The sequence below is a fragment of the Schistosoma haematobium genome, chromosome ZW (assembly GCF_000699445.3).
Source record: "Schistosoma haematobium chromosome ZW, whole genome shotgun sequence".
In the NCBI taxonomy this organism is placed as follows: Eukaryota; Metazoa; Platyhelminthes; class Trematoda; order Strigeidida; family Schistosomatidae; genus Schistosoma; species Schistosoma haematobium.
The window spans coordinates 15,054,825-15,126,913 of record NC_067195.1 but is presented as its reverse complement, the minus strand read 5'-3'; the positions used below and the strand labels follow the sequence as shown (position 1 = coordinate 15,126,913).

The window sequence follows — 72,089 nt, the reverse complement described above, 5'->3', positions numbered from 1 at the left end:
TTTTCAATCATATGGTTTCATTATTTCAAAGACTATAAAGTTCGAGTAGATTGTTTTTTTTATTGGTATATCTGTGAGGGCTGTTCAATATAAAGTTAGTTTTCATCACTAACTAATATCAGGTGGAAGATCACTGAAAATTCATGAATACTTTGCGAGTGTCTTGTATAGTAATCAGTGATTTTCAATTTGTCTTTAGCTGGTGTCATTTGTGCAACGAAAACAGATTTAAAAATTGATAATTATAATTACTATTATGATAACTATATATCTATGCATTGATGGGTGAATTGAATGCTTTATATGTGGATATATATTTGTTGTTCATTTATAACCTGAGTTTAATTTTGTGTTGCCTAGATTTCGCTTTTAAGTAACATCAATAATTGCAAATACACTATGGCATTAACCTTTATCATATTAGCTTCATATACCCTTTTTTCCAGTGTATAATCAGTCTATGATCTACTGACAAACAGATTTTTCATGCTCATGTATTTTTCCCTGTAAACATGCTTCATACCTGGGATAGAAGAGTCAAAACCTGAAAGAGCTATTAGAGCTTAGCGTAACCATAAAACAGTCGATAGTATATCTTAGAAACTGGAGAAGCTTGTAATCGATTATGAAAGTGTTCACTCAGATATAGTTTGGCAGTGATATTTAAACAACTGTGAGTTGGTTAATTGAAAAATTATCCCACCAGGCTCCGGATAAAATGATGAGTAATATAAAACAAGGACCGGAAAAATGTTCACGGAATGATGGTAAGCGATGGTGGACAGCGAGTGAAAACGAGAGGGACCAGACAACTGTTCAGACTTATACAATAAACAAGTATTAAAAATGTCAGCTGTCAGTGACAGTTATTCCAAAAAAGACCGGACTATTATTCAATCTCAGACCAGGTAATTGAAATAATGAACTAAGCGGTTCTATTGGGCTTTAACTACCTTCTGGTTTGAGACTATTCCCAAACAACCTGAGTGGGATAAAAAAACATAGGCGCCCTCAAACTGTTAAGAAAGATGAAAAGAACATAGTTAATATAAGGGAAGGAAGAGTAGACTCACTTCCTACTTACTTGCGCCTGTTACCCCTCGTGGAGCAACATAGGCCGCACACCAGCATTCTCCATCCAACTCTGTCCTGGAAAATCCTTTCCAGTTCTTTTGAGTTACTATTCATCCATTGCATGTCTGCTTCCGATTCCCGTCGTAGTGTATTCTCTGGCCTTCCTCATTTCTGTTTCCACTCACGATTCCAAGTTAGCGTTTGCCCGTGATGTAGTTTAGTGATTTCCGTAATTTGGGTGCTACCCACCTTCAGTATCTATTACTAATTCTCTCTTCATTTGGAAGATGGTTTGTTCTCTCCCACAGTAGGCTGTTGCTGATGGTATCCGGCTAATGGATGTTGAGTATCTTGCATAGACAACCGCTTATAAATATTTGTACCTTTTTGATGATGGATGTGGTAGTTCTCAAATTTTCTTTGTTCATCGATGATGCTACCCAGATACATTAAGATTTTCACCTCTTCCAGAGTTTCTCCACCAAATATGACTGGGTTAGTCTTCTTCGTGTTGTATTCGAGGATCTTACTTCTTCCTTTGTATATGTTGAGGTCTACTGATTCAGAGGCTGCTGCTACAATAGTTGTCCTTATCTGCATTTGTTCATGTTTATGGGATAGAAGGGCCAGATCATCTGAGTAGTAGAAATCTTCTAATTGATTCCGAGCCGTCTATTGTATATTGTCAGGTCCTACTGCTTTCCCACTCTTGATTTGTCTGATGGCCATCCTGATTTCTTCCGTCATTGATGGAGTGATATCTATAGGAATTTTCGTGCGTGCTGATTCGCTGTCCGGTGGATTTAATGCAGCCGGTCTGTTCAAGAGTTCATCTAAGTGTTGTTGAGTGAGTTAGAAGCAGGTTGAAAGAGAGTTATGGATGCGTGGGCCAAGACATGAGATTGGTTGTTTTGGTTGATACATCGTGCGGTAAACGCGATCAGTGGTTTGGTACGTTATACAACATAGATTTCTCTTTTTGTGTGCCTCTAGATTCTGAGTTTTGAGATAATTTTATTGCTTGAAATGATTCTTTCTTCATAATGTCTAATTGTTTTTAATATCCCTGAAACTGCTACTGTGTTGCGATTCATTTGATTAATTTGGTATCCTTTTTGTAATTTAGTATGACAATTTGGTTTGATTTACATTTGTGTTGGATTCTAATGAATACAGATTTTATCCATAATTGTTAACTCTCTTCCAATTCTTTTCTTTGAAATTAGATAACTCGTGAAGAATTTTTCAATTACTATTCTGGTCTCAGTGCATCTGTTGACAATGACGCTTATTTTGATTTAATGATTCGATGCTCTTTTAAATTATAAATAACAAGTGTTAATTAGTAAGTAATTAGTAAGTAGGTAAGTAAAAATGAACGGTTCAGTGCAAAACAGGCTAACAACAGAAAAGGAAAATGCTTTAGTTTTTTGGTTTTGGTTAAACTATTTTTCATATGTGTGTATAGTAAAAAAATTTTATAGTTTTAGTTATTTTCTTCTCCTTTCGAAAAAGATTCAATAGAAATCGTCTTTCCTGTTTATTATTATTATGATTACTGTTATTATGGTATTTGTTCTCGTTCGTTCTTCCCAATTTTGTTTTGTTGTTTGATCGTTTTTATTTTGAAACTTATTAAAACATATCGGCTCAGATTGGTTTTTATCCGTCCAGTTTGTTTTGGAAGTATTTTATTCTTTTTTCCAAGTTGTATGACCTAAATTTTTTGTAAGAGTTTTGTAAAATTCATTTATTGTTATGGTTGTAGTTTGTGTTTCTATATCGTTTATTAGGTTTGCCTTTTTCTATTGAAATTTTTTCGAACACGCACATTATTTATTCGTCTACCTCCTGTCTGTGATAATACATGCTTCGTTTTTGTTAAAAAAGCGAATGTATGTTATTTCAAGAAATAAAAGACCTTATAAACGATCAGGCGTTCTTTTTTTCTGAAATCACTGGCGGCGTAAGTTGGACAACCACTGAAAACCAGAAAGTGTTGGATAGCTGTTTCACACTAGTATGGGACATCCCAGCAGTGAGGATCTATAATCCCACTAAGGATCGAAACCAAGTCTCACAGAGAGCATATTATCTTTAAACCAATAAATTGGCGTCCAGTGAGTGAGATTTATAACTTCAATCAATTCGCGATATTGCGCAACAATTTTCCTTTGACTTCGGCTGGTAGTTTGATGCCTAAAATATTGAATGCTGACTAAGTGGTCAATAGAATAGGAGCTCGACAAGAGACCTACGTTCGATAACGGGTGAGTTTGCGGATGTGCACTGCCTTGGTGTTTAATACTAGGACGAAGAAGCTATCATGTATTTTCTACCTTTCAATAGCTACCTAAGTGAAGTCATTTCGGCAACTTAGTAACACTCGACAATTTACACCCCCTACTGGTGTTAGCTTTCGCCTGTTTCCCAGAGTTTCAAAGTCAAATGTTTTATGCTTATTAGTGTTTATTAGCAAGATATCCGGTCGTAAAATAAAAAATTGAGAAACTGTAGTTCAACTCAAATTAATATTTAACGGTTTATGAGTTCTCTTTAACCAATCTTACTGATGATCAACCTTTACGTGAGACGCCTTTAGAGGAGCTTTAGCTAATGTGAATTTGTATATCTGAAGAATTAATTAACAATGAACAAGTTTATCGACTAAGAGAGTTGCACCGTTTGAAAACAAGTACTTTCAATTAATCCAGGATATTCCACTTTACTTTTTGGACATTTTGAACATTAATTAGATATTCGATTACTTTCACTACTCACTGTTAGATAATATTGAATTTATTCTTTGGTCTATTGAACCAACCTAGAAAAATGCCTGCTTTCGAGTAAATTGGTTGTGTGCATTCTTTTTTGCACGTTATGTAATAGATAAATGAATTATAGGGTTGTATTTCAAGAAAATGGATTCCGTTGATATGCTGGGGTAAATTTATAATTTGAGTATAGACGATGAACTGATGTTATTTAGAGTGCATTTGAACTAAAATGCAAACATGACCACTGTTATTTTTACTGGGAACTTGTTAATATTTTTTAAACTTGATTTAACCGAAATCAATTTTTTCAAATTTCTGTCGCTTGGTTGGTTGAAATAAATGTTTGTTCAACAGTACTAAGAATCCTTAGTAGGACCTAAACTACCATTTTCAAAGCATATAAAACTCAGTTCATACGGAAGAGATGGTTTTAGTGAAATGATCCTAACAGAACACACATATACCAATTAAATCGGTCAAACAACAGTCAAGAATGGGATAAATTAAACATTTTCAAATAATGGTATATATAAAATCAGAGTTATTGTAGTTGGTAGTATCAAAAACTTGTTGGAAATTAGTACTTAAGGGCAAAATGAGTAAAGTCATATCTTGAGACTTCAAGAGTTTTGAATACATGCTCAAAAATATGGTAAAACATTTACACAAATCATTTTCTTAAACGGCTGAATATTGGTACAGCAAAATGCTAGTTCCCAGCACTTATTTGTATCAATGATACAAGTTGCATTTTCAGGTCGTTCTTCTGGATTTATACCGGTCTGAAGTAGACTATTCTGTATCTCGTATGATGTGGGTGAAATAATGCAATTTCTTTGCTCTAGAGAAACGGAATGGAGCAAAGTACACATTCTGGTTCTAATACGAAGTAATCGGGTTTGAAGTTTAAGCGTGGACTACAAGTTTTCAACTGTTAATGCCTTTACAATTATTCTTTATGCTTAATTAATCCAAGAACGGGAATCAGATCCTATTATGCCAGGGTTATTATTTCCTAGTATGCTTTTCTACAGCATTTATGTATTCTTTCCCAGAAGTTTTTTTATTTTCTCCATATGACTTTCATCAAAATAATAATAACAGTCCATAGGGCAAAGTAAAGCTCATAATAAGAGGGACATGATTATGAATAGTTTAGTTATTTAACAATTATACAATAAAAATAAACGTTTAATATTAGTCCATAAATGGGTGCCAAAAGTTACCATTATATAACACTAGCCACATTCTATCTATTCTATATCAAATTGTAACTGTGGTTTTTAGAGTATTAATAACCTTAAATATACTATTAATCTTTACAAATTTAAATGCATTAAATTAAATCCTGAAAAATGTTAAATGATTTTATAGATCAAAGACAATAAGGAATAGTATCATTAACTTTCTTAAAGGTTATTCAAATGTTTCGCATGATTTATTTATTACTACGATAAAATCATACAAATAAGTTTGATCTAACAAAAAAAAGTAATTTCAATGTTCATTATCTAGTTTTATGACTTTAATAATTGATTGTTTACACTATTTGTTTTAACTTTCACTACCGTCTATATGAATATAAATTAACATAGGATAGTGTTAAATGTTTGATGTCAATTGAAGGGATGTATTACAATTGGTTTCCTGTTTGTTTTTTTCATTTTTTTTAAAGAAACTCATACTCATGTATAAATTTAAACTAACATTAATATCACTCCAGACTGAAGTGTTATCTAGTTCAAAGGCTACTTCCTTGTAGGCTTATAGTTGTATACGGTTTGTCTAATGAATATATTAATTTATCTAAATTTGTGGAAAACTCTGGAAATTTATGTAATATTGAGAGCCGTTCATGAAGATAATGCATCGAAGAAAGTCGTTTTTTTAATAAGGGAATTAAAAGTTACAGTTAGGGATACGAAGACTGCAAGGGTGATGTAAGGCTAGGACCAGTCTTTTGAGAACCACGAAGGATGTTTTCAGCAATCAAAATGTAGATGCATTATCATGCATGAGAAGTATTTTGTTGAAATATGTTTGATCGGGTACTTATAGATTCTATGCGTTTCATGAAGTCTGTCGAGTTCATCACATAGGAATTGGTTTGAATTTACTTCAAACTTCAGATATACTTTTCTGATGATTTGGAAACAGTATAAAACTGGTGTTCAGATATGGTTGCTGGTTTGTTATTGTTGGGATATTCAGGAAAATATCCCAAAAATTATCCTGTTAAGCCTAATGCTATCCTTGGACATGAAATGGTATCATCTTATTGGTCAATATTTGTTTGACGTGCCATTTTCCTACTGGCCATTATTGTACAATGTTATTTTCTATTTTATGGTACGTTGTGGTCTGCTTGACTGGTATATAAACAAAGTATGTTTGAAATATAATGATTCATAAATCCGAGGCTGAAACTTGTGTTCTGGACTCAACTGGCTGGGTTAGACAGGGAAGCGGGACCAATCAGAACCCTGGGCCGTTCTACGTGTTTGTGAGCCTTTGGTCCGATCAATAATTCGCTACCCTTAATCAGCAGCATTATTTTTCACGTTATAACAGTTATAAAATGATCAACAATGAGACAAAGATCACTGTGGGATTGTATAACTAACAATAATCGTCAAAATGCTGGACTAAATATGAACATTCATAATTAGTTTTAAAGTTTTGATCTTTCATGATAACAATATCTGTTACATCCTTGATCTTTCTACCCAATAATACGCAGAAGAGTACTTGTCTCAATATTTGACACGATAGGCTAACTGGTTCAACCAAGAGGCTAGAAACGCATGAGTCCGAATTGTGACTAACAGCTTTGGACCGAGAGACAAAAACTATTTGATCACCCGATTGGCTGACAAGCGAGAGAGATGAGTCAACTAGTAACACTGCTTGACTGAGTTCTGATTTCCGATTGAGGCTTATTTAAAAAGATATGTGAATATATAGATTACTGACACGACCAAAACGTACAAACATTTAGGAAAATGCAGTTGTTTCCCAACTAAGCATTAGGGTAGTAAGATGAAGCACAAAAAGTTATGTTTAGATTACAATAACTTTGGAATAGAAAAGGGTATGGCAACGTTTATAAAAACAACCAGGGACAAAACTAAATGTTATTATTTTACATGCTTTCAAATGAGATAATATTCCCAAAAATAGCTTCCGTTGTTCTTCTTTATTTCTCTGTTCGCATCAATATTATATACAAGATATAGATTATCGATGAAAATATATATTATCTATATAATACTAGAGTAATCCTGATAAAAATATGTAGTGATGACCTTGGTTAGGTTGACGATTCAAATACTTATGATAGGCTAGCCACTCTTTCATATCTCACTTTCATGGGGCCTTGAGATAACATGCGATCTCTCTAAAATCGCTTAACCTTTCACCACTCCTTGATAAGGTTTCCTCATTTCATTCATTTGGGATAAGGATAAATCAAACTGGTATTCTAACAACTTAATATGAAGGTCCTAATTTCAGTATAGTAAAAAGATTAATAATCAAGGATAAGGGAATAATATCAGAAAGCAATATTAAAACAACTTTTTTAAAACTAATACTTATTGAAGATAATAGCCAATTTTGAATGAAACCATTATTCGAATTCACTTTTCGTGAGTGTATACAAAAGAATTACTACCTTAATTAATTATAGATCGTTGAATGATAAGGGCTGTATATTTGGGTGGATCCCTAATTAGGTCAACCAAAGTATTCTTATAAAATACATGAAGTGTTGATGGTTACTTTGGAAAAATGGATAACTAATTGCATGTAACTAAATTAGTAAAGTTATTTCACAAGCTCATTGTTAAACATTAGAAACTATGTTTTCCATAATTATATACGTATTATGGTTACTTTGTGCGTGTAAATGTGAGCTAATTTATGCAGTCAGTAGATTACAAAGGTGATATTTCTTTCTTAACTACACATGTATATATTTGAGTTTCACGCCATGAAGTGACTTTAATTAAAAAGCCTTTCAAAGCCAGGAAAAGAGCTAATTAAATTTAGAAATTTAAATCACTGGACGCCAACTCAACGCTTACTATGAAGCCTAATGGTCCTGGGTTTGATATTTCGTAATGAATTCGCGCTGATGAGTCTAGTACTAAAGGGAAATAGCTGTGTAGTGATTCTTGACTTTTAATGGCTGTTTAATCAAAACCAATCCGTGATGTGAGACTTCAAACTAAACAATTACTATAACACTCTATAATAGCGACCTATGTTATGTAATACTACATACTCTTATTTATAGGTAAAAGGATGTAAGACTATGGAATTGTGTTTTAATTTAAAGACCATTGTTTACAAAATGTATATTATATAAATACATAGCAGAAAGATATTTCAGAACACGGACTAACATATATTCGATTCTGTCTAATATTAGGTGAACTAATTTAATTCCCGTAATAAAAATCATGCTTGGTCAAAATTATTGTATGTGAAAATCTCGTCTGTTAATTTAATTCAGAATTCATTTTCACAGGAAAAAAGAACACATCCAACTTGTAAAAACGTGATAACTAATTTTTGGCTAACTAAATAGAGACAGAAGGAACAAAATAATCGAAGATGGTGTTTAGTAACAGTTTCATGAAAATAATGAATGTTTAAAAGATGTTAATATGTATTGAATAGAGACTGGTATTTTAAGAACAGTATGCAAATGTGTTTCAAATATCAAGCCATTAACTAATCCAAAATGTAGGCCTGCCTAGGGTGATGTTCATGCATAAGAAGTCTTAAAATTACCTAACGTAAATAGAGAAACAGTTAATATATAACTAAAAGGTCAGACCAAAGTGAATGGACGAGCAAATGTGGTATTATGCTTCATAGTTCAAAAGAACATGTTGATTATCGATAACACGCTTGTTAATTCCGATGAAAATGTAATATCAATAATGGTTGAGATCATGAGTCAACTGAAGCTCAACCATTGAAATTACTATAATATCCACAAAAAACCTAATATGAAAATGTAATAATAACGCACTTATAAGAAAAAGTGCTATTTTGGAAGATCATTTTATGCGGCTATGAATAGAACAGTTGTCTACTATCACTTATCACTATTGCTTTTTCCATCTGTCTTGCTTTCGCTACCTACCACGGCACATGATGACTGAGTAGTCTCTTTAACATATTATGTTTAAGATGCCTGCGCTCTTCATCGTGTTCGGAGCAAGATGGGGTGAGTTTTTGAGTGCCATTAGTTCTGTAAGTGTTGCTGAAATCCAGATTTTTCTTAACCTTTCAGTTTAAGTAGCTAGTAGATATCACTGCTGTTCTCATTAGCTTTTTGGATATTATACCAAGCTACCTCACTATGGGGATCATATGTATGGTTGACTAGCTCATTCTAAATTGTTTCTGAAATATATTCCTAACTTTTTCATTATAAAGTCGAACTTTAAATGGTTTACTTCCTGCGGCTTTTCTACGTCCAGCAAGACACATGCTCGTACTAGAGCATGATTCGAGTCCAAACATGTGCTTCAGAATGAGCAGCAGTCTTCGGTCGAGCCTCTCCAACTATGGCTGATAGCAAAGTGGTTTATTTGAGTCCATCAATGAGTTGATTGTGGAGATAACCATATTAGACTATGTTTCTTCATATGTTTATCTAAGCGAAGTTGCAAAAGACGGTCATCATTATCGGTTCGCTGAGCTGCAAAATCGTAAGATCAGTCTAAGTACATTGCGTATTGATTTAACCTACCTACTTGAGCATTAAAATCACCTACCACTATTACTACAACAGAGCATTGGACATTTTGGAGATTGGATAGTTTAATATAAAACTCATCTTTAACTTCATCTGAGCTGCAATTAGCGAGAGCGTAGGTACAGACAACGAAAAGGCAAGTGAATACGTCAACTGCCTTTTTATAGGAAGTTTTGAGTGTGTTATCTCCAAATTTCAAAAGGCCTTACCACCGGAGATCCGTGGGGTAAGGTAAGGTGTGGGATTTTTAGGATCGACCTTGTCTAACTCCTTCCGTTGTGAGGTGGAATCGCTGCAGATGATGATTTTCTGGAGAAAAAACCTAATTGCTTTCACATCCCTCTTATAGTCAGCGGGACGATTTCGCGCTCAGATCTCAAGTTCCTCCTTGCAGTCTTACTGTTCTCCAACCGACCTGCCTGGTATGGTAGAAACTAAGGGAATATGTGTTCCAGACAATATGACAAAACTTTCTCAACTGGAATTATCCATTACATTACCATCATAAGGCACAAAAGAAAAACATTGAGGATTTATTCAAGTAGTAATTTGAATATTTGTTTAAAACACTTAGTAATAAAAGTAGCTAAGAGAATAATAACTGTAGTGTTAACGATATTTCATGTTTGATTTTTAAATAACAATACAAGTTTTGTACCAATTGAAAAAAGTGTTGTCACATTGTGAGTGTAGTTAAAAGTCTAGACTATGCAGAGATGAGAGAAGGCAGTGTTGTTGTTACTGCAAAGTAGACCTATAGAAATGCAATAATCAGATTAGCATTCAGGGAGCAGAAAAATAATACAACAAAGTCGCATCATTCTTTCCGACAATAATGATAGCAATAAAAAATTAAAAAAAGGAATAAACAAATCAGTACATGATACAATATTGATGAATATATCATGAATTAACGGTGACATTGTTGGTTATCATACCACTGTATTTTTGATTTTGCTTTCTAGAACGTTTTAAGAACAAACACATATTGTTCGTCATTGTTACCTCATCGTATGTTATTAATCATAAAGATGTAAAACATGGCAGCCGAAAAAGATGTAAAGAAACAAAACAACACGCGATTGTCAGTATGAAAACAAAAGAAATACAAACAATGAACAAAATATGCAGGGAAAAAACACAAAATAACAAAGTTGAGAAAAAATAACTGATCACAATGAGTATGCGTTGTTGTACTTGCACACACAATACAGCAAATGAAGGTTCCTATATCCTGAATTATTTATTAATATGTATGATTGTGTAGAGGAAAGCAAATAAAAGACTTGGAATATTGCATATGATTATTAAAAAAAACTATACGTAATCATCAATACAAAGAAAAAGACTGTACGACAAAGAAGAACGCATAGTTCACTGTTTCTCTCGATACTATTACTTCTATTATTGATATCGCTTTACAAGCAATATATACTTCAGTAGTATTTAGAAAACATACATATTATTAATCCTCCTATGCGTTGGAACAAAACAAAATAGAATAAGTACGCTGAGTAAACTACTGAAATTGTGGAATTCTATTATCAAAAAACAATAAAAAGTAGGAGGGGAGTGAAATAAGTAAATAATGAGTAAATTGAAAAAAACCCAATGTCACTAGTTGATATGCTTGTTCGGATGTAATTTATTAGTGAGTACAAGTTTACAACACACAAATATATACATAGAATCTACTGTAAAAAAACATGTAAATGCGATAGACTTTTGCGTATTCCCTCCATGTATCTTCTTGTTAATTAAGAGTTCTTTTTTTGAATCGAGTAATTTGAACAGATATTGCATTTAATTACCAAACAACAGAGTATAACCGGACACATGTATATCTACAATAATATAAATCAAAAGAAAAAAATACAGTGAAAATTGTTTAACAGCTGTAAGTTACTAGTCAGAAATCAGTTGTCATTAGCAACAGTTGAAATGATAAGATGATTTACAATTTAAAAGACTACCAACTAACTAATCAGTAAAAAAAGAAGTTATCATACAAAAAAGTTCAATTGGACTCGATATATTTGTTGATAGATCAGTACACGAGACTGTAACTGACAGATTGGGAATAAGTTAAGAATGGTAAATCGTATAACAGTAGCCGATTGGTCAAATGAAAGCTTATGATAAAAGGAATACGAATATATATATAATCTGGTTGCTTAAAAGTTATCCAATAGCAATATATATAATAATAGTCCATAAATAATTCCTAGCAATTACCATTCATTTATTCTTCGTTCGGATGTAATAATAAGAATAATACAATTTCACATATTTATCGACTTTTGTCATTTGATGAAATATAAGGACAAACAATAATCGATAACTGTTATAAGCCTTATATAATTTCAACATAGTAGGAATCACATAAGAAGGTAGAGACAATCAGATGACAATTAACAGGGCACTTACATAATCTATCTTGCCTAAGTCATCCAATCATAATGATAATCATATCATCCTTTAAAGGGTAATTGAGTTGACATTCACATTTTGGATTTTAGTTTCTGTCTGCTACCGATAAATTGAATGTTTCATTGTGGATCATTTCACTATTAAAGTAAATAGTTATGGACATATTTTCTATATTTTTGACGGAAAATTTGAAACATTCAAATGGATGTTTGTATTGTGATTAATTACCCCGATAGGTAGATGCTGTTATACTATCATTTCATAATTGTTTATAGTTGAATACAGCTGAACATCTTATATCGCCATTTGTTGATCAGTAAGTGTCTTAACTCCAACCGTCTCATTGCTTAAATCGATGAATAATTATTATACACTAGAAAAAAAGTGACTGATTGAAGTTACACATTAACACCGTTGGATGCCGGGTCAGTGGTCTAGAGGTTAAGTGTATGCGCGAGAGACCGAATGTCCTGTGTTTGAGTTCCATGTGTGGGATTGTGGATGCTCACTGTTGAGGAGACCCATACTACGACGAAACGGCCGTCCAGTGCTTCTAGGTTTTTAATGGTGGTTTGGCTTAGGTCGACTCGTGAATTCAGCCGTAAAAATACTATGATCTCCTCAAACCCCCCTAATGATACAAAATTAATTATCAGATTAGTATGATAGAATAGGGGGGAGGGAGTTAAAAACTAAACTTGATAGATTAGATATAGTAATTCATTTCATTGGAGGTAATTTAACAATACTCAGTATATATATATTCATTACAAAGCACAGAACCGGTTAGTTCGTAATGCACATGTATAACATTATTCAAAATGGACGACTTACATAACTTTGTAAACAGTAATCAAGTTGAATTGCATACTATTATCATTCTTTTTCAATGTAGACAATAATAATAACAACATAGCAAGCGGCAAATCATATCATTTTCAAGTACACTTAATTATAATCACCGGAAATATTTAGCACCCGAAACACAAATAAATTTCTCTAAAAATATTTCAGAATCTAACACAGCGATATGAGCAGCACGACCAATTAGTGTATTTGCTGAATTTGTTAGATTATAATGTACATCATAACGTACTACAGTGGTACGGGTTGATTGGATAAAACGTTGTAATAAATTTGTAACCATTTCCATATAAATAATTCCTGTCACATTCATGAATAAAATATGTAAGAAATATTACTGAATTATTGACATAAAATACAGCAAAATGTTAGAATTTGATAAAATCAAACAAAAAATGTATGAGTCAATAACAGTTAGTATGGGGATTTGTGGAGATCATAGTATTTACACAGTTGAATTCATGAATCGATCAATGCCAGATCACCTTTGAAAACCTGGAAGCACTGGACGGCCGTTTCGTCCTATTGCGGGACTCTTCGACAGTACGCATCCACGGTCCCGAACAGGACTTTCGGTCTCGCGCACGAACGCCTAACCTCTAGACCACTGAGCCGGCATCCAATGGTGTGAATATTTAACTTCAACCAATCCACGATATTGTGCATCCGTCACAAATCAATCACTTAAGCACGTGTTATAAACTGAGTTTTTAATAGTTACAAACTAATTAATTTGATATGTTGTACAGTGTATTTATAGATAATTAGTTTGTAACTCAGCCAGTTAATCAGCTTGACACAAATACGGGTTGGCATAAGTTGCATAATATATTACCGCGATGAGGTGAAATTTTACAAAATGAGTCAAAATAGCTAAAGTAGCATAATGAGCAGAATTAGATGTTGAAAATGTAGTTCGAAAAAAAGAAATGGAAAGATATGTGTGCAGGAAAACTGGCGGATAGAGAACGCATATACACCACACTGTGACTGACTCTGCGTCATGTTACCTAAACTCTCCAAACAATTGATCGTGTCTATCTTTCGAATGGCAACCAGGTTGCTTGGATTTACAACAAGATAGTTAAGATCAACAAACAATAACTTTTTGGATTGAACTAGATCCCTACAGGTATGAATATTAAACAACTAGTTCTGTTATATATGATTACCAATACGAAAAAAAACGAAATCGTTTTTTCGGAATTTTCGAATGCCCAATACACAAAAGATTTAAAGATGCTTTTGAGTTTTCTAAACTAGATGGTTTAATGGCAGAGCTTTCATCGTCATTCTGGAAAAATTCATCAGCGCTAGACAATACACAAGAAGAATTGTGTTCAGACATTATTTTAAAGTACTAAAATGCATTGTAGCATTGTTACTACGCGAAAAAAGTGAATGAACTCATCTTCAATCAGTTTTTTTTGTAGAGGCGTATATCCAGAAAGCTCATCAAAAAGTGTTTGTTGAAATGACCCACCACATTTAAATCAACCTCAGAAACTAAGAAGCGGATAATCTTATCACCTATGAAAAACAACTCAGTAATTAAGCATTTATTCCACTTTATTTTATGCAAACCAAAAGACATAATAACAAAAGACAAGTGCAATATCATCTACAAAATAAACTACACCAACTGATAAAAATGTTAAATTGGACAAAACGAACGCCGTGTTCGCCAATGCATTAAAAAAACTTTCTTTGGAAAAACACGGTATATCATCACTGATATCAATGCATTTAGACAACGACAAACATATATTTAACTGAGGAGACGGAATTCTAACAATGTAAAAGGAATTATGAAAAGATGATATTCAGATTAATCAGAAATCAATAGACTCATTGAGTTACAACCGATCTATCAACCTATCTGAAAGATATCAATCCACAGCCTGGTTGGAGGTCAACTGACAGAGAAACCCAACGTAAATAAGAGGACAAATAAAGACAAGTAAAACTTTGAAAGTAACTGATCACAAAGAAGGCCATCAGTACAAACTGATTCAAGACTCGCTGAAAAAATAAGCAGTCCACATATACTTGACGTAAGAGCTGATGATGTTCACTGGAACGATAATGAAGGCTACGCAATCAAACCATCTGGCTCCAAGAATTCAACAGCATCACAAGAATCTAACTGAGCCGCAAATCTTCTCCGTCACACTCAAGTTTAATTAGAGTTGATCCAATAATGATGAAAAAGAGTAATAATAATAATTATAGTAATAAAAGTTTATGTTTATTTACATCGATACCTGGATGTGAATACAGAAATAATAAATAACTAATTACAGTACATTCTAACTTGTATTTAAAATATTTACAATATGAATACTAGTTCTAATTATTTGTATATGTTGAAATTCATCAAAGTCAAGTTGAAAAACTACATTTTCCACAGCAAATACAATTTCATCAAGTTAACTTTATATTTTCACAGATTGAAATCATGAGTCAGTTATATGTTATCTTTTTTACTTCAATAGTATCTAGGAGAATAGATAATAATTAAAAGGCAATAGTTTCACTAGGAAGTAACAATGTTGAATATATACAAGAATGATGATGAAGGCTTGAATATTATGGAAACACAAACTTCCTGAGGAATATCGATACACACTATTGACGGGTACCAACTAGCACAAAGACCAGGTGTTGGGTTTTTAGCTGATTGTCTCCAACCAGTTAACATTGTAAGGAAGGCCTCATGAAAGACGATTATGAATGAGTTAATTAAAGCTGATGATTTCTGCACTTCCCATCTTACGGATAAATATTATGTGGAAGTCATGATCAATTACTGATGTTTATAAAAGAATAATAGATTAATTTTGGTAAGAAAGCATGATGAAATATCAATTTCAACTAACAGTCCTGTAAATGCTACTCTAGTGAATCATCATCAAAGCCAGAATTTCGAACTGAAACTAGGCCTTACCAATGGGTGTCACACTAACCTGGAGGCTATGATACAAATCTTTCTGTTTGTTTCCTCCAAAAAATCTACTGAATGCGGTGACTCAAAGGTTATTCATTCAAAATCCAGCTATAATCAAATAGTAATGTTGAATTATGATTCTCAGCGTTTAACAATAATTAAGGGTGCAAGTCGTGATTATCAAAGATAACCCAATTAATGTCACATATTTACTAGTTTCTCATTTAATATAAAATGTAAATCTTTTACGTGAATGTTTCCAGGTTACAACTAAGAAAACTTGTACTCCTACAGAATGGCAATTGAGGCTACAAACTTAAGAAGGACAGTAAAGTTCGAAACAGTTACTCTCTTGTTTACAAAAAACAAGGAGCAAACACTTGACGACATTTGTATGGATATCAAAGGGGGTAAACAGAAAAATACACACACTTAAATAAAACTAACCAAGAGTAGAAGAATCTTTAATTGCAGCTTTACACAATTCAATTCGTGTTGAATGATACGGTACATAACGATCTTGTGGACTTCCAACCAACAGAACATAACGAAATAGGTCCAAGCCAGGATTAGTACTTAAACGATATAAATACGTATTACGTAAATCTGGATCATCTCGCAGTCTTAATTGTGAAAGACTTTCAGATTTTTTAATTTTTTGCATAACCCATATGCCCATATTAATGAGACCAGATGAATTGTATACTGTGCCTAAATGCGGACCACTTAAAGACAGGAATGTGTGCAATTTAGATAAATATGGTTCCATTCGTGAATTCAACAATGCTGCACGTATTATAATACAACCCATACTATGTCCAATAAAACTGTAATAAAGAAAAAAATAACAATAAAGCAAGAATGAGTAAAAAACGTAGGAATAAGAAAATTAGTGAATGAATAAAGATAATTTCCGCAAATCGAGTGACCTTGAAATATAAGCTATATTCAGCGCGCTGATTCATAATCTAAACAACGTTGATTAGAATGCTGTCACTAAGCACATCCAGGAGCTACATAAAAAATAAAATACCAATTCCATTGTCGACATACTGAGCAAATGTTTGGTGGAAGATGAAATACATAAAGACTTCGATTAGTAGCTTGAGTATATCTACAAAGTGTCAAGGGCAAATACAAGATTGAAAACCTATTGTGTAAATATTCTTATTCTTGCATTGTTTATCAAAGATAAACAGTTATTTTCGAGGGATATATATATATATATATATATATATATATATATATATATATATATATATATATATACCTAAACTATAATGTACTTCAAGTTTTGTGGTGGGGGTTTAGCCTCGCAGTGATGAGGGATTCACACTGAAACCAAATGGCTGTCTGATTTCCCTATGATTTTCATTGGCACCCTAACTGAGATAGATCTATAACGAATACAACATTAAACCATACTTCGTAAAATACCTTCAACTGAACAATATTTTTACTGGTAAGTTAAGACTTACTTACTTACTTACTTACACCTGTTACTCCTCGTGAAGGAGCATAGGTCGCTCACCAGCATTCTCCATCCAACCCTGTCCTGGGCAATCCTTTCCAGCTCCTTCCAGTTGTAATTCATCCTTTTCATATCTGCTTCTATTATCCGACGTAATGTGTTCTTTGGCCTTCCTCTTTTCCGCTTCCCTTCAGGATTCCATGTTAGAGCTTGCCTCGTGATGCAGTTTGACGATTTGCGTAATGTATGTCCTATCCATTTCCATCGTCTTTTCCTAATTTCCTCTTCAGCTGGAAGTTGGTTTGTTCTCTCCCACACAAGGCTATTGCTGATGGTATCCAGCCAATGGATGTTGAGTATCTTGCGTAGACAGCTATTTATAAATACTTGTACTTTCTTGATTGTGGTTGTTGTAGTTCTCCAAGTTTCAGCTCCATACAGTAGAATTGCCTTGACGTTCGTATTGAAGATTCTCACTTTGATATTGGTTGAAAGTTGTTTTGAGTTCCATATGTTCTTCAATTGTAGGAATGCGGCCCTTGCTTTGCCAATCCTCGCCTTTACGTCTGCATCTGAACCTCCATGTCTATCGACAATGCTTCCCAGATATGTGAAGGATTCTACATCTTCCAGAGTTTCGCCATCAAGGGTGATTGGATTGCTGTTCTCCGCTTTGAATTTGAGGACCTTGGTTTTCCCTTTGTGTATGCTGAGGCCTACTGATGCAGAGACTGCTGCTACATTGGCTGTCTTTATCTGAATCTGTTCACGTGTACGTGATAGGAGGGCTAGGTCATCTGCGAAGTCCAGATCGTCTAATTGGTTCTGAGCTGTCCATTGTATTCCGTGTTTTCCTTCAGATGTCGAGGTCTTCATAATCCAGTCGACCACCAGAAGAAAGAGGAAGGGAGAGAGTAAACAGCCTTGTCTGACTCCGGTCCTTACTTGGAATGCATCTGTCAGCTGTCCTCCATGCACTACTTTGCACTGTAGTCCGTCGTATGAGTTCCGGATAATATTGACAATCTTCTCAGGAACTCCGTAGTGTCGAAGAAGTTTCCATAATGTCCTCCTATCTACACTGTCGAATGCCTTTTCATAATCAATGAAGTTGATGTATAGTGACGAGTTCCACTCAACTGATTGTTCGACGATGATCCGTAGTGTTGCAATTTGGTCTGTGCACGACCGATCCTTTCGGAATCCAGCTTGTTGATCTCGAAGTTGGGCATCTACTGCATCCTTCATCCGGTTCAGCAACACCCTGTTGAAGACTTTCCCTGGTATTGACAGTAGTGTAATGCCTCTGTAGTTTTCACATTTGCTCAGATCTCCTTTCTTTGGAATCTTGATGAGGTGTCCTTCTTTCCAGTCCATCGGCACTTGTTCCTCCTCCCAAATCTTTTTGAATAGAGGGTAAAGCATGCTTGTGGTTACTTCGACGTCTGATTTCAGTGCTTCAGCTGGTATGTTGTCGGGTCCTGCTGCTTTCCCGTTCTTGATTTGTCTGACGGCCATTCTAATTTCTTCCGTCGTTGGTGGGTTGACATCTATAGGAAGATCTGTGTGTGCTGCTTCGATGTTCGGTGGATTCATTGGAGCCGGCCTATTCAGGAGTTCCTCGAAGTATTCTACCCATCTGTTTCGCTGTTGTTGAATTTCAGTGATTGGCTTGCCTTCTTTGTCTTTGACCGGCCTCTCTGGTTTACTGTATTTCCCTGATAGTTTCTTCGTATTTCTTCCTGTCGGCTCTAATGCTCCTCTTCACTTGCTTGTTTGCTTCTATGTATTCAGCTTGTGCTTGGACTTTCTCTGCTCGTGTTCGGCTGTTGTTAATTGCTGTCTTCTTGTTCTTCCTTTCTTTGATCTTGTCCAGTGTTTCTATAGAGATCCATTCCTTATGATGGTGTTTCTTTAGGCCCAGAACCTCTTGACACGTTGAAGTCAATGTTTCTTTGATGCCTTTCCAGTTGTCCTCCATGGTAGTTTCTTCTTCCTTCAGTAGATCTTGAAAGGCTTGGAATCTGTTGTTGAGAGCTATCTTGAATTCATTGAGTTTGTCAGTATCTCGAAGGAAGGCTGTATTGAACCTTTGTATTGCTGTTTGTCCACTTGTCCAGTTCTTTTTTAGCTTCAGTTTTAAATTGGCTACAACTAGGTGGTGATCTGAAGCTACGTCAGCTCCTCTCCTGGTTCTCACATCTTCCATTGTCCTTCGGAATTTTTTTTTGATGCAAATATGGTCTATTTGGTTCTCTGTAGTGTGGTCCGGTGAGATCCATGTAGCCTTGTGTATACGTTTGTGTGGAAATATTGTGCCTCCTATGACTAATTTGTTGAATGCACACAAATTTGCAAATCTTTCTCCATTTTCGTTCCTCTCTCCCAGTCCATGTCGTCCCATAATATCTTCATATCCAGTGTTGTCTATTCCGACCTTGGCATTTAGATCTCCCATCAGAATGGTGAGGTCCTTTCTTGAGCATTTCTCTATGATTGACTGCAGCCGCTCGTAGAATTGATCTTTAATGTCGTCGTTGCTATCATTGGTGGGTGCATAACATTGGATAATATTCATTAAGATCCCCTCCTTCTTTGTTTTGAATGATGCTTTGATGATTCTGGATCCGTGAGATTCCCATCCTACAAGTGCATTTCGTGCTACTTTGGACAGCATTAGAGCAACTCCCTGTGTGTGTGGAGCATTTTCCTCTTCGTGACCGGAGTATAGCAGCATCTCTCCCGTAGCTAGCCTTTTCTGTCCAGCTTGAGTCCAGTGGGTTTCGCTGATTCCCAGTACTGCCAAGTTGTATCTCCTCATTTCCGTTGCTATTTGGCTGGTCTTCCCGGTTTCCCACATTGTTCTAACGTTCCATGTACCTATAAAAATTTTTGCTCTGGTTGTTAGAAGGGGCATCGGCCTCGTGGCTTCCGAAGGAATTCGGCTTTCACCATGAAGCGTCATAATTCTTCTAAATGAAGACCTTCTAACTCTCAGGGCAGAGTTAAAATGGTTTGAATTATTTTTTCTGGTAAGCGTTTTTTAGCGAGTTAGTTTTCTACGGGATGGGGACGCTAACCCCATGCCCAACCCTCCTCCTTTACCCGGGCTTGGGACCGGCAGTAACTCTAGAAGAGCTACAGGCGGAGTTGGTAAGTTAAGAAGCAACTAATTATGAATATAGTCCTTATTACGATTAACACTAGCCAGCAAGCCATTGAAAACAAGAGAGGATTGGAAAACTGTTTCATCATCAGTATTATCCACCCATGGCTCACTCACGGATCGAGTCGCACTGATATTCAACTATGTAATCATTTGAATAAATACATTGAACATATTGAATAGAGGTTGTTCAATTGTTCATTCTTCGACAGAAAATATTGAGAATGTAAACTAAACAAAATAAGAAGTGTTTACCTAATTCGTTTTGGTTTTTCATCCATTTCATCGATATAATTTACAATTTCATTAACTAATTTCTCACTCATCATATCGAAACCACCGAATGTATCGTCTTGATTACACTCTGACATAAGGAAATGTAAGTTGCAATCTGGTAAAGCTAGTTGAAGATAAACGCGTACAAGACGCAAATCACATGAGTTACCTGATAAGCAAGAAAAAAGAGACAAACATTTGTGACACTAAAACATTATTTTCTATAAAACAATTAATTTAAATCAAGAATCCATCAAAACGGGTTCATTATCAAAACTATGCTATACCGATATATATACCTTTTATCATAAACGTTCGATTAACTTCTTAGTTTTTGTTGTATGACTTATTTTTAATCTGTTGGCAGTTTTATAACTCAGTCACCTTTTGGCTTGATCTTGTATAATTAATATTTTTCATTTTGTGGTGTGATGTGGTTTGATCTGTTTGTACACAAACTGCATGTGCCTGAAATACGAAAACGATCTTGAACTCGTGATCATTGATCTTGTGTTCTTCCTCTTCATTCCGAGCTAGTTAGAATTGGGCCAACCGTCGTCAAGCATAGGGAATCAATCTTTTCGTACTTGTTACGTATTAATAGCTTAAGGTTGTCCATACGTATTGAACGGTGCAAGTGTATAAAACAAGTCACTGTGAATTCAGTACATAAATGAAGTAAATTGAAGACTGAATTGAATTTTTCTGTAGTTCATCAAGCGGCTAAGAAGTAGTTTTCATGGACGAATTATTGAAGCCTTGACGGACACCCCTTGAAGTTGCAAAAGTAGATGACAGTTCGCCATAAGCCCTGACTCGACTAGTAGTGTTGGAGTAAAGAGCCTTCACAAGGTTTATGTACTTCTGAGGTACGCCTTTCAATGACAGACACTGCCACAGAATCTCGCGGTCTACCGAGTCAAATGCTGCTTTTAAGTCAAGAAAGACCACCATTGTCGGACGTCGATAAGTATGCCTGTGTTCTAGAACATGACGAATGGTAAATATGTGGTCGATGCAGCCACGACCAGGTCTGAAGCCAGCTTGGTTCTCTCGTGTTTGCAGTTCACGAGTCTTAGTAAGGCGTCTGATAATTATCGAGGCTAGTATTTTAGATACTATATTTGTTAAACTAATCCCTCTGTGGTTGTCACAGGATGATTTTGACCCTTTCTTATATATTGGGACGATAAGTGATTGTGACCAGTCAGATGGAATAACGTCTGACTTCCAGATCTTGGCTAAAATATTAGTCAACCTAATCGCTAAAATTGGACTACCATCCTTAAAGACTTCTGGAGCCAATCCACTTGGACCAGCTGCCCTTCCTCGTTTCAGATTAACTATAGCCTTTTGAACTTCTGCTAGAGTTGGGAGGCCTACTTCAATGTTCCATTCACACTGTCTGGGAATGGAGGGTAGTTGTAGAGTAGCTGAAGGCCAGCTGAACTGTTCTCTGAAATGTTCCGCCCATCGTTCTAGACGTCTGGACTGAGAGCAGATGAGGGTGTCGTCTTTTTCCGAAATAGTCTTACCTACACTTGACTTATTAATTCCAGTTTCTTTTATTAGTCTGTAGAACTGTCTTGTGTTCCCTATAATCGCCGCCTTTTCCATCTCTTTTGCTTTCGTTGCCCACCACTGCTCACGGTCGTTACTTAGACTTTTGATTAACCTAGATCTAATTTGTTTACGCTCTTCATTGTGTTCAGAACCTGATGGGATGAGTTTACGAGAATCCATCAGTGTGATAGACTTTGAAGAAATCCACTGGTTCTTTGTAACCCTATGGTTTAAGTCACTAATAGATGTCACTGCTGTTTCCACAGCTGTTTGTATAGCTGTCCAAGCAACATCTGGGTCAACCTCGTTTTCAGAAGTACCTAATTGTGACCTCAGTTGTTCCTGGAACCTACTTTTGGTTTTCTCGTTACTCAATTCAGTTCTAATGGGTCTTTTCACTGTGGCTTTTTTGCGTCCGGTGAGACGCAAGCAGATGCGTGCCCGTATTAGGGCGTGGTCAGAGTCGAAGCAGGTACTCCATAATGAGCGACAGTCTTCTATCGACCCTCTCCAACGATGACTGGTGGCAATATGGTCTATTTGAGTCCATCGTTGGTTTGGTGTAGGGGGTCGCCATGTTAGACGATGTCTCTCCTTATGCTTAAAATTTGTGTTTGCTAAAAATAAACGATTGTCTGAGCACAGTTGCAGCAGACGATCACCATTATCTGTTCGCTGTGTCGGAATACTAAAATATCCACCTAAATGCCTGTCTGTTTGGTTTAAACTACCTATCTGAGCATTAAAGTCACCCCCTATGAGTACTATGTCTGAGCGTTTAGCTTTCTGAAGAAGTTCGGAAAGCTTTCTGTAAAATTCATCTTTCACTTCATCTGAGCTGCAGTCAGTGCGGTTATCACTTCCCGGTTGCCCACACCGTGGAAGGGTTGTTCTGGAGGTACCTGAAAAGGAAATTGGATTAGAGGTGGTTTTAGTTACCTGAGAGCGTGGCCGCAGTGCACAAGGGACAACTGCTTGAGGTCGGTCACACACGACCTTTTTATGGGTGATTTTAGTGTTAGCTCCGTACTTGTTGAGACCTTACCGCCGGAGACGGATATCCGTGGGATAAGGCGAGGTGTGCACTTTTAGGGTCGAACTTTTCTAACCCCACCCCTCCTTGTGGGAAGGCAGCATCGCTGTCATGCTGGTTGTCTGAAGGAAACACCTTACTGCTGTCACACCTCTGTACAGTCAGCAGTACGACTTCGCCTTCGGACCTTGGGTTTGTTGCTTTTAGTCTTGCCGCTCTTCAACCGACCTGTCTGACATGGTAGGACCTTGAAGAACAGTTGTTCCATCCAGTATAGCTCGGTTGCTTCATCACGATAGGCAAGCCCGACCACCACGTTAAGGTAGCAACAACGGTCGGGTAAACTAAGCAATGAATTAAGCAATAACGAATGACATTTTCAAAACTAACGATTGTATTTTTCAGTGAAATCAATCCAAGGAGTAACTAGTAGGTTTAGTTAACGCAGACCCTTATAATCATTTGTAAACCTATAACGAAAGATATCCGAATTAGCAATAATAAAAAGGAATATATACATGCAGTGGTACAACTTTAGTTCGTATACCATTTAGTCAACGTTTACATTTATACAACAAGCATTGTAAACTTACCGTCTAGACCATGAACACAAATTATAAGATGTACATCACCATTGAATACAGGTGCTTCTGAAAAATATGGATATGGTGCAGCGAGTTTAACAAAATCACTATAAACATAACCTTGAAAATGTGGTGCAATTTGTCGTTTAACAAGTTCTTTAAAACGTAAAAATTCCATTACACCAGGTGATAATATATCAACAAGTGAGTGAGATTTTTTAATATCTAAATGGATACCATTTAATGTATTTCGATAATTATCATTTTGTTCTTTGGATGATAACGAAGATGTAAAAGTTAAAGAATTTGTTTTTTTAATTCGTTTTTGATTAGTAAGTGAATGTGTTGAAAGTTCGCAACTCTTAGAAGTCTACAGTAAGAAAAACGAAAAATTTAAAAAAGAATTATGTAGAAATGTCCAGGACAGTATTATAAATGTTAAATATTAGAGATAGTATATTAAAGACGCAGTTTTGACTTAATGGGATCATTATGTAACTGGAATATCAGGTACAAACTTATAACCCCAGCACTAAAATACATGGTTTGTGTGACGATTTGTGATCCTGCACAGGTGCCTTGACGCAGTAGATCAGAGATAACCAACTTTGAAAAAATACATCTCAGCTTACTTCAAGGGTTCCCATTGTCAGAGATGAGACCCTAAAAGTATGGAGTTAACTTATTTGAAATTAGTCAGGAAACGGTCGTGTATAAACGGCCTTCGCAATGCGTTCACGATTCCATGTTTTCTAAACAACTTTTAACTCAGATTCATTTTAGCTAAGTGTAAACTGTTAAAATGACTTAATTTACTTTCCAAATTTTGTATGTAAATATAATGATGTATTAGAGTCAGACCCCATTTAGATTTGATTAAAAATAATATAGATTGAATACTCAGTAAATCTAATTGCGTAATTTTTTATATATTGTATAGGGGGTAGGATTGTCATTCAATAACTAATCACAGATAAAGATAGATAGGAAATTCAGAACCTAAGAGGCGTGTATAATTAAATTTCACCGTATTAAAATAAATGAATTTGTTTTATAAACTATGGGGAAAGAAATCGATTAATGATGTTCTGACTACATTATTTCATTATCCATACTAAAAGATATATGTTCAAACTGTGGCGTTTTAAATAAAATTCACTTTGTTTACTATTTTATTCAGAAATAAACGCGATAAACATTAAGAAATAAAAATGAACTTCTTGTTATTTATTATACATGATTCATCAGTCAACTACTTCAAACGATTGAAATGTTACACAAATATAAAATATGTATCATATGATTTGATCGGTAGTAAGCACTACAGAACGACATGATAATAGCTACTAATAATAAACGATTAATTAGAGAGCGAAAATCTAACCTCAGTAATAGTGATAAGGGTTCGAGTCCCGCTGAGGGAAGCATGGATTACTTCACAGCATTGAGGATATGCTTTGTTGACAAACGAGGTCTAACAGTGAAACACAGATCCAGAGAGCTTCCATTTGATTGCCTTTAACTATTTAACATTGCAAAGTTGAAATATATCGTAGCAATTATATATATTCAGTGCAAACAATATCTTAGACTGTGAAGCATGTTGACAAAGATTCAAGCCCCACTTCGGGCTTGGAAGTATGTCTTGCCGATGAATTTGCAAAGTAGAACGTGACCTAGGTTTATAATTTTCGGCAAATTAGCTCCAACCATCAAACAAAAATTTTACATTATGAAAATGATAACCGAATGTACATCAATTTACAGACGTGAGCACACTGATACAAAATGAAGGCAATAATTAAAACCAGATATAGTAATATTTTTTTGATTGAGATCATGAATGGATCGGTGTTAGATCACCATTTAAAACCTGGAAACACTGGGTTGGAATCCCGCGCACGAGATCGTGGATGAGCACTGCCGAGTACCATACTAGGATGAAGCGGCCGTCCAGTGCTTCCAGGTTTTCAATAGTTGTCTAACATCGATCTATTTATGATATCAATCAAAAACTCGACAATCTCCACAACCCCATACAGAGTAGTAATAGTTAATCTAAAAACGTTATTAGGTGAATTAATAATTAACTAATATATATATAGAGTAAAACAAAGAAAAAAAACACAAGAAAACAGATGATTGATTTGCAATGATCTAATTAGTTATTTTACGAAATGAAAAAAATGACTGTTTGCAAAATACTTACAGCATAGTTAATAGTTGTAGCTTTTTTTGGAAGTATGTCACCACAACTGTCTAAATCGATGGTGTTCAACATTTCTAGAACACTAAGTTTCGGTGAATTTTTATTCGATAATTCTTCATCACTACTCAATAAATTGGAAACCTGATAACCGCATTCTTTCAATCGGTTATCATGTTCCGATGATAATAATTCTGTAGGTAATAATGGTAAACATTTATTACAATGTAATGATGAATGCGAAGAATCGGAATTACTAGATAAACGTTGTTTATTATTACAGTTGTCAATAGTTGCTTCAGTTGTAGCAAAAGGGCCATTCAGATGATTTACTTTTCTTTCTTGATCATACTGACAAGATGTTATACTTGTGGGAAAGTCACGTAATTCGGTAATAATTTGTTGATTTAATCTATTCGCTTGATTGCTTCCAATAGTTAGCGATTTCGGTCGTTGATATTTACCATTATTATAATAATTATTATTACTGTTATTATTATTGTGAGTAGTGATAGTGGACCGCTTCTTATCATTACTATCGGTATAAGTTACACTCACTAAATGATCTTTAGACGTTTTTAAACTATTTGCTTGTTGCCTATAGTGATTACGACAACCAGTAGTATTCCGTTGATTAGGCCAACAATGAGATAGAAAACTATAACCGTTCATACTCTGTTGTTGCATACCATCCACTAAATCAATATTAGAAAATGATGGTGTCAATGAAGATGGTATATCCAAAATGAATTCATCCTTAGTTGATAAAATGGTACTTGATTTAGTTAGACGTTTTTTTGATTCAAACGAAGAATAAGGAATAGATGCATTTGAAATCATTGTAAAAGAATCATTTATTGACAATGGGTGATAATTTATTGTTTTAAATTCATTTTCTAAAATACTAAGGTGTAAATCTGAACAACTGCTTAAATAGGCTAAACTAGAAACAAACAAATAATAAAAAACATCAATAAACTGAACAAACGATATAAATTTATCGAAATAAAATAAAGCTTAATAATAATGCCAGTTTGAAGACTACTTATACATATTAAGAGTGTACGCCCTAAATTTATTTAATCTAAGACAAACAAATAGATAAAGGGACTTTAGAAAATGAACAAACATTTCTAAGCTTAAAGTTAATAACAATAATGATTGACATGAAAAGAAAGATGAACAAAATTATGCTTTGTCGAACATAAATGAGGAATTATACAGACAGAGTATATGTGTCTGGTAAATAAACATTAAGAGAAACTGAAATGATATTGTTTGTAGTAAAGTATGAAACTTATCTATTTTTTGTGTTGTTTTGTCAACAACGCCATATATATATATATATATATATACGATACATTTTTATTGACAAAATCTAATAAATAATAACTTGGTTGTTTAGATGAGTTCAATGATCTTATTGAATAAATGTGCAGTGTGATTAGATTATATTTATATATTCATATGCCTTTTATCATAAGCTTTAATTTGACCTATTGACTACTATTATACAATATACTATTCTTAACTTATTTCCAAATCTATTAGTTACAGTCTCTCATACTTACAGACATTTTTAGTTTGATCTTGTATAGTTGTTATTTTTTTAATTTATGGTGTGATACTGTCTGGTTTGCTTGTATATAAACTATGTATGTCTGAAACATATTAATCATACAGTGGAGGCTAAGATTGTGTTCTAGACTCAAACGGATAGGGCTAGGTGAGAAAAACCAATAAGGACTCAGAGTTGACTCTAGGCTACTAATGCTGGTTGGCGTGTCATTGGTTTCGCACAGGGACAAGGTCACAGAAGTTGGTATTCTGATCTGCAATTTTGTCAAGTGATATTTGATAGGGCATAGGATATAACAGAAGCTTTATTTGTAATAGTAGTTCACAATGTAAAATAATTTTTTTGTTTTTATGAAGACTTTTGAATCGGTTATATCGATGCTTTACAAAATCAGGATTAGGGAGGTTGTTGAGTTTTATTGAGATCATGAGTCGACCTCAGTTATATAATTATTGAAAATCTAGAAGCAACTACTTCATCCTAGAAGTAAGAATTCATTACTTCGTAATTGACACTTGAACCCAGAACCTTCGGGAAAACCCATAACTTTTAGACCGCTGGGCTGAAGTAAAACAATGAAATCATTTCACGATACTAAGCAACTACCTTCGGTTGTCTCCAGTGGGTAACTTCCTCATACTTGACACGGTTGAGCTACTTTAGTCACGGCTTTTCAATAGAATTTTCCTTAAAGATAGTCATTAGTGAGACGATGAAAATTGTTTAAATGAAGTTTTCGAGATTCCTGAATTTTATCGAGACCACTTGTACACTATTGGCATACAGTATGGTGGTTTGGGGGTTATTCATTTGCCCTCAAGGCCGAATGTTTTGGGTACGATTCCCGATCAGGTGGTCACGGAAGCGGACTGCTAAGGAGTTTCATACTAGGAAGAAACGGCTAGTCAGTGCACAGTTTTGGGTAAGAAAGTAGCATTATTAGCCCTCACACTTAAATTTTGGCTTATACTCAAGCATCTCGTGAATGAGTTAACTTGAAGAAAAAAAACTTGTTCAGATGTATAGAATAGACGTAATATTTTTTGATAAGATCATAATGCTGTTTGTTTAAGATAAAAACATTTACGTAATAAGTTATGCAGTTTAACCAAGTTACTTCAACACTAACATGTCAAACAACTAAAATCAAATATCAAAGATTTCATGAACATTAAGCATGAAATTTAAGATACACCTGATATCTGCAAAGTTGGCATCAATACGTACTTACTAGTCTTTTATACATATCTTATGTAAAGCCACTGGTTGTTAATCAAATTATTGAATGAAAACTAAAACTAGTGGGTTATCCGACTCGTCCTTGTTCATTTTCGAGTCGCCAATTGATAATATGCATCTGTCAAAGTAACATTTGAAGTAGTCAACATCTCAAGAATGCACAGTTTATTAGTGTTTCACTTCCATAGCATTTAGTCAGTCACACGCGAGGGAGGACCTGTTTTAAGTTTAGATATCACAGAGTAGAAGTAGAAGTAGTATAAAAAATACTAATCACAGACACTGTTTCGCGAAGAAAACATGAATTCATGGGATAAAATAATGAAAGACAGTTTTGGAACTCAGGACCTAGAGGAAGACAATGAGTGGATGTATCTGCGTCATTGTGATCGAGGGCGTCTACGATTACATACTGTTAGGCTGAGAATATCCTCGATCTTTGAAAGCCATGTTTTATAGTCATACAGTAAGACACAAAAAACTGCTACGTAGTATACTCTTCCTTTAGTTGGTAGACAGCTTACAATAAATGAGACACATGGTGAGAAAAGCTTACTTAGATTTTGGGATCTCAGCCCAGATTTCGTCGGATGCTAACCCATCAGGGTTAATGAGACTGTCATATATAATTTCAGGAAAATCTATTTTTAATAAGCTAAAGTACCAGCACATTCTTCACCGGTATAACACCGAACGATTGTAGCATCCGACTACAGTATAAATAGCAACCAGCCTCAGCAAACATACAATATTGAATTTCGGCTTAATAGTATTATAGTTGTTGTAAAATTCAAAGATTTCCAGCTCTCTTCTACTTCAATATCAAACAGATAGTTCTAAATTAGTAGAAAAATCAGTCCAATGGGCTCTTCATTGTAACTCCTACGATCTCAATCAATGAATCGAGTGGATTCTTTTAAAAGATAATCCATACTGGGATAATATGCCCAAAGTTGATAAGAATATTTTGTATTAAGCTGATGGATTATTTTACATTTTGTTTTGTTTTTTACAAGTTGAGTTACATCATATTCTTAGATGAATTTATAGAGCATTGACAAATTACAAAAATTGATTTAATTGAAAACTTACTTTTCTAGTCGTTAATATTAAGTCTTTAACCAGTGTAAACACATTCAATAATGATAGAAATTCTAAACATTAACATCCTATTATAAACTGAATAAATTAAAGAAAATAAATAAGAAGATGGAATGAACTTACTCTGCAGTATAAGTTTTTAATTGATTACAGTGTAATTTTCTAGGATATAGAAAACAACAGAGGTAAAGTATGACTAAAGATATTAACATGTAAACAAACTATCATAGTGCACTGTAAGGAATAAAAAAAAACCCAGAAAACTTTATTTCTGACATGAATGGTATTTTTGTGGGTAGTATTAGTTACAGATTGATTCCAGTTGTGTTGCCACTGGGAACAAGATGACATTAGACATATGTCTTATTCTAGCATGGAACTCTTCAACAGTGTGCCCATGACTCAAACAAGAATGGAACACCAGATCTTCAGGACTCGTAGCGAATGATTAACAATTAGAATCAGTCGGTTCGATGGTGTGATTTCAAATTCATTCAGTCTTGCGGTATAATGCAACGATAATCTAATCTAACTGTTTCCCCCAAGACATGTTTGAACTTCATCAGTCATGACTTCTCGATAAAACTAATGGGTTTGTTGAGGTAGATTGACAGGTTTTTACGATTTAATTCTTCTCAGAGTGTATTACATTGAGTAACATTTTATTTTTAATGCTAGTTTGACGTTAAACAGCACTTTTAATACTTATATTTTGGGGCAATTGGTCAGTGGATGTACAGAGCACACAATGTTCAACTAATTGGTTGCGGGATGCGACCACATTATTCCACTTCAGGTGGTTGAAGATAGTCAACAGGATGATTTGAGATAATCTTAAATAACTCGATGTCCAAAAGTGCCATGTACCGAGACACTTATAGGTAAGAACATCTTGACAAAAAACAAAGGAAGGAATCTGTGGGGGGGAGACAGTAAAGGTTATTAATTTGTTTTGGAGTGCAGGTGCATCCAGCTGACAAGTTCCACACATAAGATGAAATCCATGTCACGCATTCCTTGGGCTAGCTACAATTCTTCCATTTCGAAAAGAAATTGCGACAAAATGGTTACGTTTTATTTATTTGAACACAAATATTGGTACAAAGAGGCATGGAATACATATGCGCCACACCAGTCACTTGATTTGTGTGTGGGCTGTGATACTGTCTGGGTGCCTAGACCGAAGCCATATGGCCACAACTAGAGCCTTCGATCTAAAGATCTGATCCAAAAGGCAGTGAAGCAACGTCAGGAGATGCAGTCCAATAGTAGCAAGTGACCAACAATTAGTCCATACTTCATTTGTTCTCTCAGAATCCTGGAGTCCATGTGCACCATTGATTTATAACCAGGTTTTTCCAACTCCCCTAGGTGGGTCCTCCGTGTCCACCAGCCCGGTTAAAGCACCGGACATGCGCTTTTCCTCCTTTCAATCTCGTAAAGAAAAACCCTGCTGCGAGAAGGCAGTGGCTGTATACGCGTGGCTATCTGAGAGCATTTGGAGAGGGAGAGCGGACTCTCCTGTCTTCAGCCATGTCAGGGCATTCGGGGGCAAAATGGTTATATTGGGGGAATTCACACAAGATAAATCAATGCCAACAAAGACTGGTCAAAATGCAGTTATAAATATCAATAACGAGAAAAATGAAATTCTGAATAATAGTAATAGTAATAGTAATAATAATAATAATAATAATAATAATAATAATAATAATATAAACAAGGTATTTGAATGTTTCAAAACAGAGTTGTTCGTGAATTTCTTTGAAATAAGGTGTTTTTGATGTAAAAATGTATGAATATGAAATCAACATACCTAGCAGCAAACATATGATTTCTTTTGAGACTTCGAACTTTTACTCGCCTTCGAGATTTACTCCAGGAAAATTGATCTACTGATGAAATATTTGTAAGACATCCTTCTGAAACTACTCTTGGAATCATACATGAAAGTGGAATATTCGGTAGGGAAATAGAACTGCTGCCAATATTAGTTTTGTAGAGATGATTACACGGCAATAGGGAATCTGTTTCTTTAGATATGTGTTCAGATGGTACACATCCACCGGGTGGTTTTATTGGAGGTATTTTTAAAGTACCTAATGCAATAACTTCATGAGATTTATTATGATTGGACAACTTTGAATTGATGTAATTTGGTGACGTTAATGAATTCGAATTCAAAATTTTGCTGTCTTTATTTTTTGGTGAACATTGAAACAATAGTGTATCGTTCAGTTCACTTGAAATATTCAACATAGATAAAGATGTGGATTTTGATGAATTATTATTTATATTGATCGTTTCTAAATTAGTACATTTTACTTGAGGTGATTTCAGTGATAAATTGTAAAGGGAACGAGAACGCATGCTAAAAATTAAAATAAATAATATTAGTGTCATGAGCTTGCTGAGATTGTTGGGTTATATAGTTTACTAATTGACCTGACTTAGACAACCAGTAAAAACTTAGTAGCTATTGATTTATAGTATGGGACACTCCAAAAATGCTCATATATGACTCCATGAGAGGGATCCGACCAAGGAATTTCCGGTCTCACAATAATGAGAAGTAGCAACCAGTAGTTTCTAACTATGCCGAGTGCGAGGTAATTTACCCGAAAATTTTGTTCGAAGATGGTTGCGAGATATCGTGAATTGAAGCTAGAAATGCAAACCATTGGATGCTTACTGAGTAGTCTAAAGGTTAATTGAATACTGGAACTGAACAGCAGTTCAGTACTATCTGATTTTCAGTGGTTGTTTATTGAAAGTCAGTTGTTCGAGAATGTAAACTATGAAAATAAATAATACGTTTGATGTTGAAGAAAGATTGAAAATCAATAAAATGTGTTTGTAACATGGTATACAATTTGGGGATTGATAATCTCTCAGCAATATAAATCCCGCAATGCATAAGCTTCTTTAATACGAGAAATATTCAATATGTGTATTAGGATCAAAATATGACGACAAAATGTACTTATTTGAGAATAGAAGTTTAGGAGATAAATTACAACTCTACTTGGCGTGGTTATTGATGTCATATTTATTTAATTCTTTTGTGGCGACCGAAGTGTATTGTGACTGTTAATTTAAGTGATTAAACATGACGTGGATTGCATTGATGATACCCTAGATGATTGGAGGTTGTCGAGAGGAAACATTAGGCTTAGGTCTTGGCAACAAGGAGTATGTACAATTTTTCGGGAGTTAATAACTTTAGTCTGAGTGATTCGTTAAATAACCTACAATTGATGGGATATCCAAATTGATATGATATTTTCATTGAATTAAGCAGACAAATCGCGACGTTAAAAATGAAAGTAGACAGAATGATTGATTAACTGACTGACTATGTCTTAATAGTTTTATTTTCTCGAATGGACATCAGTCAACAATCAAAGCAAAGAAGATCTAGAAATTTTCTATGAACTTAATAGGAACACTGGAAATAATTATCATCTTTAGTATAGAAAATCATTGAAACAAATGTCGAATTTTACATTTTAATTTGATGGAATATTTCATGAATAAAAGATTATGGAGTAAAAAAACAAACAAAACATTATTCTACTTACTCTCGAATAGCCAGACCACCGATAGGACGTAGGCCAGTAGAAGAATATGAACAATGATTTATATCGGAATAAATATTGAAAGAGGATTCAGTCAATCTACGTCGATTATCAGATAAGCCAGAATATTGATTCCTTATATCGTCGTTCTCTGCTGGTTGAATAGAACGGTAACCAACTAATTTAACTTTTGAGTTATTACTATTTAAATGTGATAGAACATTAGATTCACGTGACTTGTCAAAATAATGAAATTTCCGACTATGGTTACTAGGTAAGTGAAATTTGCGTTTAGATTGTGGGGTTGTCATATTGTTAACTGTAGTAAGAAATGGTTTAAAAATTGGTCTAGTTCTTACATGAATTTGTTGTAATGATGGCGATGATGATAAGAGATTAGGGCTTGAATGAGAAAAATTTTGAAGTTGATAGTTTGAAAGAGGATTGGGTACACTTGATGAATATATATAGTTTGATATAGGTGTAGATTCTTTTTTATTAACTGTAAATAAGAAGTTTAAAGTGATTTATTTTGTCAGTACAGATTAAGTGTCACTATAGGAATGAATTAGTTCTGATATATAATACAGGCATAAAATAGGTAATTTAATTTACTATGAGGAGGCATGAAAAATTTGCGATGCTTATAAAATGATCGACGTTTTTAAGCATATGATCAGCTGGCCTACTAATGAGATTGGATTTTCACGTGGCTAACAGACATTTTTCATTCTAACAGACAATTTAATTCCTTTTTTTATTATGTACTCATCTAAATGACCTGTTTACGAACTCTTATCTATATATTATTTTTTATATAAGTGATTGCCAGTATGTTTGTATGACCACCGAATTGTATCAATCTTGTTGATTGCATTCGTTTCTATAACCTATGTAATTTATATCTATTTAATTCAGTTTAATTTTATTCGGTTCAATTTATATCCGATTAGATCAGATTATTGTTAATCCCATTTAAATGGCAGTATAGTTTAATCACTATTTATTAGTGTTCTGATTACAATTGGAAAAATTGTTGGTTAATTCGAATACAATACATATTCATTTCTAATTCAGGCTTATTCTAATCGCAGTCATAAAACCATTGTTTGGACGTCTATTTGATTTGTAGAATACACATTTAATACTGTCCCAACTCACATTTCTCTCCTACTAATCATACGCTCGCGATTACCGTTGAAATACATATTTACTATATAGTTTAAAATTATTATAGCGGTGGGGGTGCTGTTTATGAAAATGAAAGGATGAAAAGCGAATGTCCGGCGCTTCAACTGGGTTAGTAGATATGGAGGATCCACCGAGGAGAGTTGGAAAACCCTAATTACAAACCAATGGTGCACATGGACTCCAGGATCCTGAGGAGACAAATGATGTATGAACCTATTGTTGGTCACCGACTACTATGGGACTGCTTCATTGCCTTACGGATTAGAACTGTAGGTCAAAGGATTGGGGTGTGTTCCTTTAAGAAAACCACCCGCATCGGTTCAAGCGCTCGGACAGTATCTCAGCCCTCACACGGATGGAATGATTTGTGTGGTGAACATATATTTGGTGCCTCCTTGTACCAATGTTTATGTATTTGAACAGATAACAAATAATAACTATCATGAATTTTAAAAAAGTATCATGAGAAAGCACAAAAGTCAATTTATTCGAAAATTATTTGATCTAACGCGATACGGTACATTTAAAAAAGACCAATAGCATTCATTTACGTTAAGTTACGATGATTACATTTATTTGAGTTAACGAATTAACACATTGTTTGGTAAGCGTTTGATTTCTGTAAAGTTAAAGCGATAGTCAACTTTGGCTAACAGTAATTTAATCTAGTTATAATGGATGACAATGAAAGGACGAGATCAATGTGCAAAGGTTCACTCTATCCGACTTTATGTCTGTAAAACATGAGCTTTAAAGGGCGGTGAGTAGAACGTCTCTGTCAGTGGCTATGTACGCGTGGTCATATGAAAGCATTTCGAGAGCGAGAGATGACTCTCTTAACTCTTGGTCGTACCAGAGAATTTGGGTAGGATGAATCTAATTTTGGATAACTCTGCTGAATGCTGTTTCAGACACTTGTAGATTTTAAGTTATATACAAAATGTATCAACCAACAAAGCTATTGTTTTATTCTTTTACCCCTTTGTTTTCATTGACACCCCAGTTTCACACATTTTTTGCATAACTAGACGAAATACCTGATGTAAAAGTGGGATCAACAGAATAAAGAAATTTACAATAAAAACAAAATGGTTACTCAGATAAATCAATTGAAAGCTTAGTCTTAAACTTGTAATGTCCTCAAACACCCAGCAAAAAAAAACACACCTACATATAAATTTTAAAAAGTATAGACCACTATTTAGTACTGAAGAATACTTGGTATAGAAGAGGTAGAGTCTAAGTGTAGTCTCTGTAAAATAAAATGGAAATGATAGTAGTGCATAAAACTTGATTGTATCTCCTTAAACTGTTTAGCAAACAAATTATGCATTACATGTGTGGGTTAGGGATACTACATGTCTAACAAGAGGCAGTTAAAATGCAGCTTAATTGTGTTAGTTAGTGATAGAAACTCAAGTGATAAAACCATTATATCAACATTACAATAATTTATAAAATAATTCTAAAGTAACAGGAGGTTTATTGTTTTTCTTCTAATGAAACAGAAAACAACCTTTTCATTAAATCCTAATAGTCTAAATGATTACAACAAATGAAGTGGAAAAAATTTGGCGAACTATACTATGGGAATTAAATGAAATTGTAAATATGAGTTACCAGATACTCACTTATTGCTTAAAAAGTGGATGTGATTGTCGCGAGGAACGCAAGTCTTTGTTTTATTCTCTGGAGGAATAGTGTGTGTGTACTGATATTAACTCTACTTCTACGATGTAGCACCACAAATACGCACGAACTTTTCTAATATCTCTTTAGCTAGTTTTGTACAATAACGAAACAACCATTTAATATTCCTTAATTTCCAATTATTATCTAGTTAAATTCAGTGCCTATGACGGAAGCTAATTTGAAACTACAATGTAACTAAGTGGTGGTTAGGGTGTTCGACATCTGGCCACTAAGTCATAGCCTCGAACCCAACTTTATTCACTTCAGTTTGGAGAAACATGTATCATCATTAGCTGTAACAATAAGGAGTTCAGCTGAGGAGACCAGTTCGTTCAACAATTATATTAAACAGTCGGATATGTAGATAACAAATCAAATATACAAAACGGTCCGAAAAAAAAAATTAACACTTCCCCTTTACAAAAACAAGTCTACAAAAACCAATAAAACCTAAACTAAAGGAAGGCGTTGCCAAAAAATAAGACGGAAAAGGGTATTTTTGCATTCACAACGTCATAAGTAATATCAGTACTATGGGAAATCAAAGATTATGTAAATCATTTGTTTGTTGTATATGTATATTAAGATGCTATTTATCACTGTAGTAAACAAAATGTGTTAGGATATCATTGGAGCTACCATGACAACAGCACGTAAACATAACATAGGCAACGCTTGTTAAAACGAAAAAAAAACTCCAAAACCCTTAGGAACCATGTTCAAGTTATAGTCATTGAAACGTTTTTATAGAACAAGTACATAACCCAAAAAATGGTTATTTGGCTGGAGCTTATGTTGAACCATGAGTTAAATCAGTCATGTCAAACAGTTTCCATATTTTTCTTTTTTACCTAGTATCGTTATACATGCTTCAAAAGTTAATATTTGTTTGATTCAACTTCTTTTACTTTAACATCCACAGATTGATTTACGGTGAGACATATTTAAATAGCTGAAGAAACACAGCCCTTTGAACACCTTAAGCAACAAGAGAAATTCTCAGGATGAGTTATTTATTTCTCCAAGGCTGGCCTCGGCCGATGTGCAGTTTGACGGTGAGGAGTAACATAGTTGCTCAGGCTGACTAACTAACTTATCCATAGAGTTCTATTCTTAACATTTGATTATAAGTAAAGAGGTCAGTTAGCCCTAGTTTAGAAGAGATGTCTTTCTGTTTACAAAAGTATGCACATTAGTTGATTGACATAACAATACTCGTTTGGATTCAGTTGGAAGTTACATAATTTATGTAAGCGCTAGATGATACCACTCGACCGTCCGGACTAAATTAGATAGACAGGGGTTTGAACGTGGGGATTAAACGAAGATGACGTTTAGTGTTTTAACCATTCAGTCATTATTAAACTTGAAAATGGTGAAAAATACATAGTGAAGGTAGAAAAGACACAAAATGAAGAAAAATATTAAATTCATTTACCCGGTATTGTGTCACATCTAGATAAATCAGTTGACTTATTTCTAGTTGCAGTCTTTGATAATACTCCTACTCCCACTACATCTTCTTCCATATAAATACCGGACTCATTATCATCTGAACGAGTTTTTATTGGTGTAAATGCATCATCATCAATGGTAGATGGGGATTTATGAGTTGACAATAACTCCATTGAAGTATATTTTGTTTTTGGTGGATTGGTTGTATATGTTGCATTATTATTATTACCATTAATTGGTTGAGATAAATTCAATGATTTTGTCTTATTATTATTATTGTTATTATTATTATGTGGTAAAAAGATGTCTTCGAAGATAATCGGTAGATTAGTAACATCACCGTCTAACTCACGACAGGTAACTGGTAAAGTTGGAAGTTTTTGAAAATAAACTGATTGGCGAACATCATTAGCAAGTGATTCATGTCCTACAACACTGAAATATGAAAATTTCTTAGAAAAATCTTTAAGCATCAAAATAACTTGAAGTTTTTATAAAAATAATGTAAAAATCAAACAACATAATAGAAAATTTCCAAGTGATGTTTAAACTCAATCAGGCATAAACAGTGTAGAACATAGCACATATATGGGCAACGATTCAACTTGTCACACTTCATCACGATACCGAAATTAAATTATCAAGACAAATACTAAGGAATTCAAAGTGGTAACAGTATCAATATTAATTGAACAATCAAATGTGAGGAAAAAGAATGAAATCGTGGAATGAAAAAAAGTATAAGAAAATTCTAAAACTCTAATTTTCAAGAAAAGAACAAACAGAGTGGATAGATCTGTGTTGTACCAACCAAATCAGAGCTTAGTCACTACTTAACATATTTAAATGAGCAAACAAATGTCTTATATTTGCGCGAAACAGCTATCTAGTGCACCCTGGTTTTCAGATATTGTTTAGCTAAAGTCAGTCCGAGTTGTATACTATTTCACTTAGTTGTAAGCAGTTTCTAACATAAACTGATAATAACGAGAATTACTGTCGAAAATCAAAGGAACTGTAAGTCATTGATTTTGGACTTCATTGCTATAGAACACACTATGCTAGGTATAAAAGATGGCTAAAGATCTTAGGCTCAATTCAATATGAAATGATGTACCATACCTTACAATCTTTGATTTTGAACATAAGGGTGGTATTCCGTCAGAAAACTAAGTAAATTCCAATAGGTAGCTGCCCTGTCTACAAATATTAGTTCAATTAGAATATGTTCCCTCTATCGAGTGTACACGAAAATCGCAACCAAATATTTAAACACATAAACATTGGTACAAGGAGGCACCAAATATATGTTCACCACACAAATCATTCCATCCGTGTGAGGGCTGAGATACTGTCCGAGCGCTTGAACCGATGCGGGTGGTTTTCTTAAAGGAACACACCCCAATCCTTTGACCTACAGTTCTAATCCGTAAGGCAATGAAGCAGTCCCATAGTAGTCGGTGACCAACAATAGGTTCATACATCATTTGTCTCCTCAGGATCCTGGAGTCCATGTGCACCATTGGTTTGTAATTAGGGTTTTTCAACTCTCCTCGGTGGATCCTCCATATCTACTAACCCAGTTGAAGCGCCGGACATTCACTTTTCGTCTTTTAATTTTCGTATGAGACTTATCATTAGTGTGTGTTAGCATGTCGTTGTGACCATTAGTTCAGCTTGTTCGTTTAACATAAGATTATTTGAAATGTATTAAGCTAATACACTAGCAATACTTTACATTTCAGTTTAATTATATAATGGTTGCAAAGTGGTCAGTAATGCAAATGATATGAAGGACAAGAAGTAAGTCTAGTATTAGAGTTTAAATCTCATTGGTTAGTAGACAGTGGTCTGAAAAACTATGTTACAATTACTTTTAAGAGTGCACCATATTTCTGAAGGAGGAATGGCTTTTTTTAATGGTCGGTTGTTTCGTAGTTTGATATCTCATTTGTTTAGAAGTTTTAAGTCAGTAATTCGATGTTTTCGAGTGGCGGTTACTCAGTCACATTACATATACATTACAGGTGACTGATTGCATACTGACAAGTAAAGTGTTTTCTATTCTGACATTTGATTCATATCAATATTAGTTAAATAAATTTAAGTCATGTGAATAAATCATAATTTCAGTTGAACGTGTTCTAAATGCACTTTAACGAGTGAAATACAATTACAACGTTGTTATTATAAAGTACTGAAGTCGTCTAGCTTGCACTAATGGAGATGTCACAATTTGAAGTGAAATGTACATGTACGTGATGAATTGCTCAGTTAGGTGGAGTTTGCTTAAAACAAGACTGTATAACAATGAATTATTTTGTAGATACATATTAACCTATTCATCTTTGAAATACACGGTTTAAATGGAAGTTCACGGTACTAGCATATCGTCCATACCTAAATAACAACGTAAGGGTAATATTTTGTGACTTAACGACTGCGAGCAGACTGTTTGTAACGATTGATTTACAGCTCCATTAAAACTATACAAATTGTGAAAAAAAGTAAGGTCTACTACATAAATGATGTAAAATTAGCTTTATAAAGACAAATATTATTTGTTACCTTGAGTCATAAATAGCTAGTAAATTGACAAGTGATAACTCTTGACAGAAAAATGCCTCAGCCAATCGTTTCATCTAAATTATTTTTCAAAAGTGAAAAAAAAGAAAGATACGTAATACAAGGCATGAAATCTCATGACAACATTGAAATTCCTATTGGCGATCTACAGTTAAAATAAATCGTATTCTTAAGAAGTACCTGATAATAAACTGGTATTGTTTTTTGGTCCTAACCAATCAGTAATGTTAGTCAATTAAAATAAACTAAACAAGCAGTTGACTACATTGTAATTTTTAATTTGCGAAAGCTAATACGAATGAAAAGCAGGCTGAAGTTTCCTTCAAGATTAAGGGTTTAATTTTAGTATTTGGGAAGAGGGTCGATTTGACTACTATGTACAACTTAAAAGTGAGAATTAAGGATTTCATACGTTTGAAACTATCAATTTTGACGTTTTAAAATATACACTACACTGTTTCTAACTCATTGTTATCGTCGATCACATCAAACAGAACGAAGTGCATTATCCAGTAAGTGCTAGACAGCCAAGAGCACAACAAATTCAGCGATAAAAATTAACGTGACTTACACGAATTTGATGAAACCTTCGACGTAAAAAAGCAGCCAACTTGGATTGTAAGGTGACAGATTTACATAGTTGTTTAAATAGAACAGTATTTTGAGACGAGAGACGAGCAATATCAAATGAAATTTGATTCGCTAAATCATCATCTGTTTCTAGGCTCTGTAAAAACAGAAGAATAAGAACTTGACTTCAAGAGAAAATTTGTGAAAGTGGAGTGAGAACTATCAATGAATTGAGACTTTTAGTTGAAGCTATTATATGTGTGGTAGAATTTATTAGTATACAACACCGACAGTAAAACGGAACTTAGAATAATTTTGTTCACTAAATCGTCACTTAAGTTGTACGGTTACAAACTGAAATACAACATAATTGGTAATATTTTGAAGATATTCACCACGACGAACTGATATCTGTTAGTGAACTAATGAAAACAAGGGTCACTCAGAAGCCATTCACATTGATTCGAAATAAGGACACGAATTTGGGAGTCGGCTGGTCATCATCATTAGGGCACAGATTCAGGAGTCCACTGTTGAAATTTTTACCTTTAGTCAAACTGTTGTACGAAGTAACTCTCACCCAATGGTGATTTAATATCCTGCTGTTACGTATTGGGAATCAGTCGACAGGAAAACCTGGAATCAGGTTTCAAGACAGCTGGCAGTCAGTCAGTCAGTAACAACGTAGAACTTCGTAAGTACGTACGTATTATTGAAGCTAATATTTTAGCCTGATTTTCTCTAGTCTGCTCTTCGCGAGGTTTAGTTAGGCGTCGAAGTATTATTGAAGCTAATACTTTAGAAACTGTGTTAGTCAAACTGATTCCTCTGTGATTGTCACAAGAGGACTTTTGTCCTTTCTTATAGACTGGCACAATCAGTGATTGAGACCAGTCAGATGGGATTTCGTTCGGTCCGCAAATTCTACCTAAGACCTCAGTCAATCCCACTGCTAATACTGAACCACCATCTTTAAAAACCTCAGGAGTAAACCTGTCAGGGCCTGCTGCTCTTCCTTGCTTCAGATTTCCTATAGATCTTTCAATTTCGTAAAGAGTTGGAGGACTTATATTAACTTGCCATTCAGGTAGACTGGTGATCGTGGGAAACGGAAGTGTGGCCGAAGGCCAGTTGAACTGATCCCTAAAGTGTTCTGCCCATCGATCCAATCTCCTGGATTAAGGGTGAATAATATGTCCATCTTTTTCTGAGTTAGTCTCGCCAACAGTTGTATTCCTAATACCGGTTTCCTTGGCAAGTCTGAACAGTTGTTGGAGAGACTAGAAATTGTGGACGAACCAATCAGATTTCGGATAACAGGTCTTGGATTAAGACGCGAATTTCATTTATTTGACTAAATAGCTTTTTGACATTTTAGCTGATGTAGGTTCGTGATGAAAAATATAAATCTAATTTCTAACCCTAACTATCAACTGTACATTATAATCCTTATTCTTCAAACTGGTTTATAACACTCATTTAGCCGTAGTAACTAGGTGGACATCCTTAAGGTCACCTTAATGTATCTCTAAGGTCGTCCGAAAATTATAGTCTCACCCAGTTGACTACTGTTACCTACTGCCACTGTCTTTTCCATCTCTCTTGGTTTTGCTACCCACCACCGTTCATGAGCATTAGGTAGCCTCCTTTCAGCCTGCGCTTAAGCTGACTCTGCTCTTCCTAATACTTAAAGTTAGTAACTGCTAGAAATGAGCGGTTATCTGAGCATAGCTGTAACAGAGCCACGACTCCCGAAGGTTCCATCCAGGTGTTTTTCCCCTTCTCCTAGTTTACCTACTTGAGCATTAAAGTCACCAGCCGCTATCACTACATCAGAACGCCTAGATTTTCGGAGGTCAGAAAGCTTTCTGTAAAACTCATCTTTTACATCATCTGAGCTGCAGTCAGTGGGAGAGTAGGCAGAGACGACGAAGAGGCAACGACGAGTGTCGCTATCTTTCCGAGTCCTCACTGTTCCGTTTAGTCGGACAGCGCACAAACGACTGTCTACTGGGATGCAGTCTAAGTGAGCTAGTTCTGCCCTAGAACTCAACGCCATACCCACACCAGCGAGGCCACGGGAAGCAGAATCAGGGCTTCCAGATATACGAAGCGTGAATCGAGATGGTACATCGTTTTAATATGGTGAGGTCAAATGAGTGACACTACTCGGATCCTGCATGCGCGTTTCGGAGACGCAGCACACATGGATGGCGCGAGATTCTTAAGTCATAACTAAGGAAGCCTGTTGTCCTATTTGTCACAGGCACAACGAACAGGTAATGGTGATCGTCTGTTGCAACTGTGCTCAGACAATCGTTTATTTTTAGCAAACACAAATTTTAAGCATAAGGAGAGACATCGTCTAACATGGCGACCCCTACACCAAACCAACGATGAACTCAAATAGACCATATTGCCATCAGTCATCGTTGGAGACGGTCGGTAGAAGATTATCGCTCATTCTGGAGTACCTGCTTCGACTCTGACCACGCCCTAATACGGGCACGCATCTGCTTGCGCCTCACCGGACGCAAAAAAGCCACAGTGAAAAGACCCATTAGAACTGAATTGAGTAACGAGAAAACCAAAAGTAGGTTCCAGGAACAACTGAGTCCACAATTAGGTACTTCTGAAAACGAGGCTGACCCAGATGTTGCTTGGAAAGTTATACAAACAGCTGTGGAAACAGCAGTGACATAAACCATAGTGACTTAAACCATAGGGTTACAAAGAACCAGTGGATTTCTTCAAGGTCTATCAGGCTCTGAACACGATGAAGAGCGCAAACGAATCAGATCTAGGTTAATCAAAAGTCTAAGTAACGACCGTGAGCAGTGGTGGGCAACGAAAGCAAAAGAGGTGGAAGAGGCGGCGATTATAGGGAACACAAGACAGTTCTACAGACTAATAAAAGAAACTGGAATTAATAAGTCAAGTGTAGGTAAGACTATTTCGGAAAAAGACGACACCCTCATCTGCTCTCAGTCCAGACGTCTAGAACGATGGGCGGAACATTTCAGAGAACAGTTCAGCTGGCCTTCAGCTACTCTACAACTACCCTCCATTCCCAGACAGTGTGAATGGAACATTGAAGTAGGTCCCCCAACTCTAGCAGAAGTTCAAAAGGCTATAGTTAATCTGAAACGAGGAAGGGCAGCTGGTCCAAGTGGATTGGCTCCAGAAGTCTTTAAGGATGGTAGTCCAATTTTAGCGATTAGGTTGACTAATATTTTAGCCAAGATCTGGAAGTCAGACGTTATTCCATCTGACTGGTCACAATCACTTATCGTCCCAATATATAAGAAAGGGTCAAAATCATCCTGTGACAACCACAGAGGGATTAGTTTAACAAATATAGTATCTAAAATACTAGCCTCGATAATTATCAGACGCCTTACTAAGACTCGTGAACTGCAAACACGAGAGAACCAAGCTGGCTTCAGACCTGGTCGTGGCTGCATCGACCACATATTTACCATTCGTCATGTTCTAGAACACAGGCATACTTATCGACGTCCGACAATGGTGGTCTTTCTTGACTTAAAAGCAGCATTTGACTCGGTAGACCGCGAGATTCTGTGGCAGTGTCTGTCATTGAAAGGCGTACCTCAGAAGTACATAAACCTTGTGAAGGCTCTTTACTCCAACACTACTAGTCGAGTCAGGGCTTATGGCGAACTGTCATCTACTTTTGCAACTTCAAGTGGTGTCCGTCAAGGCTGTCCACTTTCTCCATTTTTATTTACCTTCATCATAGACCTACTGATGGAAATAACGCTCTCGTCGATTGAATTTTCAGGAATTGATCTCCTACCGGGAGGTCCACTTATCGACTCAGAATACGCACATGACATAGTCCTGTTTGGTGAAGACGCTGATAAAATGCAGAGTCTTCTGGTAGCACTCAGCAACAATGACAGAATGTTTGGAATGCGCTTCTCTCCCTCTAAATACAAGTTGTTGCTTCATGACTGGTCTACGTCAACACCCGAACTAAGGATAGGGAGTGAAGTAGTTGAACACGTTGACAACTTCACTTATCTTGGAAGTCTGATCAGCCCTAATGGGTTGGTGTCTGATGAAATCTCTACACGGATTCGAAAAGCTCGTTTGGCTTTTGCCAGCTTACGTCACCTGTGGCGAAGGCGAGATATCTGTCTATCAATTAAAGGACGAGTATACTGCGCGGCAGTCCGTTCTGTTTTAATTTACGGCAGCGAAACATCGCCATTAAGAGTAGAAGACACTCGTAAGCTACTAGTATTTGACCACAAACGCCTTAGAAATATTGCTGGCGTCTGCTGGGATCACCGGGTAAGTAATAGCGAGGTTAGACGTAGGGTATTAGGGAAGGATGGTAAATCAGTTGATGAGGTTGTGAATCTTCATCGACTGATATGGTTGGGCCACGTGTTACGTATGCCTGAACACCGATTACCACGACGTGCAATGCTAACCGGTGTTCGAGATGGTTGGAAGAAAGTAAGTGGCGGCCAAACCAAAACGTGGCATCAGTGCTTGAAGTCACTAACTTCTAGTCTGAGCCATGTTGGTAGATGCAGACTACTTGGTTGGGGTCCGCGTGACTTTCGTAACCAATGGTTGGAGACTCTTGGTGACATGGCTCAGAATCGATCAAAATGGCGTAGGTGTATACACTCTCTGTCTTCTCTTAAACTAAGAGATTAAAATCGCTTAATATCTTTCTTTCTACGAACTAATTCTTTTTTCGTATACTATATCCTTATATGCAATCTTTCACCTATATATTACCACCTTTGACCTAACCACTCCTATGAATCCGGTGTTCATCTTGCTGTGCTAATGAGGTAAGACAACCTGGACCGATGCATATATGTGCCTGGTCCTACGTTGTAGCTGACTGACTGACTGACTATTTGTCACAGTGTTTGAACGTTGAAAGCTCCTACAAGTAGTTTAGAGTATGGTTTCAGGAGACCAGGAATAAAGTTCTGCGTTCTCGAATCGTTTGCACTACAGGTGCGATGTGATGAAGGGACGTGAGAAGGGTTATAAGGTGTGGGGAGGATTTGAATGTGACCGACTTGGTCTCGTGTGCTGTTACGGGTATGAGGGCTGATATCACTTTCCGGCTACCCACACCATGGAAGGGTATTTCTTGAGGAACCTGTAAAAGAAGTCGGATTAGTGTTGGTCTTGACGACCTGGGAGCGTGACCGCAGAGCCCGAGGGACAACTGCCTGAGGCCGGTCGCGCACAGCCTTTTCGTAGGGGAGTTTTTAACGTGTTAGCTCCGTTCTTCGAAAGGCTTTACCACCGGAGACGGGAATTCGTGAGGTGAGGTGGGGTGTGGCATTTTTGGGGTGGACCTTATCTAACCCTTTTCTTCCTTGTGAGAAGGCAGCGTCGCTGCAGTTTCTGGTTGTCCGAGGGAAACACCTTACTGCTGTCACACCCCTCTACAGTCAGCAGTACGACTTCGCCCTCAGATCTTGAGTTTCTGCTTTTAGTCTTACCTTTCTCCGACCGACCTGCCTGGCATGGTAGAACCTACAGGAACATATGTTCCAGCCAATATAATTCGGTTGGGTCATCACGATAGGGAAGCCCGACCATCACGTTAAGGCAGCAGCTACGGTCGTCAGCTGGCAATCGCTGGGAAAAAGTAACTGCAACTTTTAGTGAACTGATCGTAAAAATTCGTTGAGAACTAGCGAACTAGGCAAGTATAATATTGTTCATCATCTAGTGATAAATTTATTGTGTATATAGGTATAATTACTAAGGTTTGACTCGATAATTTAAATAAATTCAGTATTGGGTAAATTGTTAGAAGTAAAAACAATATATTCTTAATATCTCAATGAGTAGAAAAATTAAATTTTCTGATGTTTCTTGACTCAGTGTAAATCACTTCTAACAATTCGGTTGTTTATTCTCTGAAGAAGTGGTTTGCACTGAGTCACGAAACGTCTGAAAATTTAACTTTTTTACTGATTGGGATATTACAAATATATTATTTTTTATTTATAATCGTGTATATATTCAAACAACCTTTTCGAACTGGAGTGACAGCCAATATAATGTGTAAAATCGTGTTCTCTTAAAGCAGATGACAAGGACTTGCAACTCTTAATAACAGCTACTAAAACAGATAATTTAGAAACGGAATTTTATCTTAAATTGGTACCAAGGGACAAAGAGTTTTTCTTTGTCCTAGCTATCATTTAGATTTGTTGTCAACATATATTCTTGTACTTACATCTAAGACAAGATTAAAATACTTACATTACCACGACAGAAGTACTGCAACGTTAAACTTGAATATTAATATGTCCACAGTCACCTAATATAGACAGTCAACGGTTAATGTTTTTAAGGATTATTCAGCGACAACCAAATTAATGAAACTCACTTGAGCTATTTGTACAAGTGAATCCAATTTACTTTGAAAGTCAACAGGTTCTGTAATTTCAAAGAAAAATCAAGTTATTGACTAGACAAACACAATAAATAAAGATTTAAAATGTCAGCCCGTCAGTAAGTTATGAATAACGTAGTCTGACACAAGTATGTGCTTGTCCATGCTGTCATGTTACGTTAAAACGACGATATGAATTTTTTAAAAATATGGAAAGGACTCAAAATTGTTTAACATCAATAACGCCGGAAACAACTAAAAGTTGAAAGTCGATTTCGAAAACACAAAAATGAGACGATATGTATGCAGAAATACTGGAACTGAAGATCAAGAGGATGATGAAGAGTGGGAGAATCTGGAACATTGTGACTGGTTTAGGGCCAAATTAGACAATGTCTCCGATCACTGACTCTGATGATCAGGCAGACAACCAGAGAATAAGTACCTCATGGATTGACACTACTTTTTGATTTGGGGGCCACTTTACAATACCTGCTTTTATTTGACTTAAAGTTTCTTATTATCAGTATAAAACGTTGTACAAATGTTTATCCGTTCAAGTTGCCATACTACATAACATCACATCAATAGAAAATTAACAAGACGAAAAGTAAGCAGTGAGAATCTACTGACGAAATACCGTTTAAAGGGATCAGAGGTGATACAAATCCAATGAACAGAAAGAAACAATCTTATTGAGTAAGAGGACGTGAAAATACGTTTTCTCTCACGTACAATTGAAAATGGTATGCGAAAGCTTTTTTTTGTTTAGTACTGATTTTTAGAAGCTTACAATGAAATCAAACCCTCTTAACCTTTGATCAGTTGTCTGCTCATACATAAAAGTTATATTAAACTGAAGGACATATATCGTCAAGACTAACAGCCATCGGTTTTCAATACTCTATTTGTTTTATTCTTATGCAATTGTATTATGATTACTTACCGGAATAAATAATAACAGTAGAAAAGTATGTACGGCAAATGTCAATTGACTGTTGTGCGAATATAAATTATTAATCACAGGCATTAGAGTAGCTCCGAAGTTCAATTACCACACTGAATTCATAAACATTTCGTAAATCAATAAAGGTATATGGTACAAATGTTCCTAGCTAGTAATTAAAAACCGTGGATACACCATATTCAGGACTAAATATTAAATATTTCACTTGATATAGCATTGAAATACAAAGCAATTAATGAATTGGGCAATTTTATTTAGTCAATATTACAGTTAGTAAGCTTCCCCTTAATTAATTATACGGTGTAGTTCAACAGACTCTTATTTAAAATCTGAATTATTGAGAAAAACGACGGTAACTGATGATTGGAAATATACTATTTCAGATGGATTTTTCACAGTATAACAACTATGATCAGCAACATTTGACGTTATTGATATTAGTAATTCAAAAAACGAGATCCACGAACAGATATAGTGTTATTGCTGAAATGTTTGTATTAGGTTTTTCAAAACAATAAAAACTTAGTTATGTATGAACTAAAATCTGAACTCTAGAAAAAAAAACAAGAACACAATTTATGGACGAACCAATCACGAATAAGATAATAGATTTCGGATTTTGGGGCGAAATTCACTCATCCATTTGGCTAAATAGAGTTTTGGCATTATAGCTGATGTCACTTAGGGATGAAAACCCTAAATCTAATTCCTAAGCTTAATCATTAACTGTAAATTATAATTCTAATTCCTCATAAAGGTTCATAACCCTCATTTAGTCCTGGTTATTAAGCGAACACTCTCAAGGTCAATCTAGCGTCGTCCAAAGGTCGTCCATAAATTATAGTCTTACAGGAAAAAGGAATACATCCATTACTTTTCTACACTTTGTCCCCAATATGTAATATCGGAATGAAAAAGGTTTTGAGTTATTCCGTTGCTGATATTCAGGACTGAAGTTCGGTCAGTCTTTTCGGCACATGGATTCAGAGCGTCAGTGAATTATTTATTTACTTATATTTATTTTAACGCATAGATATTGGTACAATGAGGCACCAAATACATATGTGCCACACAAATCTCATTCGATTTGTGTAAGGGCTGTGATACTGCCCGGGTGCCCAAACCGAAGCAGGTGGTTTTCCTAGGGTGCCACGCCCGGAGCCTTCAACATGAAGGTCTGATCCACAAGGCAGTGGAGCGACGTAAGGAGATGCAGTCCCATGGTAGCCGGTGACCAACGATTGGTTCATATGCCATTTGTTCCTTTAGGATACTGGAGCTCATGTGCACCATTGGTTTGGAATCAGGGTTTTCCAACTCCCCTAGGTGGACTCTCCATGGCAACGTGGTATGGTCTACTGAATTCTCGGGTATTGATCTACCGGGAGGTCCACTTATCGACTCGGAATACGCACATGACATAGTCCTGTTTGGTGAAGACGCTGATAAAATGCAGAGTCTTCTGGTAGCACTCAGCAACAATGACAGAATGTTTGGAATGCGCTTCTCTCCCTCTAAATACAAGTTGTTGCTTCATGACTGGTCTACGTCAACACCCGAACTAAGGATAGGGAGTGAAGTAGTTGAACACGTTGACAACTTCACTTATCTTGGAAGTCTGATCAGCCCTAATGGGTTGGTGTCTGATGAAATCTCTACACGGATTCGAAAAGCTCGTTTGGCTTTTGCCAGCTTACGTCACCTGTGGCGAAGGCGAGATATCTGTCTATCAATTAAAGGACGAGTATACTGCGCGGCAGTCCGTTCTGTTTTAATTTACGGCAGCGAAACATCGCCATTAAGAGTAGAAGACACTCGTAAGCTACTAGTATTTGACCACAAACGCCTTAGAAATATTGCTGGCGTCTGCTGGGATCACCGGGTAAGTAATAGCGAGGTTAGACGTAGGGTATTAGGGAAGGATGGTAAATCAGTTGATGAGGTTGTGAATCTTCATCGACTGATATGGTTGGGCCACGTGTTACGTATGCCTGAACACCGATTACCACGACGTGCAATGCTAACCGGTGTTCGAGATGGTTGGAAGAAAGTAAGTGGCGGCCAAACCAAAACGTGGCATCAGTGCTTGAAGTCACTAACTTCTAGTCTGAGCCATGTTGGTAGATGCAGACTACTTGGTTGGGGTCCGCGTGACTTTCGTAACCAATGGTTGGAGACTCTTGGTGACATGGCTCAGAATCGATCAAAATGGCGTAGGTGTATACACTCTCTGTCTTCTCTTAAACTAAGAGATTAAAATCGCTTAATATCTTTCTTTCTACGAACTAATTCTTTTTTCGTATACTATATCCTTATATGCAATCTTTCACCTATATATTACCACCTTTGACCTAACCACTCCTATGAATCCGGTGTTCATCTTGCTGTGCTAATGAGGTAAGACAACCTGGACCGATGCATATATGTGCCTGGTCCTACGTTGTAGCTGACTGACTGACTGACTCTTCTTGTCCGCCATCCCGGTTAAAGCGCCGGACATTCGCTTTTCGTCCTCCCAATTTCGTAAACACCCTCGCCACGAGAAGGCAGTGAGTAGGAATTCCCTGGCAGAGGCTATATAGGCGTGGCCATGTGAGAGCATTTCGAAAGGGAGAGCGGACTCACCGCACTCTCGGCCGTACCAGGACATTTGGGGGCAGGTCAGTGAATAACAAGCGATTGTTAGAAGCGAAAGATATTGCGTTCGAGTCTCACTACAGACAATACTGTGGACGTAGATAAATGCGAATAATGAGTCTCAACTAGGAGGAAACGTGTGTTACGGACTGCATTTTCTAGACATGGTCTATTTATTTGAACTAACGCATTACACTTATTTCTCATATTTATAGAATTTTCTTTCTTTGAATTGTTTTATTTCCTATCCCTTTAACTTCCTTTTCTTATTCATAATTGTTTCCCAGGACAATAATTTATAATAACCTTGAACTAGCGTATCTTATTATTTTTATACAACAAAATGAGTATTTTTTACTAGGATTAAATCTTTTCTTTATTTATACTATAGACGTTACATAATCTATGTTATTACTAGTTATATTTTATTACTTCAGTATTAAAATCATTATGTCACGTTTTTATGATTATGCTAAAAATGTTTAAATGTAATTAAAACAAAAATATAAATACATTTTCGTTCTAAATAATTCATATCATTTTTTTGTTGAGTACAAGACAGGTTTTCCATGGTGGTCTAGCTTCAACTGACTCATGATTTCAATCTGTGAATACAAGACAGTTTATAAAAGGAATTTCATCGGAAATTTGAAAATAACTTCGAATATAATTCACTTGATATTGCTTTACTTGAATCTTCCCATTGATGTTTTAGGACTGAAATTGATCAGTCTCTTATTGGCATATGTGCATACTGTGCGTATGCCTCGATATTGCCTTAATTTACAAGCATTATAAGCAAAGATGGATAGTGGCTAGCAGTGGAATCCAGGACGCGCGTTTCGTCCTGTTTGGGACTCATCAGCTGAGTGTACCTGCATCTCAGAGTTGATGTTCACTCTGGGACTCGAACGGTAACAGTAGTAGTGGAAGTTTAAAATATTGAAGATAAACCATATGATTTGAAAAGGGTGAATTCGAAGGATAAAAAAAGTATGGGATAATTTTAACATTTAAAATATAAGGCAAGGGGAAGAAAGAGGATGGATCTATACCACTGAGGCTGATTCCGAGACTTCTCATCCAACACCTCCAACTACGAGTTGTTGCATTCATGAAGACAAACAATCAAGTACCTACAAATACGGCTCAGATCAATAGTTAGTAACTTCACGCGCTGATACTATTCATGACAATCGAATCATCTCTGTTGTTATTATGGTCAATCATTAATTAGTGTCATATAAAACTACTAAAATCCTTTATTTAAAATATACGAAAAAAGTAACCAAAGGTTAATGACGAAAATGAAAAGAAACTCACCAATACGTGGTCTCATATTTGAAGGTAAATACGGAAGACTTTCACGCCAAAATAATAACATGGATTCTCTTGCCGCTAATAATATTTGACAGAGATGTCGATGAATAGCAAGTGCAAAATGACGTCTGTTGGGCTAAAATAAATTTTAAAAATGTTGATGAGGCAATAAATTAGATAAAATTATGAACACAATAAATTTTGATAATTGAAAACAAACATTAAATATAAGAGTTGAGAGTTATTATTCATTACCAAGGTTTGATTTAATAATTTCAAATAGGTTAAGCACTGGGTAGATTGTTGATGATAAAATAAAAACACATTTGTGATACCTCATTGGATAAAAATCAGAATTTTTGACGTTTCGCAGATTAGTTTAAGTTGCTTCTACAGAGAGTAAATAAACAGCTTAATTAAATTATTTGTTTATTTAAACATATGCGTCACACCTCGTCATTAGATTTTTGTGAGGGTTGGAATACCGCTCGGACACCAAAGAAGGAACAAGTGGTTTTCTTAAAGGGGTCACACTCCAATCCTTTGACTTACAGTTCTAATCCACAAGGCAGTGAAGCAACATCAGGAGATGCAGTCCCATAGTAGTCGGTGACCAACATTAGGTTCATACTTCATTTGTTCTTTCAGAATCCTGGAGCCAATGTACCCCATTGGTTTGGAATCAGGGTTTTCCACATTCCATAGGTAGATCTTCCGTATCCACCAACCCGTACTCTTAATTTCGTAAACAACACTGCCGCAAGAAGGCAGTGAGTGAGACGTTTAAATAGTACAGAGGAATAACGTCAGTATTGCAATTTGAGAAAAAAACTATCTGACTTGTTGGTTTACAGCTAGATTATCGGTTTTTCAACCAACTGTGGTAAATCTGAAATATCTCAATAGTGTAATATTTGCGAATATGAAATCGGCGTTGAATATAGCGTTATTAATTAAATTTACACATGAATTGACGTAGATTGAAATAAAATTAATGCACAACACCCAGTAATGTATCTCTTTTAACGAATAGTTTTAATTCTTCAATTTATGATGGAATAAGGATTTTCATTTGAACACTACATAAACAAAAGAATAAAAGTGATTCTGTACGATGACGGTGTTTAACAGTAGGACAGAACATACGTATCTGTGAGATGATTTTTTTGCAGAAATTGTTAGCACGTAAAACATTTTGCCAACAGTAATAATAATAATAATAATAATAATAATAATAAAAAATCACGTGTTCTCGAAGACAGATATGCTTATCCCCATTAGCCACAGTGATCATTCAACAGTCAAAAATGTTATGTTAGTCAATTACCAAAATTAATTCTTCACCTTCAATATTATTAAGGAATTTATTTCTAGTTTTCACACCTTATCCTTCAATGTTTAGTCTGTCTTATCACTATTTTTATTCATAATGTTCATTTAATCGTGTCTTACTGATATAATATGACAACTGAGACTGGTGCACATCCGCAAAATGTTGTACGTTGATTATGACTAAGTGATAATTAGTGTGAAAATAACATCGTAAGCGACGGTAGCCAATATCAATCATAGATATTATTTTGACCGTAGTCGAGGAGTAATTGAGTCGTTGTAGAGCTAGAGTAAAGGGGATTACTACCAGAAAAGATGAAGGAGCGACGTAAGACGTAAGGCAATACACGTTTCAACATGATGTTGTGTAAAGCGAGTTACAGTTTTCGAAAGACCGCTTAAATTCGAAGATAAACCTTGTCAACGTGCACAGAAAATAATAACACAGAAGTCTTATGCCTTTAGCTGATTGTTGAAAATACAATTAAAGATAGGATAAAAACCCTTTTGGAAATCCGATAGTTATACCAAACTAATTAGTCTTCAAAACACAGACCGAAATATTCCAGATCATACTGAAAATTAATAGTCATAAGAGCATGAAGGAGTGTAAACAGAGAATGATAGTTATTTCAACGATTATTAAATCACGTAAGAAAACAAGAAAATAATGTCATAGGAATAATCCAGTGATTCATATTGCAATCAAATCCAACACGATCAGTGGTACAGTTCAAATTATGATGTGATTTTCAGTGTAATATAAGACTAATCAAGTTACAAATTCAAGATAAAAAGATATGATAGCACATCCTTGACTGTAATTTCTGGGTAATATATATTTACCATTACTCTTGTATGTGCACGTTAGAAGGTATTGAAGTTGCTGTATTCGTTAACACAGGCGAACTAAACAGACAAATTTCCCATCTAGAGTTCTATGGTTGTAAACAACTATCCTCAGGTTCAAACACAATCCTCATGCGACTTATTTCACTTAAGAACAAATCGAACAGTAACACAACCGCTTAAATAATCAAGATATGACTAAAAGCTCAGTAAATGAACTTGTATTTTAGTAAATTGAAATATTTTTTAAAGGTCAAAATAAATCATAAACAATGTTAAGACATTTAATTGTTTTATTTGAATACTACCAAGAAAGTAATATTAACAGTTGATTAATATATTTTTCAGTGAATACAAAACTTATAAGAGGTCATTACGAGATATATACGCAAATATATTAACATATTCAATCAGAATACATTTACGTATATATAATAGATAACTTAGGTTTTTCTTTAAATGTTTTATCAATATGTCAATTAATTAAAGTCATTACAAAAAGGGTTTGAAATTAAGTTATAAGTTATTTCCAGAGAATTAGTAATAAAATTACTGCTTATATACGTGGGTAGTATGAAAATAACAAACGTAATAATAATATAGATAAAAGACATAAACACCGAAACTAACAATTGACCTACAATATAACCAAAATTATTGCTTTCCAATTCGTTGCAACTTAATTACAACAAATCATTTTAATTAAGAGAGACAGAGATTATAACAAAAGAGTAATATTTATGGTAGGTACAGTTGATATATGAGTTTCATATTTAGTTTATCAAAGTTAAGAACAAATTGACTGGTTGTTTATTAGTTGGTTCATAAGATATGGTTTGATTAATGTGAAAGTAAGTTATTGGTAGCATTTTATAATTATTCAGTTCATTTACCAAATACAGATTTGTGTATTTAGCTTTGAAATAACACTCATATTGTGTTGGCTGGTGATACTATTTGGTTGCCGTAAATCAATCCGGTAGAGCTAGAGTTCGGATGTGAGACTTCGTTGCCGAAAGTTCAACGACTTAAACACTGAGTCACCTCTTCATCATAGAAGTAACATGATATAGAATAACTAAGTATGTATGTATAAAAACTATATTCGGCATAAATTTCATTTACATAATCTGAGAATATCATTTTACATATGACAATGAACAAGTTTGAGGTACTCGTAACTCTTGATCAAATTAATTCGGATAGTCTTGGGAAAAACGCTGATTTTAATTATTATGTTAAGCAGAAACAAACTATACCACTTAACCATGAGTTAATCTTTGGTGTGAAAACATAGATAGTTTTGTAAAATGTTTATTTTACCTCCACTAACTTAAATTAACAAAGAGAAACAATATCACAAAACATCAGAAAAAGATTATGATAATCAAAATTTCTATTAAGAATGTATCCATTCTATGGAGAAAAATAACTGATTAGTTCATGGAAAAATGAAGCATTATGTTTGATTAAAAGTATGCTGGAAAATGAAATGAAATTAAAGAAGTTACTTCATCATATTGTTTAGTGACTGAAACTATATTATAATGCAGAAATTAAAGAATAATAAAAATAATCGTTGAATTTGTAAAGCTAAATTTTAACGTTTATTTAATGGTTTCAATATATTTTTCTTGTCGCTATGATACACTGGGTGACTGAAAACGGTCGAAATCAGATTATTTATTTTAGTTGTGATTAGCATGGTTTACGGCGAATGAACCAAGTATTCACAGTTATTCAGTTTATAGATCAATACTTCAATTTTCTTTAAAAATGATTGGGTAAAGAGACAGACAGTCATTATCACAATGGAGCTTAACAAAGATGTTGCCATTATTTGATTGGCACAAGATGAAAACATTGACATAATGTAGTAGCAGTGATAAAAAAAGACTAAACCTTGGGAATGTGATTTGAGAAGATAGAAGAGCAAGACATGTATGGAAGGATACTGAAATTCAAAATAGGAAAAAGGATAAAGAGTGAATACATCTTTTCAACTCCAAATGACTTTGAGCCATATCACCTAAATTCTCAAACCACTGACTGTCGTTATCATGTGGACCTCAATCAGGTATTATGCAGCTTTCTACATGAATCAGACCGACAGTTAATGACTTGATAGACTAATGACTCATTAATTCAGTCTTGGGGCGATAAATAAAACTTATTTAAGATTTATTAGTTCTAATTGCTAAGTAAATTTAATAAAGGTTGTTACGAGATTTTGAGACACTCTGAAAGAGTAAACTCTCAAACTGGTATAAAGAGGAGGTAAGTTGATATGTTCCGAGCTTCATATATTATGGACAGGCGATTTTATTTGAAAGCCTGTAAGACGAACTGGATAAATATTACTGGTATCATAGATTGGAGGCGTAGTCAAACAGTTCAAAAGGTAGTTGATTGAGATGAGTCATGATTAGGGTTTTTGGACCATTAAAATGAAGCATCCAAACAATAAACTGTCCCTGTAAATACTAAAGGTGATTTATAGTAAGCAATCGAGACGCTGCTATGTTTGAGGAGCCAATGGTGATGAGAAAGTAGATAAAGTCCGCCTTCATAATATAGAAGCTAGAGAGACATATACTGGTCTAGCTTAGATTTTCCGGTTGAGAATGGGTGATAGCGCATATCTGGTCATGGAATAGCTCCTTGATATGATATATATATATATATATATATATATATATATATATATATATATATATATATATATATATAAGATTAGTATTTGTTAGTTCACAAAGACTTTTTCGGCTGGGTCTAAGTATTCATCCAACCTAGTGTCTTGAAGCATTATCCGATATAGAATAGAAACCTGTAGCAATCTTGGTGTAATTTTCTGTCAAGGTTTCCCCAGTCAGTAATATCCACTTTGTAACTGGATGAGATTTCTATTGGTTTACAGTTTAATTAAAATGTATTAATCGATACATAATGTTTTCCTTTCTTTTCTTTTTTAAGGAGTAGTTTATTTTATAATTTTTTTCAGTTTTATTGTTTATGAAACATTATTTGGTGAATTATTGTAGCAGTTGTTTTAAGAGATTAATTGAATAAAAAGTATGACTATAAACTTAATATTACTTGGAAAAATCTCATAAAAGCATTAGTGTTATAGTGTATTAATAGTCTTTTTTCTAAGAGTAGTCATTTACAATAAGAATCAATTAGTCGTGCGCGACGTAGAACCTGGAATATAAATAAATCAGTTCAAATTACGACACTAAATGATCAGGATAGATACCAGAGAAATGGGATTTGTAACAGTGAATATTAGTAGAAAATTTTAAGCAAAAACAATATAATTCGATAAGAAAAAATGAATTCATGGAATAAAAGGTATAGGTGCTTTAAGATAAAAAGTGAATGCATCCACTTCATTAAGACTGATTAAAAACTGTGTTGTTCAAATAAACATCAATTGTGTTTAAGAAAAGACGGGAATAGTCTTTTTCGATATTTTTCAAATAAATAATTCTCAATGACTGCTTATTTCACCATCGGAAACATCGCAATGAAAAACATTTTTAACAGTTTACATAACGGCTTAGTCGTAAACCATTATTGAAAACTAGGAAGTACTAGACAGTTATCTCGTCGTAGTAGGAAACTTTGCAACTGTCCATACAGACGGTAACACCTAGATTCAGTTCAAGATATAAAATGAGAAAGTTCAAACAATCTCCTCAAACCACCAATACTAATAATAATCATATGCTCATTAGTAATTTACTTCCACAGACAATTCTAAAAGTTATAGTAAAGAAAAGTGGTTAGTATGGTTCAACCATATTAAACGTGAGATAGGTGGCGGAAGGTCGTCGCACAGTACCATGAATTGATTAGTTAGACATGCAGGCCACTGGATGATAAGTAAGTGATTTAAAGGGTTCAGCGTGAAACACAAAGGTCCTGGATTTGATTCTTCGGTGATGACTTGGATATAGACTGTTGATAAGTTTCATACTAGGACGAAACAGTCAACCAGTTTCCTGGTTTTCTATAGTTATTAAAGATTAGTCTATGAATGGAAAATTTCGCAAAACGTCATTTTACGTAAAAAGATAAGTGGTGCTAAACTAGAAACTATTGTTAGTTAAACAATTCATCCACAGTTTTGGATCAACAAAATGAATCCTGTTATCTTTACGAAATAAATAGTAATAATTTTATTAAACCAGAATGATTTATAAGAATAAGAACATAAATAATTAATCAAACAATGTACACACCTGTTTGATACTGCAAATGATACCATGCCATGTTTGTTGAGCTAAACTAATTATTTGGTTGTTTGTTTGTAATGGTGTACTATGTGGTGAAAATTTTGGCCAACTATGTATAAAAGAGAAAGAAACAGCTTTCGAAACCATTTGTCATAAACAAATAGCGAAAATTACTGAAGTAAAATACAGTTTTGCAAGTTTAACTCATTTAATTTAAACAATTATTTATGGTTTACATTATGGAATGACATTTAACTAGGTAATCATAGAAAACTAAGAAGTCGTGAAAAGTAATTTTATCCTGGTGTGAGAATCCTCAGGAACATACACCGAGAAGCTAACCGTGGAGCATATCTAGGTACCTAAAGATTCATGGTGACGTTCAATATCATACAATAACTACATCTTTCCGCTTTTCCAACTAGCACAAACATAGGCTCGTAATACTCAGTATAGAAACTACAGAAGTGACTCAACTTCAGTAATTATCGTTTAACACAAGTATATAGATAAAAGATGGTTTTCATAAATTTTAATTATTTAACTAATTCGCCAGGTACAGATTCATGTAAATGGCTTTGAGCCACACTCTTAGGTATGAGGATTAGTGATAATACCTAGTCGCTAAAACCGAAGTAGGTTTGGCTGTGTTCGAACCTGTGAACGTCAAACGCCTAAACCACTAAGCCAATGCCTTCATAAAAGGACTGGACGAAAAGATGGTATGAAAAATCTGAATTGATTTTATATATCATATATTGAATTGACTGACAAAACAGTATGATTAGTTAGTAAATGAAAAGATTGAAAGCCGGAAGTATACTTATAATTTTGTAGATTCATAATGGCTTTAGAAGCATAACTTAAAATTTTAAAAGATCGAGGAAGACATAAATATTAACAATGTTTTAAACAAGACAGGAAATTCTGAAGTATATTTTCTGAAAAATAAATTTATGCTGTGAAATTACTTTCAAATTTTGATAGATAACCGACTTTCAAATGAATCAGAAGTTAGCAATTTATAGATCGAAAAACAGTGTAACATAGTAAACAAATGTATGTATTATACGAAATGGTATTACTATCTGATTACCTAAATCGAACTAGGTAGAGTGAAATATGTCAACTTTTGATCCTTGACGAATACTACCAACAAAAGAAACAGACCACCACAAAACCTTTACAACCAAACTTTGGTAGTCAGCTCATGAATGACTTAATCCAAGAGGTTCTTGAGTATTTAGTTATGACTGATGGAGTTCTGACATATTGGGAATCAAATAGTTGTCATCAGTGATATTGGATGGTCGTCTCCTTTTTTTCACAAACTGATTGAAGGTGGAGTTGTATCGTTGGAGGTTAACTCAGTAGTTCTAATAATTAAGCTTTTCAGGCAAGACCTGAAGTTTCCTGGTTGATTTGTAAATATGCACTGCTAAGGAGTCCCCCACTAAGATGCAAAGGCTGCCCAGTACTCCTTGTGTGGTGTGTGCTACTTATATTGACATAAGTAGTATATGATGTCAGTCGTGAACAGAAGGTCTGGCAGCAGAGAGACAAGAGGACTGAACAGTAAAATATAGAAACAGGATGCGATTTGTATGAAAATGCAAGAACAATGAAGTCTGAGTCATCTTGAGACAATTAGTGGACATTTTGCAAACTAAGCATTTACTTTATGATTGTTAGATTTTATTAACAATTCCTGTAATTTTTTGTTAAATACATTCGGTTTTCCCCACTGGCATCAGAGCTGAAATCAATCTGTGACGAATACAAACTATGTATCCAACAAAAGACGAATGTTTAAGCCATTAGGCTTCTGCTCGAGAATAGCCAATGTCCAGCTTATTGAACCAATAGATGGTAGGCTCTGACCCTGCCTTACTTTTTTTGAGCAGACTGGTGGTGTTACTAACCCCCGTACGAACGAAATAACTCAAAGATGAATACATAAACCAGTAGTTTGTAGAATACTTTACAATATATATTTATTTAAAATGGATATTGAAGAAGTACTTACCTAATAATACTTGAAGTGATGTTTGTTAATGCTCCATAAAGTGCCAATTCAATAGCACATAAATGAAAATAATCGAAGAATACGGTGAAATGATAGTGAAGTCCACGAGATGGTGTTAAATGAATACGTAGTTGACGCTCACATACCTTAGTCAGAAATTCAGGAGCAAAGGGTCTAGAAGGAAAACAGAATCTTTTGTAACAATTGAGAACCAGAACAGTTTGTTAAATAATTTATATATATATATATATATATATATATATATATATATATATCCATCTAATCATGCATAACCTTCTACAACTTACCTTAACGTCAGTCACTGTCGCACTTATTAGGCAGGTGGGAAAACTTTTGACCCAGACCTTCTCGCGGTGCCCTGAGGATAGTGGAGCTGTGTCTCATGAACTAATATGGGTGGTTTGATAGGGACCGAACTAATCAACCATTCTACCGTGAACCTGGACAACCCACTAGATAACGTGTTAATATTGTATGTTGAGGTTCCATTCTGAGGCAGTAAAAGTGGAAACATCATCTATGCCTATGAGTGAACTGTGGAATAAAAATGTCCCTTTCTTGTATACTTTATATATACATGTAACGTATACTTGCTGAAGATTTAAAACCGAATTTATCATTTTTTTAATGTTCAGTAACCTTCTATATCCGAAACGTAACTGAAGAAAGCTTACGTATTCAATTCAGTTCCTAGATCTCCAGAGCAAATAAGTCTAGCATAATGCCAGTGCGATGACCATAAACCATGCTCCAAATCATGTGATACAAGGGTCGACACTATATCTCAATATGGAACAACTGTGAGGATAACATGTCGTCAATAGATGACTTTGTGTGGAAACAAGTCGTACAAGTAAACAATGAGAAGCTGACCTTAAAAACATTATCATATGGAAAAATAAATATTACACAATGCAAAGGTAAAGATTACCAATACGTGACTATCATTAACTACATCTTAAAACAAAAGAGCTTATTTATTTTGAAGTTCGACGAAAATCATTCAAAACAAATACATTGTGACAATAATAATAATAATAATAATAATAATAATAATAATAATAATAATGGTGCAAAGGTCATCATAAAAGTAAAACTTAGTTCAATTACACGCTAACTGGAATGAATTCACTACTGAAAAAATCAATATTGGTCAGGTTTTCATGGAAATGATGTGCATATAACTTGCATGCGAAATACATGTGTTAGGTTCCATGTTAGTTATGGCTATCCTGGTTTTGAAACACGGTGATTATGTGAGGGATGTTCAAACCAACGTAAATGAAGAGAGTTTCTAATATATGACCTGTCACAGACGGTGGGAAGCCGAGTGCTTTAACCATGCTTCCAAACCAATGATGCACACAGGACCTAGGATCCTGAGGGAGCAGTTAGCGTATGAATCTATTGTTGAGTGCTGTTAGATGTATGAGGAGAGTTATCACTTCCCTTTTACCACACCGTGGAAGGGTTCTTCCTGAAACACCTGAAAAGGAAATTAGGTTAGAGGTGGTCTTTGTGACCTGAGAGCGTGACCGCAGTGCTCAAAAGACAATTGCTTGAGGCCAGTCACACAAGACCTTCTTGTAAGTAATTTTCGTGTTAGCTCCGTACTTGTTGGGACCTTACTGCCGGAGACGAACATCCGTGGGATAAGGCGAGGTGTGCACTTTTAGGGTCGACCTTTTCTAAACCCACCCCTCCTTGTGGGAAGGCAGCGTCGCTGTTATGCTGGTTGTCTGAAGGAAACAACTGACTGCTGTCACCTTTCTGTACAGTCAGCAGTATGACTTCGCCCTCGGACCTTGGGTTTGCTGCTTTTAGTTTTACCGCTCCTCAACCGACTTGTCTGACATAGTAGCACCTTTAGGAACGGTCGTTCCAGCCAGTGTAGCTCGATTGGTTCGTTATGATAAGTAGGCCCGAACACCACATCAAAGTAGCAGCAACGGTCGTGAATCTATTGTTGGTCACCCTCTACCATGGGAAAGCATCTAACGTTGCTCCTTCGCCTTACGGATTAGACATTTAGGTTATAGGCTCAGAAAGTGGCTCCCTACGAGAATCACCTACTTCGGTTTGATCAACCGAGGAGTATATCCCAGCTCACGTATTATTTCAAAGATGTGCACGGTGCATACATATACGCATACTATAAACGATGTTCAATTGGAATCAAACGAAATTGAGATATTATAAATGAACTAAACGAAAAATAATACAAATAAAGTACATAAATGCGTACGTGTAAGTTAGCATGATGGGTATAAGCAATACAGATGCACTAACAACCAGTGAGTTAATGTGAAATAAGTTGAAGCACTCTAGCACAGTGACTGGTTTAGAAAGACTACTGATGATGTTTGTCTGTCTTAATTGACATTATCAACTGCCTAAGATTTTGTGCATCGTTTCCTGGTCAGATGGCCGTTATGTAACAAAATACTTGACTACGACTTCGTTATTGATGAGGCTTGTAATTAGACGAGACAAAACAGTAGTTTAGAGTGTTATTTCACAGCTTGTAAGCAAAATTTGCTTTGAAAGATACTCAAAGATACAAAACAAGTTGAAAGACTGAAAATTTCACACGAGCAAAATAATGATGATAGCGACAGTGAAGAGCGTATAAAAGGCGCTATCTTTATACTGTTGGGTGAAATAAGATTTATTTATTTATTTATTTAGCCAATCCCAAGAGATATCAATTTATCGAGTTAGCCAGGGAGGAAAAATGTAATTGGACTGTACGGTTATGGCTTGTAAAAAGAGGGCTTTGGTCAAAAAAACCAACAATTCATTTTCTCTTAAGCATTTAGAAAATTGGTGTATGCAAATAACGTGATAATATGTGGGTAAGATGAAGTATCTGCTAGAATTGACTAAAATGCTATAAAATCCTAAAATTATTGATAGAATTATAGAGGCGAAAAGAAAAGAATTAGAAGGTAATTGGATGTGTATCGTTTTAAAGGCATCATGTATAATGAGAAAACTGAAAAGCATATAATAAGTTAGCGAAGAATCCATGCTTACTTACACCCTTTAGAACGGTGGAGAGAAACCTATGTTTACGCGTATATAAGTTTAAGTGCCCTAGAGATGTATATGGATAAACTGTTATCAAAAGGCATGGTCACTGATTATTTATTGAGGGGATTGGATAACATCCAATAAAGTCTTTCGATGACAATTCCTAAGCTCATAATTGGTAGAAATTGACTAAAAATCAAAGTAGACAACTAAATTTGGTGTGAAGTTTAAATAGTTGACAGAATAATAATTTTATTATCCATCGAAATAACCATATTCCATAAATATTATCATTTTGTCAACTGGTTTCAGAAACTTTATATTTGATACCTTATTAATTGTTTTCTTTTGATATAAAACCCACTGAACAATTGCAGGACCTTGATTTGTTATTTGTTAAAGTGGAGCATATTAATTCTGAATAATTCGGCACGGAATATTTTTGTTTTATTTTGAAGAAACAGACAATTATTGTCTGCACATACTTATTAAAAATACAAAGATGACGTAATCACAAAAACGATTTATGCACTAAATCAAAGCATAGAAGCGACAGCCAAATTCTAACGTATCATATAAGATCAACGTAACCACTCACATAGTCTTATAAAACAAAACCACCTTAGAGCAGTAGAACTTATCAACACTAGCAGCAAAAACACAGTAAATCGTTTTCAGCTCATGATGAAAATGTTAAAAAAATGCTGATCAATACTTGGACCAACAATTATTCATTGATCACTTGTTAAGTGAAAATAATCATAGTTATCTAAGTGTTTGTTTCAGCTTTTTTTTGAAAATGTGTACCGTATTAAAATTATGAGGTAAAAAAACGGAAGATATATTTGTGAAACTTTGACATAGTAACCATCAACTGGTGACGAGACAAACTCTGGAGAATGTTTTGAACCTTGGATGAAGCTGAATTATCACTAACGAAATGACATAATTAGTCTGATGTCCAACAGCAAGCGCTGACAGAAATATTGAGTCCCAAAACCGTTCTACTTTTCAGTTAGTGACATAAAAAAGAAGAATAGGGTTTTAAAGCCAGTCTCCGATTTTGAATTCAATTAAGAACCTGAAATTATACTTGAAGCTTCGTACGGAAGATATCAACATTTATCAAAGTTTAAGATTTATTAAATTATATAATGAGTTAAAAATTGTTGCATTTTGCCATGATTATCACAAACTGACTCGATAAGGTGATTCAAAAACCGAGGACATTGACAAAAACATACACAATAAAAGTGCGCACTATTTCGCCGGTAATTCTTCAACTAGATAACCTACAGTTCAGATGATAAAGAGAGAAATGTGGTTTATGCCAGCTCCAACTGACAATGATATAGTGTGAAGTGAGCGGGTGTTCGTGAAAAATATTGAGAAGTACTTAATAGTTGGTCAATAAGTGTAAATTGGGAAACATTCGTAGATGAGATAAATTCAAAATGAAGGTTTAAAAAACCCTCGCTTAGCCAATGATACCATTTGTACAGTCTAATGAATCCCACTATGCATCTCTTTGAGAAAAATTCACTTTCCAAATTTATACGTAGAATTGGAAAAATATGACAATTGGGATTATTCATAGAAAAAAGTAACAAACTGAACAACACTTGAATTATAATGGCTTTCTTTTCGCATTAATTACAAGAAATCTGTGTTCCTTAAACTTTTCTTTTGAACATAAGATTTACCAAAGTATTCGTTATGTTGGATATGAGAGATACTCTAAACGTTACGAGATATGATACATAACAGACAGCAAGCTACAAATAGTCAACTTTTACAAAGCCAAATTATTTTGCTTTATGTTAAAAGGAGAATAAATATCATTATAGATTGAAAATGCACTGAAAAAGACAACCTGGTGCTAGAGAAGTAAACATAAAGTACGGACACATCAAGTCCAATGCTAGCCATATTTATAAACTACCGATGCGTAATTACAAGAGATGCAGTGGACTGCACGATATCAAATTAAAGTCTCTCAAAATTTCTAGGTAATAAATATCCTAAGAACATTAAATTTACTGACAGCATCGCTCTTGAAGATTTAAAATCTATAGATGATCAGTTTCTCATCGTTGTTTTCTGATTTATTAGTCTCATTTTTGATGAGCCTATATGGTATCAGATGTCGATTAATTCATTTCTATGTAAGGTGTGGAAATATATGCTCTGGTGGGAATGCAAGAACTATTGGTGCCAGTAATTTCATTATAGCACAGTAGATGAGAGCTGTTGGGTTGAATCTCGAGGATTTTGTTTCACTTTTATTATCTAGGTCGTATTTCTCATTCACTTATTTGTGTTGGAAGTCACCATTTTCCGACTGACGAAAATTATAAAAAGAGCATAATTCATGAGCCCTATTCGTTTTTGCTCAAAATCATTTAAAGTACAGAAGCTATTGGAATGTTAAAAGGAATAGTTGCCTTACCGGAAAGATAAAAGCAGAAATATAAAAGTATTTAAAAGCCGACACATTCACTTTATTTACTAGATATAATAAATTTGACTTGCCTGTCAAGCGGGTCTTCGACAAACCATAGCTCAACGCATAGGAAAAGATCGTTTTTTACTAAAGACTCCTCTAAATTGATCGGATCAACTTGAACCAATACCCTCTGTTCAAACACATCACATAACCTTGCCGACTCATCTCGATACATGATCAGCAATGTTTTGCTACATGCTTTGTCTGGTGCGTAAGCTGGAACAGAAACACTCGGCTCGATATAACTGGCTTTTACAGCTTCTGGCACTTTGAGTCGTGTACTAGCTCGTTCCCAACGGGATGGCGGTTCAACAAAGGCAAGTGATTTACCATTGTTAGATCCAGTAGTCCCTGTGGTTTGCACACCTGTTTTTAAGTGAGTACGAACTTGGTAATAGCTATTTCAATTTATGATTATCATAGACAGTAAATAACTCACCCACGATGGTACAGATCAATATTATGAAAATCTCGTAGTTCCACAACAAACGATAAAGTAGCTTGGATTAAGGGCATCAGCACCTAAAAAGTCAGGTTTGAAATACAACAAATGCTTTACAGCGTGATTACAAAAAACAGTCAAGTTATATCAAATAACAAGACACAAGTTCTATTAAATATAGTGAAAATGAACCCCAAAAAAGACTACTGATCAGAGCAGTGTAATGAAGTGAAAAGTGAGAGCGATAAGGACGAGGCTATAACTTGTGGACGAACCAATCAGATTTAGGATAGTAGGTCTTGGATTTTGGCACGAAATTTATTTACTCATTTGGCCAAATAGCGTCTTGGCATTTTAACTTATGTCAGTCCGGAAATCTAATTCCTAGCCCCAAACCATCAACTGTGAATCGTAATACTTACTTTTCAAACTGCTTTATAACCCTCATTTAACCCTATTAAGTAGGTAGACACTCTTAAGGTCACTGGCGTCGCTCAAAGGTCGTCCATAAATCGCAGTCTCACCGCGATAAAAAACACTTCTTTGTAGTTATTTGTGTGACGAATGCTTGAGGCTCAGGCGACAAGACTGAGACGGTATAAAAGGTAACAGTAGTAGGTTGGGATGTTCCGGAAGCCTGAAAAGCAGGGAGTAGGTTAATTCCAGTTATCTTAAACATTTTATCCTGCAACCGAATCTCCGATATGAAAGGTTGTTTTGCCCCTTAAACTTCGGAAATATTATTCAACCAAATCACACTGAGAATTAAGACAGAATGTTGAGATATACAGCTTGTAACCAACTAACGCAACTCTGCTTGTCTTTTATAAAAAAGTATTAGGTCAGTGTCCTAGTAAATGCGAATTATATGCATCACCGCGGAAAGGTTGCCACGTGAAAGCCTAGGTGAACGACTGCGAGCTTAGAACATAAAATAAGGCTTTCAGTGAAGCATCGAGAAATAATATGTCCCACAAGTGGAATAACGAAAATATTTTACTAAAGCGTGTGGAACCAGGTACGTACATGAATACTGAGATTGGTAAAACAATTTGAGCACAGAAAACCTTGTATGCAGTTAGAGCATTAAGATCCACCCACAAATGTTCAAAATGTCTAACACCACTAAACGCAACGATAGGAATCGCATTAACGGCCTACCGGATAAGAAACTACTACCTCATTTATTGCGCCTTTTTTAGGTTACTTCTAACTAATCAAAATAGTACGAATAAATCACTGGCATCGAAAACAATAACTATGCAACTAAGGTTGTATTTAAAATTCTGGCTAAAAAGCATGTGGATTTTAATTGCCCGTGTAAGCCTTAAAATGTTTGAATTCAAGGTAATGCTTAAGAACATAGGGGACCTGTTTGGTTTATCTCTAGCTTACGTTGGGTGATCCATATAAATGCACAGATTTAATTGGCGGGTTCGAGAGCCGTTCACTGGGTGAGAAGACTCATTTTTAGCAAGGATTTAGTCCATCTTTGGCTTTGAATTCGCTCAGCAAGTCCAAAGTCTTCTTGGATATTCCTGGTTGACAACGCTGTTGTAATAATTTTATGATTAAAATATATCAAACCTAGTCAAACTGAAGGTCAAAAATGGAGGAGATCAAGGGGTCATTTGAAGGGTTTTCAATATACAGAGAGGTTTTTGACCTAAGCAGGCTAATTATTGAGTACCCTGTCACGATCTGATTGAGATGCGTAACGGAACACCCTCACTAAGGGTGTGTCTGACAAAGTTATTGAGGTCAGCATCAATATCAAAGATTTAACAAACTTCTCGGTTCAAGGCTTTATTTGCCGTTACAAGTTCTCTCAGTTGTCCTCCAAGTTGGGAACTTTTCAAGACGCAACTGATAACCTGTTTGTTACTTGAGAGAAGAGTATTTGTGCTCACGGAATGGTGCGGTCATCGCTATACTTTCTTATGAGACTGAAGTGTAAAATAAATTTTGCGATAGAATTGGCACTGATTGAACATTAAAACATCTGCCAAACTAAAGTATACATGAGCCATCCCTTAGAGGATTCCGCATGGGTTGTCGTTAATATCTCTTCGAGTAAGGAGTTTGATAAACCACTGATTCCAAATGTCATAATGTCTAAGCGAAAGACTTTGATATCTTCCCTACGATTTACCCTATATGTTACTTCTATCAGGCATTCATTACTAGAATTCCGCATTTGTCAGTATTGAAAAAAATTCTGTTTCTGTCGAAAATTACGATATAGGCTTTTCAAAATAACCAATAGGTTTGCATTAAATGACTTATTTGGGAGAACGACACATTGTTATTCGGAGGCTGTGGGATAACCGCTTGAATATTTTCAGAGGAATCTTTTTGACGACTCTTTCCATAACTTCAGCTGCAGTGGGAAGCAAGGATTTCAATCCACAGTTTGATGCATACAGTTAATTACTTTCTTTAAATGCAAATTCGGTTACACATTGTTCAAGTATGAGGGTAGCCTGACCTTAATTAAAAACACTTAGTGAGAGTAAAGAAGGTAAAATATACGGAATTTGTGCGTTCTTCTGAGGTTTTCAACTGCATTCCATCTCAAGCTGGGTCATGAACCACATAATGTACTTGATTTTGATTGGCCGAATCTTCCGTGTTCTGATACCGTTGAGAGAAAGGGTAGAGAAGGAACTAGTGAACAAAGATCTTTATAAACCATTTTAATTCATTTTCTTGACTAAAAGCTTGGCAGATGATCACCAAGACTTCTAATTTTATAAGTATCCAGATCCAAAGTGTTGAATATAAACTGTACCTGAAAGGTCAGTGAAATATCACTGAGTCCTAACCAGATCAACGTTCATCAGTTAATCTTATGCCATGGACTGGCCAATGCGGTGGTCGTCTCACTATCTTCTTTGCACTCATTCTTACTAATACATTTCCGTAATTACGTCCTCCGTGTTGTACGGTTTAAAAGGCATCCATAGTACCTTGGTACGACGAAAGGGTAATCCACGTCAGGTGCTGACCACGAGGTGTGATTTCGACATTAGTTATCGGTCACATAATTCCCGTGTAACTCGAGTAGGCCACAATCATTCAGCCTAGATCATCAACGTTGATGATCTACATACGTATTCTTTTTGAAATAATGCAATCGTCGTAGTGTCTCATAGTACTGGGATGTGAAAGAAGTATTCATCACACGGAAAAGATCACCTTTAAGATTATTAATCATCTATCTCCATCGTAGCGGTAAATTAATCCTCAAATCAATAACTCTGTAGGTCTTCGCAATTGCTAGCCTCATTAGATCAGTCGATTCTCGATATAATGATAACCCATCAAATATATCTTCGAACCTCCTCGCTTCTGACTTTTGATTTCACTAGGTGGGCACGATTCATATTAGACGCTGTTACTGGTTAAAGTATTGTCAAAATTCAAATATCTGTGGCACTTTTCCGTCAACAGAGTCATGCTCACTACTCCAGGATATGTTTTGCATTTTACTTTAGCAGCATGACAGTCTATTCTACGAAAAAAGCCGTACGAGGCACATTCGACTAGGACTTAGTGGACGCGACAATGAGTGATAACAAAACATAATAATTTTCTTAACAACAAAAAAGTCCAGTCTATTCCATTATTCAACAGTTCCTGAGAGGGCACATTGAGCTGTGTTGTTGAATAGGTTTACCGTCCTGTTGAGTTTGTATTACATGTAAGTTAGGATTAATTACTTAGGGAGAGGAGATTAAAAACTTTAAAGTCACATTTCAGCAGTATTTATACAGTTTTTCAAGCTTTTCCTAAACCCTTTGAAGAAATGAACCTTTCAAGAAAATCGGACTTTGCACAAGCAAAACTGCAGTTCTTAGGAACGTACAATTAAACACACGGATCAGCTGAATCATGTACATATGTCACACTATAATAGACAAAACACCTATTATATTGTTAGCGAATCGTATCCATTACTGAGATTGTTTATCATATACTTCAACATCCACTCACCTTGTTCAAATGGAGATTGAATGAATCTTTTTTCTATTCACTTTCCCGTAGATCTATTTGGCAAACACTCTAACTGGTTGTCGTTTGTCTTTGCCGGAACGATAATTGATGCACACACTACCTCATTCAACAATATTCTATCCACCACTGTTGCTTACACAAATGTTTGCAACTTACAACAATATCAAACGAACCCCACGCCTACTCCTTACATGCCAAATATCAGTTTCAGAGTGAACACAAATACTCTCTTATGAAGACACATGCACGGACATAAACTCATGTGTACATGAGAATTTAAAATGGATGTTATCGCCAAAATCAAGAGAATCACTACCAGAATTAATAACAAGCATAATAGAGAAAACTTTATTGACATTATTAACAGCATAATGATGACAAGACAAACTTTTTGATGCGTCCATTAAGTTTCCTTTCTGCGAACATATTGGTTCTCGGAAAAATGACGCAAAATTTTGGTTTTATAATCTTCCTTGTCAGTAATTAATCGATACAGATAGCCAAAATGAAAGAACTCAAATAAAAATACATGTACATACATACCAGTTACCAAAGGAAGATATTCGGGACGAAATTGCAGTCACTACGATGCGATATTATGTGATGCGATGTATGAATCTGAACACAGCACAGTGTTACGCAAGGCAATCAGAGGAAACTCATGGGATTTATCCTGAATGCAACTAAGGCAAGTGAGAATTAATATAAATTCACACACAGACTTGCGCACCTCGATCGATTCTATTGACCCAGGTGACGTCTGATGTAAAGCACGTTTGTTGGAAATAAAAACTTCGAGCACCAATTCAGTGGTTTAGTGTACACCGGGAGTAGCAATTTGACGGTGAACAACAATGCAACTCATAGTATGTTGAAATACTGCTTTTTGTAATAGTGTGTGTCTGGTCATAGGAGTTTTTTTTATTTTTTGATCTTATTTGTTCTGTTTGCACTGCTTAACTAACAGCATTCGAATGTTGACTCGTTCGACCGCATAAGATGAGTCTGATTTAGCATTCATCCAAACACAACAGAATGATGTATTGTGGTGAAGTGTAGTACAGTGTGGTGAGACGAAGTGAAGTGGAGTCGTAGTAGGGAGTGGTGAAATGTATCGCTGACTTGTGAAGCGAAATTTGG

At 35.2% G+C, this 72,089-nt stretch overlaps 2 protein-coding genes across 4 annotated transcripts in view; one reads left to right on the top strand and one right to left on the bottom strand.

Moving 5' to 3' along the window:
* Positions 1-3,007, top strand: part of MS3_00002852 (uncharacterized protein) — a gene marked incomplete at its 3' end in the record, with an annotated part of 7,637 nt that extends 4,630 nt beyond the window's left edge. For 2 of the 3 annotated variants that reach the window (XM_051210505.1, XM_051210504.1), the window contains one exon: positions 2,301-3,007. In XM_051210505.1, the coding sequence (XP_051070502.1) occupies positions 2,301-2,402 (102 nt within the window). The remainder of the gene's footprint in view (positions 1-2,300) is intronic. The other variant, XM_035732627.2, reaches the window with a different exon arrangement.
* Positions 3,008-13,012: 10,005 nt separating this feature from the next.
* On the bottom strand, positions 13,013-67,006 carry MS3_00010308 (uncharacterized protein; the record flags this gene model as incomplete). Its single annotated transcript, XM_051218668.1, has 17 exons — positions 13,013-13,218; positions 16,313-16,692; positions 20,758-20,947; positions 23,968-24,328; positions 26,168-27,107; positions 30,207-30,245; positions 31,900-32,454; positions 33,665-34,163; positions 37,983-38,434; positions 40,568-40,641; positions 41,157-41,312; positions 47,556-47,605; positions 52,489-52,621; positions 58,911-59,013; positions 60,931-61,104; positions 66,517-66,888; positions 66,930-67,006. 17 exons carry the CDS (start codon positions 67,004-67,006, stop codon positions 13,013-13,015), a joined length of 4,761 nt encoding a protein of 1,586 aa, XP_051070500.1.
* Positions 67,007-72,089: the final 5,083 nt, after the last annotated feature.